The sequence below is a fragment of the Wolffia australiana genome, chromosome 2, assembly GCF_029677425.1.
Source record: "Wolffia australiana isolate 7733 chromosome 2, ASM2967742v1".
NCBI lineage: Eukaryota > Viridiplantae > Streptophyta > Magnoliopsida > Alismatales > Araceae > Wolffia > Wolffia australiana.
Window position 1 is genome coordinate 13,313,154 of NC_135836.1, and position 72,089 is coordinate 13,385,242.

Here is a 72,089-nt window from a genome sequence, read left to right on the forward strand (position 1 = left end):
TAATCCACTTGATTCTTCGAATCAAGTGGGGTTAGTAATTTTATAAAATAATGCATATGCATGACAACTCACATGAATTAACTAAATATTCTTGATGCTTTGATACTTAAAAGTCTAAATATTTGATGACTTATTGAGAGTCATCACGTGACTCATGCAAGTTAGAGGCTCGACGAAGATCTGTGGCGATCAGATGGCAGCGGTTGTTCGTGGCTGCTTTGTCATTCCGTCCTTGTTAAACTCGAAGTCTACTAGACTGGGTGAGGCTAGGTGACCACGATAGCATCCCATGGTTCGATCAAGTGTCTATCAAACCATATAGTCACACGGATGCAGTTTGGCGAATGTTTTAATGCCAATAGGAATCAAGACTTCCCCGAGTCCCACAAATGGAGTCAGCGATGAATTTGCCGAAGACAGTGCGGTCACTATAGGCCAAGATAGGGCCTGTGGTGGTCAATGAAGGGGCACCCGCCCACTAACTTTGACCCACAAAATAGCAAGATTGGCCAAGAATGCCGCTGCGTCGCATGGAGTAGACAGGCACAGCTGGATGGCAATGAGGTGCAATGACTCGTTGTCCCACGTCACAAGCCCGTCGCGTGGAGTCATGGCCATTAACCCTACAAAGCGTGTGATGTAGGACGACTAGGAATTGGACGACTGGAGGGACGAAGAAATGATAAGGACGGATGGAAGACAATGGATGGATTGGATGAGGGAGGGATAAAACAAACCACAGAAATCTACACGGTCGAATTCGGAGTTTAAAACAGATGAAATACTGGTGGTGCAGCTCCGATCCTCGTCGAGGGCAGGAGTACTGTCTTCACCCACCGCGACGATGTCGAAGCACCAAAATCAATACCCAAATTCACTTCACGATAGAAACTCTCGAAGAGAATTGTAGGAAAATCCAAATCAATACAAAACTGATGGCGGTGGAGACTTCTCGTGGAATGCTGGATGGAGAACACTCCGACACCAAAGAGTTCAAGCGTACCTCAGCACCGTAGTGCATGAAGAGGCTGCGGGGATTGTGATCGAGACAAGTCTGGGTGAATCCGGGCGTTGAGCGGCCTAGTGGATGAGAAGAGTGGGCGTTACGGGCATTGTACGGCCCTAGCGGAGAGCGAGACGGACAAACAAGCACGGACGGAGTAAGCGGGCGTAGGCAGCGGCAGCCCTGGGCAGCCTGGGCGGTGGCCTTGGGTGGCCTAGGGCGGGCTGCCCTGGGCGGCCTCGGGTGGCGCCTTGGACGGCCTAGGGCGGGTTTCCCTGGGCTACCTGGGGCGGCTGCCTTAGGCGGCCTTAGGCGGCAGCCTTGGGCGGCCTAGGGTGGCTGCCTTGGGTGGTCCTGGGCGGTGGCCTTGGGCAGCCTAGGGCGGGCTGCCCTGGGCGGCCTGGGGTGACGCCTTAGGCAGCATAGGGCGGGCTGCCCTGGGCGGCCTTGGGCGGGAGCCCCTAGGCGTCCTGGGCGGCGGCCTAGGGCGGGTTGCCCTAAGCGGCCTGGGGCAGCTGCCTTGGGCGGTCTTGGGTCGCCTCCCTAGGTGGCTTGGGCGGCAGCCGTGGGAGGGCGAGGGAGAGAGAGAGAGAGAGAGAGAGAGAGAGAGAGAGAGAGAGAGAGTGGGAGTGGGAGGGGAAGAGAGGGGGAAGGCTGGCAACGCAATAAGGAGGCGGCGGCGGCGACGGCGATGGCGTAGCTAGGATTGAAGGAGGGATAGGGAATGATGTAATACGTTAACGGCCGGGATCTACGGCACGTATTACGCCACAACTATGCATGATAAGTGTTAGATAATGCCAATGAATGCGAATTTAAGAATTCTCCGAGCGGTAAGGTCGGTCCGACGGTGGGGTGAATGATGCAGTAAATTCTGTTGGATGAACAGATCCGGACAGACTCCAAGTGACCCTCGAAACCTATACGGCCCGGCGGAGTTCTTCCCACGAGACAGCGATCGGATCGTCAATCGCAATGAAAATCCTAACTCTTGACAGGGGTGGCTACCCTGTTCAATAGTAAATAAACCGGCAGGGGAAAGCGATAGGGAAAGACGACACTAGAAGGAGCAATAATACTGACGAAAGGGGGGGGGAGTTGAGATAGAACCTGATGGCTTGTTTCCTCCCAAGAGTGTTGACCAATAGAATACCCAGACGGCAGGTTGATGACTACGTTGACACAGCACGCCCGAGTAACTGTACCCGAAGCTCGATGACAGGCAGGCGGTGGCGACGGCCCTCGATGTAACGCTCCTGGAACGTCCAGCAGAGGCGCGGGGTGCCGCGCGCGCCGTGGGCGAAAAGCAATACCAGAGTCACCGCTGGGGGTCACAATCAGTGCACGGGGCTGCCCGTGGGTGGCAGAGCCTGGGCGGCCGGTCTCGCGCGGCGCGCCATAGGTTGAGGATGCCTACAGCGAAGTACTTCTGATGGAGGTAAAATCAAGATCGCGCGCCGCCAGGCTCGTCAGGGAAGACAACGGCTCTGCGATGGTGAGAGGAGGGGTGATCCCCACGGGTAAGATGGCTGACGTTTCGAATCATGGTTGCCCAGCACCGGACGGCGGTGCGTGAGAGAGGAGGGGGGGGGCGGATGAGGAATGGCGTGATAGCAGAGGGGCGCGATCGGGCGGTGGGAGAGGAGGGGGGGGCCTCCTTGGCAGGGTGATTAGAAGGCTGGACTGAGTGGCGGCGCTCGTTCTCCCAGCGGTGTTTCTCACCCAGCCTGGATCTGGTGGCCAGAAGTTGGATGGGCACCGATGTAACGTTCTCTCTTGACAGAATAAAGAAAGGCAAATCGCACACTTTCACTCTAAGAAAATCAACGAGCGAAAAGAAGACAACAAGACAGTGGTTTGTAATTCTCAAAAGCTCTCTCACCCTTGGGTATGCCTTCCCCTTATATAGGGAGGAAGGGTACCAAGAGGCCAGGCATAGAGGGGGGTCCATCGCATGACGTGACCCTCCTCTTTACACGTAATTCAAAAGAACAAAATGTAAAAGAACGGACGAGGCCCAACACAATGGCCAGATCTGATTGTTTATTACAATTAAGCAAATGATAAAGAGACTTACGGGATATCACGTCGAATACTTGAAGCCGGGGTCGCGCATGTCGGCACGAGCAGCTCGAGGAGGTCGAACGCGTCCAGTGGTGGTGTCGGTGCTGACGCGATGGTCCCCCATGAGGGAGGCTGGGCAGTCCTCCAAGAAGAGTTAAACAACAACTCGATTCTTCAATAATGACTGCCTAACTGTTTCGTGAGACAATGGCCTATACATATAGGCCTTGAAGGAAAGAGAAAATACAACTTAACGATGAAAAATTAAAGACGAAAAATTAAGGATGAGGGACGTGCTTCGTGTCACTCCAAGGGGCAGTTGTTGATCTGCCATTGGCGGCGTGTCATGATGTGTGTAGGAGCGTGCGTGCGTGGAGACGTGCGTAATGCCAGTTTGTTGAGTTTATTCGATGACGGTTGCGGCGTGTCCGTGGCGGAGGCGTTGACTTTGGTTGTCTCTGGCGGTGTGTCCGTAGCGGAGACGTTGACTTTGGTTGATGATGGCGGCGCGTCCGGTGTCGATGCGTTGTCGTCCATGCCACCAATTCCCCCGGGGTGCAAAGAACTCGACTCTATCGAGTAAGCCTCATGAGACTCTAGCGGGAACACCAAGTCCGGTCGTAGGCGAGCTAGGTCCTCTTCCGTGATCCATGTATTGTTCGTTAATGCTTTGCCCTACCAACGAACAAGAAACTTCCGCACCGTCCCACCTTTGGTGAAGGTGATTACCCAGTCCAGTATAGCCTCTATGGTCTCTTGCCAATCAGAAGGTAGTGAAGGGGGAGTAGACAAGTCAAACTCACTCACCGAGAAGTCTGAGGGTAGAGGAGGGCCATTAGATGAAAGAGGTGGGGCTTTAAATCTGACTAAATCTGAGATATTGAAAGTGGTGCTTATCCCCCACGTGGAGGGTATGTCGACGGCATAGTCATTTTGCCCTACTCATTTGAGGATTGGAAACGGCCCGGCACTACGAGCATGAAGCTTAGTAGCCCCCTTGGAAGAGAATCTCTCCGGCCTAACCCTCACCATCACCATGTCACCTTCTTTAAATTCGCAAAAACGCCAGTGTAAATCTGCGATCTGTTTGTATGAGGTGTTGCTATCAATGATGCGTGTATGAATTTCCTCGTGTAGATGCCTAATATGACTGGGGAAGTCATGACCATGATCTAAGACTCTAGTATGTGGTAACATGGGTATAAGGTCAATGGGTGTCCGAGGTGAATGACCATGCACTATCTCAAATAGACTCAAGCTAGTGGTGCGGTTGACCGACGCGTTGTAGGCAAATTCCGCACGCGGAACGTCATAATCCCAAGACTTAAGGTTGTTCCCAACCAATGATCGTAATAGATTTGGTAGGAACGACCCAAGAATAAAATCAATGGCTTGCTGAATTCCGCGCATAGGTGGTAGATCAATGTGTAAATCTTCAGGAAAGATGTTGTCAAATTCAGCTAGTAAATTGGGTACCTCTGGTGGCGGGGGCGTGATTTTTTTTGAGGAACGATCAGGTATCATTTTCAGACAAACAGACATCTCACTATCTAGTTCTTTCAGAGGTTGGCGCCCATCGAGAATGCATAGACCTAAAGATGTAGATTTCGGAGGTGGACGTGTAGCGTTGTGGGTATAAGGGTGCCATGTGATTTTCTTCCCTTGATGGAGGAATGAACATGTATTTCTCCTACTAAAAATGTGTATGTCGTTATCCTACAGGCAAGGGCGACCAAGGATTATGCTGCCAACTTTCATTGGCAACACATCACACAACACATCTTCCTCATATGACTGGATTTTGATAGGTAGGAGGCATTGATTCTGCACAGGGATCGATGTAGTATCGATCCAGGATACATAGTAGGGTTGAGGGTGATTGATCAACGATAATCCCAAGTGAGAAATCATAACATCGGAGACGGCATTGATACAACTACCGCTATCTACAATCATTTTGCACAATTTATCACCGATCTTGACTTAGGTATAAAATATGGATGTCCTTAGTGCAGAATCATCGGTAGACAGTTGTGTAAGGTTGCATTGAACAGTGCCCCTAACAGAGGTTGATAAGTCACAACGAGGAAGGGACGAGGGGCAGTCAGTGATACCAATGAAGCCCACCAAACCTTCTTAATGCATGAACTCATCTACAACATAATGATCTACCTTATACTTTTCTTCCGCAATGGGTTACTCCTTTAGGGTTGGATCAACTTCCACAGGCTCTAATCCAATATGTAGGGCTCGCGACGGGCATTGGGATACTTTATGACCACGTTCCTGACATTTAGAGCAAGTCAAGCCAGAGGGACCGATTTGTGCCGGATTGGTTTGAGGAGGGCCTCTATTTGTGGAATCGAGGGAAGGTGAGGTACAGGGGTATGGCGTAGTGGAGGACGATGTCAGAGCTGGAGGAAGGTGCTCAGTGGGAGTGCGAGTAGGAGTGGGAGCTGATGGCGGCGCCAGGAGAGCTAACGGAGTATTGCGCTGGGCCACACAGTAGGGATAAGAGGGATTGGATAAGTGTGACCGATCGGTGAGAGCAGGGCGATTGTACACGGGAGTATGGTATAAGTTCTGACATAGCTCTAGGTCTTCTACAATCTGATAGGCCTGCACGAGTGTGGTGGCCTTACGGATAAGCAACTCGGTCTCTAAATAAGGATTAAGACCAGTTCTAAAACAGGAATTAACGACTCGAGGGTTCTCTTCAACTCGGCATCTCATATAGAATTCCTTGAATTGGGTAACGTACTCGGAGATCGGACGTCTACCCTGCTGTAGTTTATGCCATTGATCAAGAAGATTATCTAAGTAAGCAAGTGGGACGTATTTCTCATGCAATTTGACCTTCATTTGGGGCCAAGTATCTATGGGTGCCTCACGACGGTTATAAATAAAAAATTCAAGATTTTCCCAAAAGATTTTCGCTTGTCCTTGTAATCTCATCGCGGCGTATTGGACTTTCTACCACTCTAGCATATTGTACCACTTGAAATAACTATTCAATTTGGATTCCCAGTCAAGATACTCTTTCAGATCCCTAGATCCCTCATAGTATGGAACATCGACTTTGACACTACGTTGGATTTGGTGCAACTGGTTGTCGTGGTCCGCACGGCGGCGATCGCGAGGGGGAACCACATCTTCGGGTGGAAAAGGATCGTTCCTGTCCAGACGATTCCCATTCCACCCACGATGTCTATCATCATGCGGATAAGGATCATTCTGAGGGGGATGATTCCTATCACGTTCTTGGATCCTCTCCTCCAATGGATGGTAATCGTCTAGTAGTGGACGATTTCCATCGTGTACCAGGGCTGTATCCACAGGTGGATAGGGATTGTTCCATAGTGGACGATTCCTATCCTATCCTGGAGTCCTAGGCTCAGGCGGATAGTAATCGTCTCGACGATTCCTATCACGGACCGGAGTGCGAATCTCCGGAGGAATCAGATCGTCTCGTTTGGGACGATTCTGATTTTGGCTTTCGGATCTATCCTCGGGTCTGATAGGATCATCAAGGTCATGATAATTCCTATCACGATCTCGAGATCTAGGATCTGGTGGGTAATGGTCTTCGCGATCACAGCGACGTCGGTAATTCGTGTATTCACGTCACGAAAACTGTTATGGACAGTGTCTAACACGCGATCGATGTCCCCTCGAGAGGAGGTTGGTGGGACGGACGAGGACAACTCATGGACGGGGACGGACACATCACGACCATCTTGGGGTTGGTCTATCATTAGAGCGGAGAGTCATTTTCCTGAACGCAGAGGCATGCAATGGACTGATGAAATGACGACGTCTACTATGGCGGAAATGACAGGGCTGACACAGGTTAGGCTCTGATACCAATTTGATGTGGGACGACTAGGAAATGGACGACTAGAGAAATGGAGAAATGACAAGACGGATGGAAGGCAATGGATGGATTGGGTAGGGAGGGATAAACAGATCACTGAAATCCACGCGGTCGAATTCCGAATTTAAAACCAATGAAATACTGGTGGTGCAGCTTCGATCCTCGTCGATGGCGGGAGTATTGTCTTCACCCACCGCGACGATGCTGAAGCACCAAATTCAATATCCGAATTCGCGTCACGAAAGAAACGCTCGAAATAGAATTGTAGGAAAATCCAAATCAAATAAAATCAGGCGGCGGTGGAGACTTCTCTCGGAATACTGGACGAAGAACATGATGATACCAAAGATTTCAGGTGTACCTCGGCACCGTAGTGCGTGAAGAGGTTGTGGGGAATTCTGAGTGTGGCAAAACTGGGCGAATCCGGGCGTTGAGTGGCCCACTAGACGAGGAAGAGTCTGGGCGTTCCGGGCGTTGAACAGCCCTAGTAGTGAGTTGATGTCGTTGTCGCAGAGTCAGGCGTAGGCGAATACTCGCGCTCGCGAAGCGCGCGTAGGGTGCGCAGAGCTTACGGAGCGTGCAGAGCAGCAGGCGTGGGCGCGGAGGGCGTGCAGCGCACCCGGAGCGTACAGACCGCGCGCGGCGTGAAGCTTCGAATGGCGTCGACGACGACCAGCGACGGTGGCACAAGCGTGCGTGGCACTAGCTGGCAGCCTAGGGCGCTTTGGGCGGCGGCCTAGGGCTGCCTTGGGTGGCAGCCTGGGGCGGCGGCCTTGGGCTGCCTTGGGCGGCAGCCTGGGTCGGCGGCCTTGGCTGCCTTCGGCAGCAGCCTGGGGCGGCCTGGGGCGACGGCCTAGGGCTGCCTTGGGCGATAGCCTGGGGCGACCTAGGGCAGCGGCCTTCGGCTGCCTTGGGCGATAGCCTGGGGCGACCTAGGGCAGCGGCCTTCGGCTGCCTTGGGCGGCAACTTGGGGCGGCCTAGGATGGCGGCCTTGGGCTGCCTTGGGCGGCAGGATGGGGCAGCATGGGGCGGCGGCCTTGGGCAGCCTTGGGCGGCAGCCTAGGACAGCCTGGGGCCGCAGCCTTGTGCTGCCTTGGATGGTAGCCTAGGGCGGCGGCCTTGGGCTGCCCTAGGGTAACCCAGGGAGGGCGAGAGAGAGAGAGAGAGAGAGATAGAGAGAGAGAGAGAGAGCAAGAGAGAGAGAGGGAGAGAATGAAGGGAGGGGAGAGACGAACATGAGGGTGGCCGGCGACGATGGCGGGGCACCGGCGGCGGCAGTCGGAGCGGAGATGAGATAGGGGAGGTAGGGCAGTCCTCCAAGAAGAGTTAAACAAACTAAATTCCTGAATAATGACTGCGTGACTATTTCTTGAAACAATGGCCTATACATATAGGCCTTGGAGGAAAGAGAAAACACAACTTAATGATGAAAAATTAAAAACGAGGGCGTGCTTTGCGTCATGCCAAGGGGCAGTTGTTGATTTGCCATTGGCGATGTGTCATGATGCGCGAAGGAGCGTGCGTGCGTGGAGATGTGCGTAACGCCGGTATGTTGAATTTGTCCGATGACGGTTGCGGCGTGTCTGTGGCGGGTGTGTTGACTTCAATTGACGGCGGCGGTGTGTCCGGTGTCAATGCGTTGGCGTCCACGCCACCAAAATTGTAGAGTGTTGAGCAAGGTCATCCCCACATGGATTGGCTCTTAGAGTTGAATTCATCTAATGAGTAGGAGAGTAAACAAACACGCTTAGTTGTTTGTTGTAATGTCTAAGAGAGAACAACAAAGTATTTAATAGTGATTTATAAAGGAAATCCTCTCGGGAGATTTTATATAGACATCTAATTTCATATAGAGGTATTAAAGTTTGATTAATAGTTTTAGGAAAATTTTAAGGAATTTTTAGGAGACAAATTTTAGAAGAAGGAATTGAACTAATGAGTTTGGGGATGTAGAGAAAAGGGATTTTACAGAGGAAGTCCCTTATAAATATTTTTTATACGCCTCAGATTTTATGGATAGGTAGTTGAATTATATTAGTAATTTAAAAATATGTTTTGGAATTTTTAGAATTCGAATCGCTAGAGAAATGTACGAGTCAAATGTTGAAGTAAAAAAGTTTGATAAAATGCGTAAAAGAAAATATTTAACTTCTATGGATATTTATAATGAAGGGGAGTGATTTTTTAGGTATTTTATCTTAAGATGTATGTAAAATAGGAAGTATGTCTTCCTAGATTCATTATATATTTCTATAGAATATTTATTGGTCTAAAAGTATTTAAAATGGTCGTTTAAAGAGTTTGCATGAAAGGTGTTTGTGGAAATGCCTATTTTTTTATAGTTGGGTTTATGCTTGAAATCAAATCATTTCAATTTTGATTTTGAGGAGATGGATTGAGGATGATTCATCAATCCTTGATTAAAATTCTAGTAATGCGGTTAACTAAAAATTTGAGTTATTTACCAGATTCTACACCAGCTCGGGGTTGCCGACGGCTCTTGCCTGTCTCCAACTGCGTCATCCTTCATGTAATTAGTCTCGAAAGCCTCCTTCTTCCACTCTTCTCCCTCGTCAATCTCGCTTCAAGTCACGGCTATGTCAATGCCGTTGACCAAGAGACCCAAGAGAGACGAGAAGAAGATGGAGGATTGGGAATTCCTCATGATCTTGGAGTCGATGTTGGCTTTAGACTCTGTTCCCGATTGAAGTATTCCCTCCAGGTAAATCTTCCTAACTCTTTCTTCTTCTATTACTCCCATCACGTTCTCCCTTCAGGTCGCCACATTGTCACTGCTGTTGACCGAGAGGATCGGAAGAAAATGAAAAAGAAGGAGGATCTTCCCCTCCGCAATTTTATTTCAAAAGGGCGCTTGAGTTTGGCGGCAAAAGATCCCCATTCAGAGCCATACAATGGAGTTTTATAGGGTAGGATTTCTCCAGAACTTCTCTCTTGCAATGTGGGATCATTTACCCTTTCTTTTGGACGGTGAGATAGTGGAGATTTGCCTCCTTGTTGCCGAAATTTGATTGCCGGCAACAGAGATGGCAACCAGAAGTTGCAAGGGGTCATCGGTGCTCCAGGACCATTGGATCATTTTTTAGTGGGTTCAACGGCGAAGACTAAATTGTAGCCGAGGACCCTCTTTATTCCGATGGACTCTGCTCCGTCAGCAGCTCCGCGTCCGCATCCACTGTCCATGTGCACGCATTGGATTTATCCACAACAGCACCTTTGCTGAGCTCTCACCTGGAAATAAAGGGAAATAAAAGAGAAAATATAAGGAGCTCTTGGCCGTTCAATCTTCGAAACTAAGTTTGACGGTCAAGATTATATTGTCATATTTAACAAAAGCCCAAACCGTCACGGGCTTTGGCCTGGGTTAGCTTGAAGGCCGGTCTGGTTTTCCTTCTGCTTTTCTTAAGATCTGTAGCCGGATCAGCTGCGATCGTACTCTCACCCATCCGTGATCTGGCCCAATCGCTTTTGAAAGATGATATGTTATAGCTATCCCATATTTCTTGTTTTAAAAAATAAAAACAGTATATAAATTCTGCAATTCTTAACATATTGAGTTGAAATAAACTCCTCTTACCTTGAGCGTTGGCAGAAATTATCTTTTAGGGATGCTTTGAGTAGCCGGCCTTGGGATGCGCCTGCGGCGCACCTGCCTTGGCTGCGCCTTGGCAGCTCCTTAGGAGCCCATTTTTTATTTACTATACTTATATTTTTATTATTTATTTTCTTTTATTGATTTTTAATTTATTTATTTCTTTTCTACTAAATCAACGAATTTCATACTATTTGTTATCAATGCAAAAACCGATTAAAAATAGGACATCTTGCATTACGGATGAAAATTTGCATAAATATGGAATTTAACATAAAAATGCATCTTCATTTCATTAAATGACTTCATAACCCCTAAAAAATGTTGATTTACATGCTTGATTTGTGGTACATCACAAGCCTACGCCAATATTTCAGAAGTGTTATCAGAAGGTTACTTGCCTCCCGTCAGTCATTGCGAACTATTCCAGGCCGTCACGCGGAATATCGCCCGCGTGCTGGTTTGATTTGCAAAACCTACGAGATCGAGAAGTGCTGCTTCGAGTGACTCCTCTTTCCTCCGTTGCTTCCTCTAAAAGTCATCAGTCGTGGACGAAGCTTCGCGATTGAAGGATAATTCTGGAAGACTACGAGTCTGGCCATCGACCTGCCCATCCCCTGCCCAAATCCATTTATTCGTTTATCACCTCCAGTTTGTCTCGATGGCTAATGGGTAATATACAACTTCGGCAGTCTCTCTCGTCGTTGAAATCTTGTCAAAGGCGTTGACGTTCGTCATTCTTCTGCGTTAGCTTGCTCTAGAAGAGTTGACCGAAGAGTCATTCCCGCTATCGTTGTGTTTTGTTGATCGTAAGCGTCTACATAGATGCCCTACAGGACTGATTTCGTATTCTCGGTCCTCCTGAGCGATTGTTGAACCAAGCGTCAGTAGAGTTGCTTGGGATTCACTGTCCTTCGGAAGCCGTATTATCATGGACGGCGGTTCACCTATCACTCTCGTTCGTGCGATCATCCTGCTCACTCCTCGTGAGACAAGATTGTCGCTGTGCACCGACAAGATACCAGTTGCTCAGCCATGCGAACATGAATCTCGAGAACCATACTGCCATCTTCAATGGTGCCTACGATCTTCGCAACCGTCAAATGTACTTGGCTAATGCATTCAGATACCAGTTGCTCAGCAATGCGAACGTGAATCTCGTGTGAACATTACCATCATCTTCAACTATGCCTACGATCTTCGCAACTGTCAAACGCACTTGGTTAATGCATTCAGGTCTCTTCTTCTCCCTCTCTATTGCAGTTTAATTACAACTTACAGTATTGATTTCGACTTCTCCGTTGCCCTGAGTGAACCTATGTATGCTTAGGAATCATCACCAATTATCGTAGTAGTTGTTTTCTTTGACGGTATCTGATCTGCTCGTTCACGACGATGGTGTTACTTCGGACGAAGATCGTCCCCATTCCGTGGGTTTTCGAACTGAATGCGCGGGTCATTGGGAACCAGATTGTGTCACAATTGCTTCCTGTGCTCTCAACTGGTTATATCTTGGATTAACAGACAACCGATGTTCTTCTCGTTAATTTCTTAAACCATACCCATCTTTTGACGACATTATCTTGAACTCTTATTTGTTCCATTGTGGTGTAACACGAACCATTTGATAGATGTTTCTCTTAAAATGTAAATACTACGTAGATCACCAAATTTCAGGAGTTAAATAAAAAGGAGAAATGTAGAAAAATATTCAATAATGAACCGCAATAAAATTATTCATGTGGGTGAAAGTATATAATCATGTGGGTCACTAAATAAAAAGGCAAGTGATGAGTCTGTGATAAACAACAAAATATTATTTGAAAAACAGTATGTATTTTAGTTTTATTTTTTAATGGGTTAAAACAAACATACGGAACATATGTAAATAAAAAAATAAGTAAAAACTTTTCAGGAATGGGATGTTATGTGCGAGACTTTTTAACAGTCATGATATTCAGAGTCCTTAGTCACATAAGTATGTTACATGTCTAAAAAATACACTTAGAAGTTATTTTTCTTAAGGTGATTATGTATTACACTCAAGATGATAAAACAGACCATTAAGGTTGATAAGACAACAAAAAAATGGAAAATGGATAAAACTATGAAGACATCATACTGATATTCATAAAAAATAATAGGGATAAATAAACTTAGTATAGTGTATCATAAGTAACCATATAAAACAATGAGTTAGGGTCTCATATGGATAATTTGCATGGGAAAGTAATGTAATTCACGTCATGCAGAAGTAATATTAAGAGTCTGCGTATTGGTAAGAAAGGTAAATAAAGTTATTCAAGGCAATCAAAAAGATTAAATTATGTGCTTAGGAGGTGAAGATGTGAACACCTAGCCTACTTTGAAATGGATCTACTGAAAAAGTGATAAGTCTAAATTTGGGGATTTTAAGACATTGTTTCAATATGGACTTGGCCAAAAATATTTATGAAAATTTCCTCTCATTGCTCTATAGTTAAGGGGTCGATCCTAAGGGTGGCAGAAATTTATGTTAGGAATTTTTCTAAGCTTGGAAATGAAAGAAATTAGCTTGATAATGAGAAATATACTTTCTGGGATACTTTGGGATTTTTGATTAATTTATATAACTTTCTAGGATTGAAATTTGAGCAAATATGCAAAGAAGAACACTCAAATATAGTACACTCATTTTTGTATTTTTAATTAACACTAGAAATAGAAAATATATCTTGCTGATTTTCTGTAATTACTGTCACAACTAAAATCACTTAAATTAATAAATATGATAGTTAGATTTGTTTAGATTTTTTAAAATGCTATATCAACTAGAAATAGATGATAATAATTTTAAGGATTTTTACTATTTTTGCAATTTTTAAATGCATAAAATAATTTATTTTACCTTTTTGGCAATCGTTGACAGCGATGGCAATGGCAAATATCGATGGCTGGGAGTGGGCGCTTAGCGTAAGGCCTTTGAGTCAGCAGGCCCAATTTGGCCAAATTTTGGCTAATTCCTGACGGGGGCACCCTTTTGCCTATTAGCTACATCTCTGCCCCCACGCATGCGACTGACGAGCAAAAGGGCATGCCCGCTACAGATGTGCTGCCTTGCAGCATACGACAACACACAATAGTGGCGGCGGATGGAAATTCCCAGATTCCGATGGGTAAACAATGGAATTTTATGTCATTTTTAAGAGAGATGAAGTGAAGATGTGTTAGAGAGTCTATAGAGAGAAAGGGATGGATATTAGAAGGAGAAAGGGATGGATCTTAGTGAGAGAAAGTAGTCAAAATTAAGAGAAAGAGAGTGAAGAAATGGTGTAAGAGATGTTTGGAATGAAATTTGAAGATGAAAATGGTTGATTTTTTCACCAAAATTTTGAGGAAACAACCTAGGGGCATGGATGAAGGTTTAGAGGAAGAGATGGGTGACTCTAGATAGAGAAATAAGGGAAAATATGTGTTTAGAGTGAGAGAAGGGTAGAACTAAGGGCAAATAGGTAGATAATGGTCCAAAAATCTAGATCTAAATTCCTAACACCTAATTGTATGCCTCTTGAGCCCTCAATCTTCCTCTCAAGTCTGGATTCTTTTAGTTTTTCCAGGATCAGGCATTTTTCAAAGGCAAACAAGAGATGAGATTGAATGCAAACTTCAAAAGACTTACATAAAGCAGGTAAAGCAACTTAGATCCTAGATATTGCCTTGTCAAGCTGGCCAGCCACTTGCTAGAGCACATATAGAAGGAGGGAAAAGTGAAGGGGAAAGAGAGTATTCATCCATTGCCATTTTGCCTCTTTTTCCCCATTGGTTGAGAGCTTTTTCTTTTAAATTTCAGCTTCCCTCTTTTACAAAGTATTTGAAAGTCCCATGAGCAGGTCAGGGGCCCATCTTCCTTTAGTTGTTCTTTTGAAGGCCCACAGCTCCATTTGGCCATTCCAAACCCACTTGCAGAATCAATAAGCTCCCACAACTCCATTTGGCCATTTTTGTAAGTTTCTGTACAAGATGAACTGCAAAGTATTCATCATTAATAAAACTGCTTAATAATATGATAAACTCAAGATCGATAAGACCAAAAATCTTCTAAAATTTATGAAATTGCTATGTATTTATCATTTTTTTAAGAAGCTAAACACATAAGCAGTATTGGCTATCCGTCATGTGAGGTGGAAGTATTCCTATGGCAAATAGTTAACTATTTTCACTACAACTACACACTAGTAGCGGCATCTCACAAATGTGATCTAGAGGCATAGTTGGTATCCTTTTGAAGTCTGCAAATTCTCTCAAAAGGACTAAACTTCTAAATGCATATTATTTGGGTAAATGATAGGATATAACCATCATGAAGGGGTTGATCCAACATACAAAACTTGTGGGGAAATGATATTTCAAACCTAACTAAATAGATGAATATGCGTTGTTTTTTAAAACAAATATTTATTCAAAAAATAATAAACCGTATTGGCTTCATGCATATTTTCTAATGGTTCAAAAAAAAAACTTTTAATACATTTTTCTCTCTTCCCGGTGAGATTTTCTCAAGAATACGTAAATAAAGCTTATACACCTTTCCTTTCATCATCCACGTGTTTGATGTGAAATAGATTAGATTCATTTTATTTTATTTCATAAATACAACCCATAAAAAATCCTGCATCATTTTCAATATTTATAAAGCAAAATATATTTTCACATCAATTATTCACCTGGAGGCTAACTTTAACCCTTTATGAAAATATATTTTTTCATTTACCAATGAAATTCACAATTTTTACCCTCTTAATGACTCATATATTAATATAATAAATAGCTGACCATCCTTGAGAAGTCTATTAATGATAGAAATTATAATCTTGGTCAAATTAGAAAGTGAATAAAAATCTAGAGGGTGATTTCAAGGTGATGAAGATATTCTGAAAAGTCATCAAGGAAAGTACGAAAAATAGAAATATAGATTTTGCGTAGATTTTGCATATGACTCATAGCATGCTCCATTAGCCACACATGTTATCACTATACGGCATGAGTCCAATAAACATCTAGATCCAAAAATAATCAGAATAAGAGTAATAGGCATCTGCACGAAGTCTTCCTCAAATGCATTTATGTGAATAAGGTGTGTGAGAATTGATAATTCTAAACATAAAATTAACTAAATAACAACTGCTGCAATATAATGCTGCAAGTTGATAAACCAGAGGTCAGGTCATAAAAATAGCACTGCAGTCTTGCATAATTTTCAGGCATAACTTAATTAAACTAGCAATATAACTTTTACCTCTGATTTATGGGTATTGATAGGGGGCCACACCTGCAAATCTAGTAATAGTTTTTGTTTCAGCTGAGTCAAAAGACTACGTGGTGTCGTTGTTTCAGCTATTGCTGAGAAGAATAATAATTTGTGTTACAAGAAGGGCTTTGACACATCGATAATGCTTTTAAAAATATTATTTTTAGTTCTTTATTTCAAAATAGGATAGGAGAGAAATATATAAAACTTTTGTTTGGGGGTATCCATGCAAGGGTGATCATGTGTCCTAATCATGCTTGTGAATGCCCCTCATGAAAATCACTTGGAAATAGTGATGAATAGAGATAACAAACAAGAAAACTCAGTGAACTTCTGTCACCCTTGACCCCCCAAAGTCTTTTAGAGAGCAAAGAGCCTTGACCTACTTCAACTTTACAAGCCTAATGAGAGTGTTTCATGTTCTTTGAAAACACAAAACCATGCATCAATAAAATTACAACAAAAAAAACCAAGTGTAGCAGCAAGTCAAGTTCAAATCCAGGGTGACATGAGGCTAATTGTAATGATTTCTGAACACTCTTAGGTAATACATAAATTTGGACAGTGAAATGAGATAATAATTATGATTTTAGATAAAGGACTTAACAAACTTTCCAACAAATCTGAAATCAGACAAATCAGAATTAAATTGTACAAGATATCAAAGCCAGAAGTTACATAGAGAGAGGCTTACACAATGAGAAAGAAAGCATAATTACCCTTAATTTTCTAACCAAACTGATGAAACAAATCTAACTAACCATATTTTTGACAGACACATCACTAATCTGAAAGAGACGAGGAATTGATACAACAGTTGCAAAATCGATGAGTTTCAGCCACAAATTTTGATGGCGAGGACGCCAACACTTCAGTATCGAACGCGTCACCACGGTCAACCGGAGTCAACACGCCCGCTATGGACCACAGTCAATCGGAGTCAACCGAAGTTAACATGCCACAACCGTCGACAAGCACGTCTCCACCCGCGCACGTCCCTACGCGCGTCATGACACGACGCCAAAGGCAGATCCATAACTACCCTTTGGCGTGACACAACGCACGTCTTTATTTTCTCGTCTTTATTTTCTCATCATTTTCTCTTTACTCCAAGGCCTCTATATAGGCCATTTTTTTCAAGAAAACATTAGGCAATCATAATTCAAGAATCGAGTTTTTGTTTAACTCTTCTTGGAGGATTGCCCAGTCTCCCCTATCTTCCACCTTCCAAACCCTAGTCGCCATCGCCGCCGCCGTTGCCGCCATCGCCGCGCCTTGCGATGTCGGCCTCCCTCTCTCTCTTTCTCTCTCTCTCTTCACCCATTCTCTCCTCTCTCTTCTCTCCAAGGCCACCCAGACTGCCCGCGCCGCCTCGCCCGCCGCCGCGACCGCTCGCGCCGCGGCGCGCGCCGCCGCGCCGCGCTCGCGTGCCACCCGCGCACCGCCCGCGCGCGCTGCTGCGCCGCCGCCTGCCCGACAGCCTTCGCTAGGGCCGCCCGAGACCGCACCCCGGCTGCCCCGGCTTCAAGCCGTGCGCGCTGCCCGCGCTCGGGTGTGCTCCGCCGCACTCCGCGCACTCCGCGCGCGCGGGTGTTCGCCCACGCTTGACGCTGCGCCCACGACAACCGCACTTAACCAGGGCCGTTCAATGCCCGAAACGTCCAGCCTCGTCCTTGTCCAGGTGGCCGCTCAACGCCCGGATTCACCCAGCCTCGTCACGTTCAGAATTTCCTGCAACCTCTTCACGCACTGTGGTGCTGAGGTACGCCTGAACTCTTTGGTGTCGACATGTTCTCCGTCGAGTGTTTTCTCGGGAAGTTTCCACCGCCGTCGGAATCTGAATTGGTTTGGATTCTCTGCTTCTTCAACCTACCTCTCGAGTGTTTCCTCGCGACGCGAATTTGACATATTGATCTCGATGCTTAGGCATCGTCGCGGTGGGGGAAGACAGTACTCCCGCCCTCGATTAGGGTTGGAGCTGCACCACCAGATTTTCATCGATTTTAAAGTCCAGATCCGACCGTGAATTTCTGTGGATTGTTTTATCCCTCACGCCTATCCTACCCCTAGTCCTGTCGTCCCGCCCTTCCTCGCCTACCCCGTAGTCGTCCTACGTCACATTTATTTGTCAAAATCTTCCACTCTTGGGGTTTAATCCAACCTAATCGTCAAGATTTTGCATTGGGGAAGGAGTGTTGAGGCACTGGAAATCATCTTCCATCCTAGTGTTTGGGTTTTGAAGAGTTTTGAGAAAGAACGGAGATGATATTCATCAAAAAAAGAAGTCTGCATAAGAGAGTGATGGTGGACATTTCTGGCAATCTGGTCATCCCTTTAAGGGCTCAGGATGCCAAGAATGTGGCCACATTACTCCCTTAAAGGTGAGAAAATAAAGATGAGGGGCCCTAACATACAGGCATTGTGCAATGTGGGTGGAGATGCCCAAATCGCGACATGTTGCACTACAAAATCAAGAAAAATAGAGTGCAGAGAGAGGGTGTTGCTTGTGTGTATGCATGCATGTTGTTGTGGATGCATGTTGTGAACCATACCCTCTTCACTATTCGATTTGGGTGGAAATGCCTGATTGCGCCACCTTACCCACTGATGACTCTCAAATATGTCATCAAATAATTAAACTTTTTAGTTTTCATTCATCAAAATTATAATGTTAATTCATGCTAATATCATGCATATGCATCATTTTATAAAATCACTAACCCCACTTGATCCTTTGAATCAAGTGGAATATATTTAACATTTTATGGTTAGTAAACATTCAGAGACAGGTTAAGAAGATCAAGGAAAGAGACGAGGATCAAGAGGAGCGGGCAAAAATTCAAAGAAGCAGAAATTACGAAAATGCCCCTGGGCATGACTTAAGAGAAAACTATAAATACTCTCTTGAGAGTTGATTTTAGGTTGTCCATAATTTCTCTCAAGGAAGCTAGGGCTTGGAGAGAAAGGATTTCTGCAGACCCTCCAAGGCTGATGAGCATTGGAGCTGGGAGAGAAGCAAGCCGAGGAGTAGCTGGAGCACGACGATCGTCGCCTTGCCCGGAAGGAGTGACACAAGGAGGCGTGAGCATTTCCGTTTTGGTACAATCTTCTTCTCCCTTCTAAGACAATTAGGGTTGGGCTGAAGATCACAAGCTGTGTCTTCAGCATTTCCAATTTCTGTTGTTCCTTTGGTTACGTTTGATTTCGAATCCCATAGTTGATTGAATCGTTTTCCATTCTGTCTAGCAAAAATTTCATTGTTCTCGCATCCGATCGTGAACTCCTTCCCTGCAGAACTTCCAACTGCTAGCAACCCAGGCCTTAGCCTAGGTTGCCAGCAATCCAAGCAGTGAGCAAGCTCGCCCGCGCGAATCAGCACCGCGAGCAGGCTCGCCACGCGCCGCAGCGCCGCGCGCAGGCTCGCCCGCGCGCAGCAGCGTCGCGCGCAGGCTCGCCCGCGCGCAAGCGTTCGCGCGTGCACAAACACCCGCAGGGTGTTTGCTCAATTGCCTCACAGGGCATAAGCGAACCGTCAACAAAGAAAATTTCTCTGCTAACGGTTCTGCTCAATTGAGTTTGCCAAGATATCTCCATAAAACTTAACTGAAGATAATTTGACTGAAGAATTAGCTGAATCCATACTTTTAAGGAATTCTCTGCAACTTATTCTGAAGAAAATTTCTACAGAGATTAACACTTGGAATTAGAGAACTGAATAGACTGATTTAATAGAAAAGAATTTTCCGCTGTTTTCTTTGCTTCCTGTGGATCGACCCTTGGTTGCCAAAGGCTGTGAGGTTATAAATTTCATTGCATAAGCTCAATCCTCACACAAATTCAACTGATAAATAACCAGTAAAAAACACCCTAAAATTGAGCTCATCAACTGGCGCCGTTGCCGGGGAGCACGGTATTACAGTAGGAATTTTTGTTTTTCTGAATCTACAGTCATTCTTTATTATCTTCTTAAGCTGAAGGACTTTAAAATCCTCTGCTCATCGTCTGCTAACATTTTGCTGAAGATTTATGGTAGTAACACGCTCAAGAGCTGGTGAGAAGTCTGCAGAAAAAATTAGTAGGGAGGCCACCCCGGATTCTACAGTCACAGAACCAGAAATTCAGCAGAGAAATATGGCTGAAGAGATACATCAGCAGAATGAGAGGAGAAGAACTATGTTGGATAGGTCTACACCATCCGGAAGCTTACGACAAACTGATGTAAACCTGAACATCGGTGAAGGTATCTTGTTTCGATACGATAATGCATTGATCAATTCTCTACCTGAATTTAACGGATTACCTGCACAGAATCCGTTAGAATTCCTTGATGATTTTCATATTAGATGCTCTTCTCAAAATGTTCCTGGAATATCTACGGAGATGTTAAAAATCAAATATTTTCCTCTAACTCTTAAAGATAAAGCGTTTGCATGGTATCGTAATCTAGGAATCACTTTTAATTCTTGGGAAGAGATGCAAGGAAAATTTCTGCAGAAATTTTACCCTCTCTCCAAAACGAATTTTTATAGAAGAGAAATTCACAATTTCCATCCTCATGACGGAGAAGCCTTTAGTGAGTCATGGGAGAGATTCAATGATTTGTTGAGGAAATGTCCTCACCATGGCATTGAGCAATGTCAACTAGCCCAAATATTTTATGAATCTCTCTCTGATTTTATGAAAAACAAAGTAAATCTCGCTACGGGTGGAACGTTTTACACCGCATACGAGGATGAGGTTTTCGATATTTTGGAGAGAGTTGCAGAAACTGACTTTCAGGAGATTGGAGCCAATCAGAATGGGAGAAACCTGCAGCCAAAAAGAGCAGGAGTTCTGCAGGTTAACGCCAAGGAGGGAGAGCTACAAGCGGGCCTAAGGGAGACTAACCAGAAATTGGAGGAGCTCACCTCCACCTCGAAGAATGTCTTTTTAGGTAACTCTCCTATCATTAAAGCTAAGATCTGCTCTCTCTGCTTCAGTAGGGAACATGAAGATGGGGCCTGCCAAGCCATGGAAGAAGAGGTGAAGGCCTTCAACCACCCGCAACAACCGTGGGCAGGTCAAAAGAGGCCAAATTTCCAAAACGGAGAGAGCTTCACCCAAGGGAACAAAGCTCCTTTTCAACACCAATTTCAGTAGAAGCAGCAGTTTCAATCAAGACACCAACAGCAGTATCAGGCTCCCTCTCAAACTCAACCTGATTTCTCTACACTAACCCCGGTTATTTCAGATATGATCGAGAAGCAAAATCAGAAGTTGAGAGCGGAGATGGAGATGCGCATGCAAGTCATGATGGAGTTCCAAACGAAGCAGATGTTGGAGTCCCAAGAACAGATGAGGAAGCTATTGGAGAGCTTCAGACCTGCACCACCTGAACACCAAGGTATAACTCTAGAACCCCATTGCACATCATATAAACTTCCCACGAAACCGGTAATAAATCCATGCAACCTACATCATGTGCAACACTCCATTCATGATGATACGAATGGAGAAGATCCTGAAGTTCCAGCAATCTCAAAATTGAGAAATGAAAAGGAACTTCAGGATCCTTATCAGAATTCTATAGAGAATTCTAAGAAGGGGAATGAATCAAGAGATGAAGAAGGAGAGGATTCTCCCTACGTGGAGGAACCTCTACCTTCTACGAGTGGGCAACATGTTCCTTACCCTTCAGCTTTAAATAGAAAAAAACCGACTCTTGATTATGAAAATAGATTACTTGAGAACTTTAAAAGAGCCACCATGACTGTTACTATAGAGGATATGCTTAGGTGTGCACCCTCTCTAAAGAAATACCTTAAGGATTCTTGCACCATTAGGAAGCCTAGGGAAGTAGTTAAATTATCTGAAAAAGCCTCTAGCATCCTTAATGCCATCCCTATCAAAATGAGAGACCCCGGAGCCCCTTTTATCACATGTGACATTGGAGGAAACACATTCTCTAAAGTTTTATTAGATACGGGAGCAAGCATAAGCATCATCCCAACGGCATTATATAAGGAGTGTGGGTTTGGAGAATTATAGGAAATACATATGGATTTACTCCTAGCTGATGGAACTGTTAGGCAACCCGAGGGAAGGTTAACCGATGTCATGATCACTGTAGAGAATTGTGAAATACCCGTAGATTTTATAGTGACTGATGTGAAAATATCGGGAAACATTAGCTTAGCTCCTATTATCTTAGGAAGACCATTTCTAGTTACGGCAAAAACGATAATGGATTGGGAAAAGGGGACGGTGGAGTTTAAAATTGGAAAGGAGAGAGTTCAACTTGATATATCAAAAATGATGAAATGTCCCTTAGGAAGCAATGAGGAGTTAAAATTGTGTGCAGGGGGTGACGGAGAGGATGTGATTAAGGAATACTTGTCACAAGTAGAGGCAGAGAGCTAGAGGAAGAAATCATAGACTCCCTTCGGTAGAGGTAGGACCAGAATTGAAACCCTTACCCTCATCCTCAAATATGCATATCTAGATGAGAAGAAAATCTTACGGTAATCATTTCCTCATCACTCACTCCTGAACAAGAAAGTGACTTGCTCGATGTACTTAGGGAGCATAAAAATGCCATAGGTTGGACATTTGATGATATTAGGGGAATTCCATCTTCGATCTGTGAACATAGGATATTTTTAGAAGAGGAAGCAAGACCTTGTAGAGAGCATCAAAGGAGACTCAACCCTTACATAAGAGAAGTTCTTGAGAAAGAAATTATAAAGTGGTTGAATGCAGGAATTATTTATGCCATATCCGACAGTAGATGGGTGAGTCCCGTACACGTGGTACCAAATAAATCTGGAATTACAGTAGAAGTGAATGAAAAAGGGGAAGAGGTGCAGAAGAGATTGACCACTGGATGGAGAGTATGTATTGATTATAGGAAGCTAAACAAGGCAACCAAGAAAGACCACTACCCTCTACCCTTTATGGATCAAATATTAGAAAAGTTGTCAGGGCAACAATATTTTTGTCAGGGCAAAAATTGTCAGGCGATGTTGCCGCTGGTCGGACGACGGCGGGCAGCTAGCGGTACAGCGCGTGAGGGCGTGAGCGAGCGGCGCAGGCGGCGGGCGGCAGGCGGCGGCGCGCGCCGGGCGGCGACGAGGATGGCACGCGGCGGCAGCGCGGACGGTACAGCGGTGCGGGCGGCGCGCGATGGCGCTGGCGCGGGCGGCGCGCGGTTGGTGCGGTGGCGGGCGTGCGCGCGCGGCGGTACGCTGATGCGCGCGGCGGGCGTGGCGGCGGCGGCGCTGGGCGGCGGCGCTGGCGGCGGGCGCTTGGCGGTGGCGCGCGCGGTGGCGCGTTGCGGTGGCGCCTTGGCGATGGCGCGCGCGGCAGCGACGCGCGACGGTGCGCAGCGGCAGTGCGCGCTGGGCGCGCGGCGCGCGCGGGCGGTGGCGCGGCGCGGCGCGGGGATGGCGCGCAGCGCGCGGAGTGCGCGTCGGCCTGGCGCGGGCGCGGCGGCGCGCATGGCCAGCGGCGCGTGCCAAGCGGCGGCGCGGGCGCAGGCGGCGCAAGGGCGGCGGCAGTGGCGGCGGTGGCGGCTCCTTCCTCCTTCCTCTCCTTTCTCCTCTTCCTCTCTTCTTCTTCTTCTTTCTCCTCTTCTTCTTCTTTCTTCTATTCTTCTCCACGACCTGACCCTTCTTTCTCAAAATGCCATTCTTCAAAAATTTAGGTCAAGGTAAGGGAAGAGCCCACCTCTTCCCCTTATATATGGGTGAAGATGGCCCTTCCTTAAGTCCAATAACACAAAATAAAAGGGAGAGAAAATAAGCAAGAAAATAGGAAACGGGCTTGTCAGGCCCAACATAAGAAAAAGGGGGGAAAGGGTTCCTCCCATGGGCCCTTCCCCCGCTACACGACAATACGAATAAAGGGAAAACTATAAGATAAAGTAACTGACTGTAACGGTGTGCTCCGGTGGTCGGCGTCCGCGTCATGCTGAGTAACGGAATGCGGGATCCCGTGTTGCCGCGGCGCTCGGCGTGGTGGCTGGACTCGTCTCGGTGGCGAGCTTGGTAGTGCCGGCTCCTCGGGTGCTGGGTCGGGGAAGTCCTGCTGCTCCTCTGCTGCTGGCTCGATGACGTCCGGTGGTGACGCGCCATCAAGGAGTGTCTTCATCAATTGAGCTTGACCAATTAAGGGAGAATCCTAAGGATCTATTTCAGCCCTTCTACCGCAACTAGGTGCACTTCTGACTTACGGAGTACATATAATAATTACATAACATATATGGAGTAAGGTTGAGTCAACACCCCAAGCGCACTACTGAACGAGGCGTAGAGAGCGGTACTAATGCTGGCTCAATACTAACGGCTATACTAGCATCGGCTCAAACACATGGGAGACAGCTTTTCCACCTTTATTTTTTATTACGTTTTTTGCTTGTTGGTCATTTTTCGATGACAGTCAACTTAATTTCAATGATGCAAGCTTATGCTTGTTTTGCTCAATGCAGCTTATACTTTGCACTTTGATGGTGCTTATCCACTACCTATGTGCCGTCCTTAATAGACCGGCAGCTTATTCCCCCGAAGAGGTTTTGTATCCCTCTTGGTTCAGGGAGCTTCACTCACGTCAATAATAATAGTGACATTGAGCCAACACTCGCCCTACTCTCCACTAAAGCTAAAAATTTCATGCATGTAAGTGCTAACTCAACCCGAGGCGGATGGCAAGATGAGAGAGATATGGGGATAAGATGTGTGAATTGTGGATATTAAGAATCATTTTTGCACCTAGCTAGGCCTATTTCACATAGGGTCCCCTAAATGACCAGTCTTTCAACTCTAACACCCTTGAAAAGAGCCCTATTATCGTGCTTATCATTGTGTGAATATCGCCTAAGATCATCGAATATCCATGGTTTGGTTGATGCAAAATGGAAAAATTTTGATGGATGACAGAGCAGTTATGCATGCGACATTATTCCCCCCCCCCCCATAAAAAGGCATGTTCCTACATGACGAGAAGTAAAATGGAGTAAGGGAAATAGAGACCAAACCAGGAGATGGAGAGCAGCGACCGGCGTTTGAGTTGTCCACTTGCAGTGTAGGTGAGCTAGGAGAGGGACGGCTGCACATGACGACGCAAAAAAAAACGAAGAAAACAAAAGCAGAACGGAATAACAAGATATGTAAAATAAGGAAACAAACAAAGATACTAGTCAGATCATGCTGCTATCATTCGGTGGTTTCTCTAGAGGGAAATGGCCGAGGCCTTGGTCGCTGGCGGCTTTGGCTGTTGGCAGCTTATGCTGCTGGCGGCCTGGCCTGCTGGCGACCTTGGCTGAGGCCTTGGTCGCTGGCAGCTTGGGCTATTGGCAGCTTATGCTGCTGGTGGCCTTGGCTGCTAGCTACTTAGGCTGTGGCCTTGGTTGCTGGTTGCATTAGCTGCTATAGAAGACGATTTCAACTAGATGCAGAGGGTGGATGATCGATCAAGAGTGAAACAAAGGAAAAAATTGAATTGAACAACAACGAACTTGCAATTAAGCTAGAACAAAGAACAATCTTGTCTGGAATGACTGGAAATACTGATGAGTACCTTCCAGTCCCACATTCGACTATCTTAGAAGGGAGAAGAGGACTAGAACTGAATTAGAACCCTCACACCACCTGGTGTCACTCCCCTTCCGGCGAGATGGTGATCGTCGTGCTCCAACTATTCCTCAGTTTGCTTCCCTCCCAGCTCCAACGCTCATCAGCTCTTGGAGGGTCCAGAACCCTTCTTCTCCAAAACCTAGCTTGTTCAGTTGGAAATTCTGGACAACCTACAATGAACTCTTAAGAGAGTATTTATAGGTTTCTCTTAAAACATGCCCCGGGGGGTATTTTTGGAATTCTTTTCTTCCTGATTTCTTGCCAGCTCCCCCTGATCCATTTCGTCTTCCTTTGGTTGCCTTAATCTATTTCTGAACTCATTAATCAAAATTGTCAGATATAATCCACTTGATTCAAAGAATCAAGTGGGGTTAGTAAATTTATAAAATAATGCATATGGATGGTGATAAGCCGAAAATAGGGGTGAAAATTACGCGAGTTCTTAGCCCTTGTCGTTGTGAATTTTTGGCTTATGCAATAAAATTTATAAAAACTCAACTTAAGACGTATAGTGATAAGTACGAGTGTCGTCAAAGGGAAGCTAGTAAGAAATTTATTTTAGTGATATTTTTGGTTTTTAAATTCTAATTAAGGTGAATCTGATCTTCAAGGAAGATCCACTCACCTAATTAGAAGAGAAGGTTAGAAAGGGGGGTAGAAGAGATGAGATGAAAAGAAGAAATGTGGGCTCTAGATTGAATTAATTGATCCAATTGGATGGATCAAAGAATTCAATTAGAGAGGTTGGAAGAAATTTTTGATTTAAGTTTTGGTTGGTTTTGAGAATTTGCTAAATCAGAAATAAAAAGGGAAATCTTAATCTCCTAAGAATTAAAACTAAATTTTTTAGAGTTTTCTTTTGGAATGCAATTGAATGCCAAGGTAAATCCCTCAATTTCTCCTCTCAATCCTAATCAGGGCTTGTACATGCCGCTCAAGCCAAGCGATTTAGAAGTTCAGATCAGAATAGAGATGAAGAAACAAACAACTTAACCTAATTCATTCAAAATGCATAAAAGTTCAAATACAATAAAGGAAAAAAAGTACCAGATAAATTGATCCAAGCTAGAGCTCCTCCCTGTCTTGCAGCTGTGATAGAGCACCATCCAGAATGAGCTCCCCTCTAAATTTAGCTTTTATACTTAGGTTATAGGGTAAAAATCACCATTTTACCCCAGATTTCTTAATATTTATCTATCAATGTAGGCTAGATCTGAATGATCTAACCGTACAGATAGAAATAGGGGATCAAGACGAACAAATCCATAAAAAAATCATCTCAATCGGACTTCAGGATCAAACGTTATTAATAAATCAATTTTAAACCAATTTAATCCATTGGATTTAAAATTGATTTATTTATTAGTGCACGCAATGACGTGTCGACTTCCCATTGGCTGCGACGTTTCAACTCCTTTGGCGGGCACTCTCTCATCGCGCCACGTACCCCTGACGAGAGAGTAAAAAACAATTAAATTTTCGTTAGTGCGCATTTTGCGTATGTTTTGATACGTACGCACACGTGCATTTTTTCGTTCCTTTGCCTACTTGTGTGTCGCCACGTCACCGCCTGTGCACGCGCATTGTATGCGCCGCACGGGCGGTGAACTTACCTCCTGCCACATACACATGTGCGATCGCCGTTGGATTTTTATCCAACGGCTAAACTTGCGCCACGTCGACAAGGCGGGAGGCTCTTTGCGTTTTTTTTCAAGAAAGCCCTTAATAAAACAAGCAATTGTAAAAGAACGCCGCCCAAAAATATTCGTGTATATGCCCTATCGGCACTCTCTCTCTTCCGATTTTCTCTAAAATTAATAATGCAATTGCAAACAAACCCTGAATGATTTTAAATTGGATCTTTACGCCAGCCGTGGCGACCGAGAGCTGTTTTCAGGGTCTTTTTGCAACGAAACGTTGCAAAAAGGCCCCGAAAAGTCCAGAAATTGTGTAAATACATTGTATTCTATTATAAATATGCCCTTTTGTAATAGAATAAATGCATTTCTTCTTGAAATAAATCACAGAAAAATCCTTTAAATTCGTAAAAAATTCTAGAAAATTCCCTGATTCATTCCCATGCTGATAAATGTTGAAACAAAATATTAAATATGTCATTTTAATTCAAAAATAATTATTTTGAGCTTCAATAAATCCTTACAAATTTATATAATTAACAGAAAATTAGGGAAAAATCAGAAATTACTTGCAAACATTATTTTCATGCAAATATATGATAACAGCCCAATTTTAAGCTCTTTAAATGCATGAAATCATGCTAATAACATGAAATAAAGACCAAAATCAGGGTGTTATCAGATGGCAACCAACATGAATTAGATGGATACAATTGATGCTTTTATGCTCAAAAAGTCTAAACATTTGATGACGTATTGATAATCATCACAGTGCACCGGCGGGCGCAGTCGTTGGCGCGCAGTAATCTGGCGGCGCTGTTGACACGCTACCGTGGATATCGCGCAATACACCGACAGGCACTGTGGGCGGGCGCTACAGGTGGGCGGTGCAGCGCCATCAGGCGTGGCGGTTGGCAGCACAACGCGTAGTGGGCGGAGCGCCGCGTGACATCCGGGGGCGCGATCGGTCAAGTCTGGCAGCGGCGCGCACCGTCGGCTGGCAGAGGTGTCGGCGCGAGGGGATTGCTGTGCGGCGATCCTAGTGCAGGAGGACGGTGGCACGACAGTTTTGGCACGTGAGGATGGTGGCGTGGCGATCCTGGCGCGGAGGGCGGTGGCGCGATGGTCTGGCGCGGAGAAGCGAGGCGTGATGGTTCTCGCACGGGGTGACGTGTTCAGGTCGTGGCGAGAGGACGGTGGTGCGACGGTCATGGCGCGGAAGGACGGTGCAGAGGTCTTGGTGTGGGAGACCGGCGGCGTGTCAATCCTGGTAAGAGGACGGCCATGCGGCGGATCAGGTGCGGGAGGGGACGGTGACACGACGGGGCTCTGGTGGTGAGACGGCCTTCTCCCCTCCTCCTCTCTCCTTCCTCCTTATTCCTCTCTTCCCCCTCCTTCCTTCTTCTTTTTCCTCTTTCTTCCTCTTCTTCTTTGTTCTTCTTTCTTCTTCTTCTCCTTCCTCCCACAATCTGACTCTTCAACTTCCACGTTAAAACTTCCAAATTCAAGAGTAGTCTTTAGGGCGCCCCCTCCTTATATAGGGAGGATGACATGGGCCCCCCTTTGAACAAAACAAAACAAAATAAAATAGGGAAAATAAAAGGCCAGTGAAGGTCCACTAGGGTGCTTGGAGGGGGAGGAATCCTCATATGGGTTCTTCCACAAAGACAAACAAAGGAAAATAGAGATAAAGGAAAATGATGACGAGATAGTGAACGCTCCGAAGGTGGCGTGTCGTCACGCCGAGTATCTGAATCTGGGGTCGCGCGTCGATGAAGCGGCTCGTCGTGTCGGCTGGACACGTGTCACTGGCGGGCTCGACGACGGTGCTGGCTCCTCGCATGATGAATCGGCGGTGTCGGACAGTGCCGCACCATCAGGACGGCTATGGTGAGTACAGACACGGCTGATGAAGGTTTATTGCATAAGTGCAGCACAAGTGTAGGACTTGGCAGCACATTGTGCGTACTTGTGTGACTCGAGCACACTATGCAACGCATGCGGAAAAAGAAGTTGGCGCTGCAGCTTGGGATGGAGCATATGTTGCACAGCATGAGCATGCGTCGTTGAGTGTGGTGTTGGAACAGGTTATAAGGCACACTTGTAAGGCATGGTGTAGGGTGTTCAGATGGCGATTAAAAAGACAGATCCACGGCAGACTATCTGCTGGAACACCACGCGAAGCATGTCGTGCATGCATAGACAGATATTGACTTTTGGGCGCTAGGATCCGGACATAGAACCTGAAGGCACAGACACGAGGGTTGGTTTGAAGAAGTTTCAAGATTCAAGATCTTGGCCATTGCTTTCAAGATTCTTGTCCTAATGTGGTCGCTCAGCGTCGTCGAAGTGAGCAATGAAGCAGGATTACAGGGGTGTAGCAAGTATCCCAAAACCTTGACATTCTCGGAGAAGGGACTCCAAGAAATTCCAAGAAGACTACAACTCCAAGAAGAGATGTGACGTTGGCATGGTGGACATTCTTCCAATGGAGACGGTTGCTCGACATCGTGAAATTGACAGCCTGACAATGTGTGGCTCTCTTGCATTCTAGACTAGAAAATGGTAAAGTAACTCCCAAAAGGGAGGAGCCCATATGGGAAATTTCAATGAACTCCCTTGGCTCCATCTGCATGCCTCCCTTTATATTGAGTAAGGAAGATGCCCAAGTGGGCCAAAGTAGGGGAAAGCATCCCATGACGTGAGACTTTCCCTAAATCTCCAACAGTACATGCAAAGTAAAAAATGATAATGGATGAGGCCCAAACATGTTGGCCCATCAAACAATGTAAAATACAAATACATGAGAATAAGAACTGAAAGAAATCTGATATCTAACTTGGTCAAAAACTTGACTTAAGCGGAAGTGTTCTATGATTCTCTTATGAGTTCTAGGGGTTTGAAACTTTTTCTTGAACCTCAAACTCAACTGGATTACAATCATCTATTCATAGTATGATTGTATGAAACACATTTCCATCATAAAGCAAATAAATAACATACCATTGCCATTGGTAATGATGAAATGGTTGAAGTTGATCCAAGAAGCTTTCCTCTTGAAGAAGATGATGGACTTTTGAGCCTCCCTTGTGTTTGGCCTCTACCGGTATCCACACAATCTTCCCTTGGAGGTGAGTTCACTGGTGCTCTCACAGATCCTTCTCTTTGACCCCTCCTTGTTCTCCTTTCCATGCTCTTTGGAATTCTTCCAATTCCAAGTGAGTAGGAGAGGAAGGGGATGAGAAAAGATGAGAGAGATAACCAAATTCGACCTGGAGTTGGTTGCTTGTGCCCAGGGCCCACATTTCCTTAAATAGGGCTCTCCACATGTCCTTTGGTATTAATTTCCATTATGCCATCAATTAATTATAACTTCACCTCATAAGATCTTATGCGTGTGACCCTATAGGTTCACTTATCATTCTAGTTTAATGACTCTAATAGTTGATGATCATCCAATCAACTTTACCAGTCAATTAAATTCATAACTCACTTATAATTTAATTGACCTTGACCAATTTAACCTAATTGGTTAGTTGAGTCTCCTGCCATGCCATAAGGACAAGCTTCACTTGCATTGGCCTAGAAGACAAATGAATTTCATCCGTGCATTTTGCTTCATGAAAACCTTTCTGTTATCAATACCATATCAATATAGTCCTTCATTCATTAATGATCTCATGATTGATATCTGGGATATGGTGGTTCAGTCAAATCCCAATCATATGAATCAATTTTAATATGATTGCATAAGAGATCTCCAATGAATCACATCATTGGAATCTCCTTTATTACTCTGGCCAGAGATTCACTGCAATCTATTAGTGAGACCATAACTTCTATTCATCGGTTGAATGATTCCTAATCGGCTATTCAATTACCTCCATGATACTCTAGAAGTGCCCAATCATATTTATACCGGGCCTCTAAATAGAAGCCTTTGTCAACATGATCAAAGCACAACTTTCGTACCACAAGATATCTTTGATACCTTAGGTCAAAGGACCATTGATACTATGACAACATGAATCTTCCTGGTTGACTTAGATGTTTAACCATCCAAGTGATTCATACGGATCAATACAGTGAACTTCTTCTTACCAAGAAGCACCTGACATCCATCATTAGTGTCATCACACAAATGGCTATTGGGAACGGCCATTATCATCATCCAAGTGATCATGAAAGATGTCACCACTCTTTCCGGAATATCTAGTGTCCCTTACTAGACTTCCTTCGAATGGGATTGTTTAGGTTAATGTCCTTTGAGTCTAGTGATCCCTAAATTATGAACTCTTCATAATTCACTCAAACATATGGACATTACCTGGGACTTCATTAATCATATATGTACAATATAGAAATAATGAAAACAAGAGTCTCGATAGAATTAACTATAAACTCAAGAATGTACTTTGATTGGCTCTTTAGGCCACCAATTCTTACAAAAACAACCCTTGCGACCGATGGCTAGGCCGCATACTAGAAGCTCGGATCTCGAACATTGGCTTGAATTTTGTGTCATGGATGATCATAAACCGTTGTCCTGCTAGTTGGATGCTCCCCCGTTAGGGAACTTACTACATTCCATCATGGGGTGTAACTTCACGCCTTGAGACCTTATCATCCCAAAGGCCAAATTTGCATCCAAGTTGACAATGAACCACCCTACTAGACAGGTCCCATGTGAAATTGTTTTCAGCTAGATACCACGCAAAAGTCCCAACAGCAGACCCTTAGTCATGCCTTTTAGGCTCTCGTATTATGGAGTAATTCGTGCATCATGTGAGAGAGTTACATCATAACATTCATGCACGTATTGCATTCCAACATGAGAAGTATGAACTTGTTGCAGATTCACATCTACATCCAGTTAGTTACTGTGAGGGTGACTTGGTTGTGGATAGGTTGAGGTCTAAGAGATACTCTCCAAGATCACTACAAAGTTTGGTGCTCGTAGTGCCGCACCTTTTTCGATATTCTTGACAGTTGGGAAGATTGTATACGTTGTGAGTATTCCCCCCGATTAAAAGATATGTTCTATCATCAATGAGTCCGGCCTTGTGTCATACCATCCCATGCTGCCTCTTTTCTCCACGCAAAGCCATCCCCTTCTGGCCCACATTCAATTGTGAGAGAGTTTGTCAGTCCACCATCCCCATATTACATCCCCTTAGGCATGCAAGCCTAGATGAGGTACTAGAGGAGAAGGTACTAGCGGAGAAAATTAACATTCCAGGGAAAGCGATGCACAATGATTGTTCATGATTCAATGGAAGGGTCACACCCTCGGCGCACGACCCCTGGGTAATAGAAGACCAGCTCTGCCAGCCCGTCTGGGTTACCTATACCTCGAGACAATGTAATTGGTCCCAAGCTTGCCAAAGCTAAGCTTCCCCACCATGGGAGGATGATAGGGGGCCATCTAGTTTTGAAGATTCTGTCTCGGCAAGTTCATCGACAAAGAGATGATGCATGCTATCCAGCCTTCAAAACACAGCCTAGTCAATGGGCCCTAGAGGTATCACTTAATTTTTTGCTAATCTTTCTTATTTTGTGGGCCTTTTATGCGTGGCCACGTTCGTGTCGTGCATGTTTGTTTACATGTGCTTGAGACCTTGTATAGTCTTACATGTTTGTGTGTGTGAGCTGGTGTGTAGGCATCTTCATGATCCTCACTTCTATTAGGGGCCCCTAGGATACCATGCCTTATTTGGGCCTTCTCATCTCTATTTCTACGGGGAAAGGCCCATATTTACACCTATAAGAGTGGGGGTGCCCCATCGAAAGATGGGGAGAAGAAGAACTTTGAGAAATTGTGACTTTTTGGCTTATTTCATTGGAGTTGTAGTTTATTATTTAGCATGGGATTTTCCACTTATTTATGAAAATGCCACTTCAAATTTGGAGTTTGGAAAAAATTTGAAACCCTAACTTTCGCCGCTGCCATGGCTGCCACTGCCAATGCTATGGTCACCACCATTGTCAGCCCTTTGGTCCGCACTATAGTGACGATCCACCGTGGCAGCATCTGCCTAACTCAGCCATAGCTACAGCCGCGGCCTCAACCACTCAGCAGTCAGTCGCGGCCAACCTTGCCGCCGTGCAACCTTGCCCTACAGCCACTCAGCCCACCACCACAACCTGCTGCAACCACATTCGGTGGTGTGCGTGTCACGGTCGTCGCCGCTCCTACTATCACATCTGCCGTCATGCCCGTCATTATGCTTAATTGGGACGCTGCACTACCTGCATCATCGCGCCTACCAGCACCAACGTCATGCCTACCTGCTTGTCATCCATGGTGTCGTCTTGCAGATTGTCAGAACTTGTCGTCGTTGCGGCTATTGCTGCTCCTACCATCGCGCCACTACAGCGCTTGCAACTACCGGACCGCCCTCCAATGGTTGTTATCATCAGGCCAGTCACCTCACCTCACTGATGTTGGCCTCTATATAGTTGATACAGACGTCAGGGCTGTAACGACTCGCGTAAACCCACACTTCTTCCCTCACATTTGTTTCTTTCAGTATGTCCCATCGTGTCTCCACTGGGGTTAGGTTAGTGATAGATAGGATCCATGTTCCAATGATTAGGGTTTCAACTAGTACATTCTTGGTTGGGATTGTCGAGTGCATGCACACTAGCAGCAATAGCCATGCTCGCACCATCTGCCATCAACCCGATGTCCTGATCATCGAGAGCCTAGTGACATTCCCTGGCCCGACTTACCATGTGATGAGGGGCCATCTAGCTTTGAAGACCCTATCTCGAACACTTCGTCAAGCGAGGGCTGATGCTTGAGATCCAGACTTCAAAGTACTCAACCTTGTCAATGGGACAAAGAGGTTTGGCGTTATCTTTTGCTTATTTTTCCTTGCATAGCAGGCCTTGTATGTCGCTTGTGTATGTTTTTGTGTTTGCCTGTTCACACATGCTTGGGTTGGTCTACGTACCTACGCCTCTCTACGTGTGTGAGCCTTTGTTTGGGTGTGTTAATGGGTCTCTCTCTCATTTATTTCTAAAGAAGAAGGGCCATATAGTTGACAAATTGTAAATTTTGCTAGTTTTTTCTGTCAATATAGGTGTTTTTTGAGTTATTTTTAAGTTTCACAATAATTACCAAAATGCCACAATGAAATTAAGTTTTAAAAAATTCTAATCTTGATCACCTAAAACGTCCATCACAGCCGCTTTCATCAGAGCTCCGGCCATCGCCACCTAAAAAAGCCCTGCCCGTGACCCTAGCAGCCCAAGCTTCCCCTCGGCAGCCCGTGCAGCCTCGCAGTGGCCTGCGTTGCCCAAAGGGTGTCGCTTCTCCTATGGCTGCCCACCACCACTCCTATGGCTACAAGCGATATCCCACGTCACTCAAACGGTCTCTAGTGGCTGCGCGTGCCTCTCGTGTGGCCCCCCCTACAACACCTATCCGGCCACCTATCCGCCCTTGCAACACCCATCCGGCAGCTCCCGCAGCCTCTCATGGCTTCGCACGGCCGTCCTCGGCTAACAACATCCCCACACCTGTACCACTCATGTGACAGCCCGCCCTGCCGCCGCCGCACCCTACCTCTATCGTGCCTTGCTACCATTGCACCGCACCTTGCCATTGTCGTACACTACCTGATGTAATACGAAACGGCCGGGATCGACGGCCCGTATTACGTCACGAGATGCGCGAATGCTTACGTAATTAGGACGATGAATGCACTTTTAAAATTCCTAAGGACACACTCCGAGTGACCCGCGGAACCCACGATCGAGCACGACGTGAGGGGCGTTTGACGGCCCGGCACTGTTCACCCATGACGATGGTGATCCGTCATCTATCTCAAGAATATCCTACCCTCATCGTACGGTGGCTAACCTATCCGTTCAAGAATGATAATATGCGGCAGCAAAATCGATAGGGAACAACGATACTGAGGGAAATAATAAAACTGTAACTAAAGGGGGGGAGACCGAGAGGGAACCTGGCGAACGGCGGCCGCTTTGGCAGCAGAGTAACACTAGACCAACAACAGCGAGAGGCACGATCAGCAGCTGGCGGGCGTCGGCTGCTTGACGAATGAGCAGCGGGCCAATAGCGGCGAGAGGCGCATTCAGCAACTGGATTGGTCATCCCCGATAGTGTGCAGGAGACGGCGAAGGCAATCAGTCACAGGTATGGCGACGGCCGAGGCACGCGAAGGATGGTCACGGGAACCGGAGGTCGCGCGCAATTGGACGTGGAGAGCGCGGAGTGGACGGAAAGCGCTATTGGATGCATGCCGATCGCAGCGATTCGTGCCGAGGATGCGCGCCAAGTTGAGGGTGGGCGTGAGCAACGGAAGGCCGAGGGATGGCGTGCAGACCGACGGCTGAGGCTGCTCGACTAGCACGAGGGTACCGGCGTGGCACAGAAGGCCGAAGGCGGGCACACGGGAGCGCTAGCGATGGCTCGCGTCGCACGGCGCTGAGCAGCAATAGCGGCTAGAGGTCGGGGAAGCCGTGCGTGGGTGCTCACGCGCGAGGGTTGCCTGCTCCCGTTGTGGGCACTACGGGACGCACAGGGCCACGTGGGTGGTGATCCGACGGCTCGACGACGGGGTTTGCGGGATGCGAGGCCGTGGCAGAGCTCTGGGCGGTCGAGGAGGGCAGCACCCGCCGGCGGACGAACCTGGTGAGGCCAACCTTCAACAAGCGGCGACCCAGGGCAACACGGGCGCGTCGAGGGGAGCTTTTGAGGTAGCTCGCAAGTCGGCGGCTGGCGTCGGCGCTGTGCAGCTGGTGGCTCGAGTGCCGATGATTCTCAAGCCGACGAGACGCAAGTCTGGTTCAAGGTCGCTGGAGGAGGAGGGTGAAGGGAGGCCAACAGTCGTCTAGAGGTAGAGGATGAAGAGAAAAACAAACTTACTATTTTTAGCTACTCATAGGAAAGTGAACTAACATGGTTTTTTTTTCAAAGACTCTCTCTAACCTTGTCCTTGGGCATGCCTCCCCTTTATATAGGGGGGGGGGAAGGTGCGAAGAGACAAGACTAAGGGGAGGGGTCCGCCACGTGATGTGGCCCTCCTCTTTACATGGCATTTCATGAAAACAAACAAAGCATCAAAGACAGGACCGGTCCAGTACACGACTCGGTCTGAAATTGTCACTTAAATAAATAACAAGAAAACTTACTTGGAGTACTCCGGGTCACGGGCGTCGACAAGAGCGGCTCAGAGCGGTTGATGTCAAACGTCGCCTCGGCGTCGTTGATAGGCTCAATTTTACTGTGTTTTTTTACTGGTTAGTTATCAGTAACATGTGTGAGGATTAAGCTTATTCAACGAATTTATAAACCTCACAAGTTAGGGCGAGTGAGGGTCGATCCACAGGGAGCAAAAGAAAACAGCAGGAAATTCCTTTTCAGTCAATAGATATGTTACTTTCCCACTCTACAGAAGTATTTAATCCTGCTAAATAATCTTCAGGGAAACTCACAGAACCGTTCTTTAATTTTTAATTCAGCAAAGAAAATCTCTCTTATCTTATCTTAATTACGTTAAAGTGCAACTTAATCAAGCCGTCAGAGAATTTCTAGACAAATCCTTTGCCCTTTGGGGCAAAGGATCGAACACCTTGCGTGCAGGATAACCTGCGCGCAAGGTGTTGCGCTTGGCGGCCTCCGCGCGCTGACTATGCAGCGCGCGCTGCCTATGCACGGAATGCCTGCACGCAACTACATGCTGCGCTGCGCTGCGTGCTGCGCGCTGATTGGCGTGCTGCGTCGGCGCGCGCAGCGCAGCTGCGTGCTGCGCGCGCCGCGTGCGCGGCGGCTGTGCGCAGCAAGGCGCTGCTGCGTGCTGCAGGCGTGCTTACGGCGCGGCTGTGCGCGCGGCTGCGCTACTGCGTGCTGGCTGCGCGCTGCGCACGCGTTGTGCTGCGGCTGTTGGCTGCGGCTGTGTGCTGCGTACAGTTGCACGCGGGTGCACGCGGCTGCGTGCTGCGTGCGGTTGTGCTGGCCAGCGCGGCCTGCGGCGGCTTTGCTGCACACGGCGGCGCTGCGGCCGCTGCTGCTGCTTGTGCAAAAACCGAAGGAGTTCTGTTCTTTTGGAAGATTTGGGAAGACGATTTGAACAAAAAAAGAAACAAAGTTTAAACTGAAATCAAATCTAAAACGAAACAATCCTCAGTTGGAAAACATTGGAAGATCTTGTGACTCTTCCAACCCAACCAAAATTGTCTGAGAAGAGAGGGATTACAGGGCTGAAGCTTGAGATTTCCCCACGTTGGGTGTCACGTCCTTGCGGCGAGGCGTGGTTCTTCAATCCAAGCTATCTTCAGTCTGTTCTTCCTCTCCAACTCCAAAAGCTCATCAGCTCCTGGAGGGTGCAAAATCCTCTTCTCCAAGCCCAAGTTGATAGGCTCAATTTTACTGTGTTTTTTTACTGGTTATTTATCAGTAACATGTGTGAGGATTAAGCTTATTCAACGAATTTATAAACCTACCAAGTTAGGGCGAGTGAGGGTCGATCCACAGGGAGCAAAAGAAAACAGTAGGAAATTCCTTTTCAGTCAATAGATATGTTACTTTTCCACTCTACAGAAGTATTTAATCCTGCTAAATAATCTTCAGGGAAACTCACAGAACCGTTCTTTAATTTTTAATTCAGCAAAGAAAATCTCTCTTATCTTATCTTAATTACGTTAAAGTACAACTTAATCAAGCCGTCTACAGAGAATTTCTCTGTAGACAAATCCTTTGCCCTTTGGGGCAAAGGATCGAACACCTTGCGTGTAGGGATAACCTGCGCGCAAGGTGTTGCGTGCTTGGCGGCCTCCTGCGCGCTGACTATGCAGCGCGCGGCGGCTGCCTATGCACGGAATGCTTGCACGCAACTGCGTGCTGCGCGCGGCTGCGTGCTGCGCGCGGTTGCGTGCTGCGTGCGGCTGTGCGCAGCAGTGCGCTGCTGCGTGCTGCGCGCGGCTGCGTGCTGCGCGCGGTTGTGCGTAGTAGCGCGCTGCTGCGTGCTACGCGCGGCTGCGTGCTACGTGCGGCTGTGCGCAGCAAGGCGCTGCTGCGTGCGCGCTGCCGCGCTACGCGGCGGCTGTGCGCAGCTGTGCTGCGCGCGGCTGCACGCGGCTGCACGCGGCTGTGCACGGCTGCACGCGGCTGTGTGCTGCGTACAGTTGCACGCGGGTGCACGCGGGTGCACGCGGCTGCGTGCTGCGTGCTGCGTGCGGTTGTGCACGGCTGAGCGCGGCGGCTTTGCTGCACACGGCGGCTCCGCCGCGTGCGGCTGCTGCTGCTGCACGCTGCTTGTGCAAAAAACCGAAGGAGTTCTGTTCTTTTGGAAGATTTGGGGAAGACGATTTGAACAAAAAAAGAAACAAAGTTTAAACTGAAATCAAATCTAAAACGAAACAATCCTCAGTTGGAAAACATTGGAAGATCTTGTGACTCTTCCAACCCAACCAAAATTGTCTGAGAAGAGAGGGATTACAGGGCTGAAGCTTGAGATTTCCCCACGTTGGGTGTCACGTCCTTGCGGCGAGGCGTGGTTCTTCAATCCAAGCTATCTTCAGTCTGTTCTTCCTCTCCAACTCCAAAAGCTCATCAGCTCCTGGAGGGTGCAAAATCCTCTTCTCCAAGCCCAAGTTGATAGGCTCAATTTTACTGTGTTTTTTTACTGGTTATTTATCAGTAACATGTGTGAGGATTAAGCTTATTCAACGAATTTATAAACCTACCAAGTTAGGGCGAGTGAGGGTCGATCCACAGGGAGCAAAAGAAAACAGTAGGAAATTCCTTTTCAGTCAATAGATATGTTACTTTTCCACTCTACAGAAGTATTTAATCCTGCTAAATAATCTTCAGGGAAACTCACAGAACCGTTCTTTAATTTTTAATTCAGCAAAGAAAATCTCTCTTATCTTATCTTAATTACGTTAAAGTACAACTTAATCAAGCCGTCTACAGAGAATTTCTCTGTAGACAAATCCTTTGCCCTTTGGGGCAAAGGATCGAACACCTTGCGTGTAGGGATAACCTGCGCGCAAGGTGTTGCGTGCTTGGCGGCCTCCTGCGCGCTGACTATGCAGCGCGCGGCGGCTGCCTATGCACGGAATGCTTGCACGCAACTGCGTGCTGCGCGCGGTTGCGTGCTGCGTGCGGCTGTGCGCAGCAGTGCGCTGCTGCGTGCTGCGCGCGGCTGCGTGCTGCGCGCGGTTGTGCGTAGTAGTGCGCTGCTGCGTGCTATGCGCGGCTGCGTGCTACGTGCGGCTGTGCGCAGCAAGGCGCTGCTGCGTGCTGCGCGCGGCTGCGTGCTACGTGCGGCTGTGCGCAGCTGCGTGCTGCGCTGCGCGGCTGCGGCTGCACGCGGCGCGCTGTTGTGCTGCACGCGGCTGTGTGCTGCGTGCACAGTTGCACGCTGGTGCACGCGCGCGCGTGCTGCGTGCTGCGGCGCGGTTGTGCCTGGCTGAGCGCGGCTTTGCTGTTGCACACGCGCGGCACGCGCTGCTGCTGCTGCACGCTGCTTGTGCAAAACCGAAGGAGTTCTGTTCTTTTGGAAGATTTGGGAAGACGATTTGAACAAAAAAGAAACAAAGTTTAAACTGAAATCAAATCTAAACGAAACAATCCTCGGTTGGAAAACATTGGAAGATCTTGTGACTCTTCCAACCCAACCAAAATTGTCTGAGAAGAGAGGGATTACAGGGCTGAAGCTTGAGATTTCCCACGTCGGGTGTCACGTCCTTGCGAGGCGTGGTTCTTCAATCCAAGCTATCTTGTCTGTTCTTCCTCTCCAACTCCAAAGCTCATCAGCTCCTGGAGGGTGCAAAATCCTCTTCTCCAAGCCCAAGTTTCCTTAGAGAAAATTCTGAACAACCTGGCCTCCTCTCTCAAGAGAGTATTTATAGGGTTTCTCTTAAGTCATGCCCAGGGCATTTTCGTAATTTTGCCACTTCGAATTTTTGCCCACTTCTCTCGATCCTCCTCTCTTCCTTGATCTTCTTAACCTGTTTCTGAATGTTCACTAGCCATAAAATGTTAAATATATTCCACTTGATTCAAAGAATCAAGTGGGGTTAGTAATTTCATAAAACAATATATATATGCATGAACTTAGCATGAATTCACAAGATAATTGTGATGAATTTAAGCTTGAGAACTTGATTATTTGATGACATATTTGAGAGTCATCAGTCGTCCGGTCGTCACCGAGGGTATGGGCTTGGTGTCTTATCACTACTAATCGGACTACGACGATGGACGTCGTCCGATGAATGCGGGTGGACAGAAGATAATGACAAAGTAAATGAATGAAAGTCTTACTGTGTTACGTGCATGCGCCGACAAGCAATGAATTGTTGTTCCAGGGAAATGACGGGTCGCCTGAGTGAAGCCTGACGGGCCTCCTGAGCCTCGCCCGAGAGGGTCGAGGGCGAGTACGTCACCGAACGGGGAATTCCCGCTGATGTGCTCACACGCGTCGGGTGTTCCCGACTCGTACCAGACGGGTAAAGACCCTCAAGGATATCGTCATTGTCTCAACCTGTCTCACGCTCACCTATCTAACCCGAGCGTAGAGGAGGCAATACGAAAGTATACTGAAGAACGTAAAGGACAAAAGGAGAGCGGGTGAAGGGTACCGTCGTTGCGCTGGCGACAGATTGTCATACTTCGGAGATCTGTAGAGGTGCACAGAGTCAGAACGGTCGGAGGTCGCAGTCAGAGTAGAGGCTCGCACTACTGAACGGCGCCGGGATGAAGGACGGGAGGGAGAGTGAACAGCCGGACGTGTCTAGTGCAAGGTGGATCAGACTGGTCACGCGGTGTGATTCGGAGACGCGCTGCCAAGGGCGCTCGCACCATCTGCCATCAACCCGATGTCCTGATCATCGAGAGCCTAGTGACATTCCCTGGCCCGACTTACCATGTGATGAGGGGCCATCTAGCTTTGAAGACCCTATCTCGAACACTTCGTCAAGCGAGGGCTGATGCTTGAGATCCAGACTTCAAAGTACTCAACCTTGTCAATGGGACAAAGAGGTTTGGCGTTATCTTTTGCTTATTTTTCCTTGCATAGCAGGCCTTGTATGTCGCTTGTGTATGTTTTTGTGTTTGCCTGTTCACACATGCTTGGGTTGGTCTACGTACCTACGCCTCTCTACGTGTGTGAGCCTTTGTTTGGGTGTGTTAATGGGTCTCTCTCTCATTTATTTCTAAAGAAGAAGGGCCATATAGTTGACAAATTGTAAATTTTGCTAGTTTTTTCTGTCAATATAGGTGTTTTTTGAGTTATTTTTAAGTTTCACAATAATTACCAAAATGCCACAATGAAATTAAGTTTTAAAAAATTCTAATCTTGATCACCTAAAACGCCCATCACAGCCGCTTTCATCAGAGCTCCGCCATCGCCACCTAAAAAAGCCCTGCCCGTGACCCTAGCAGCCCAAGCTTCCCCTCGGCAGCCCGTGCAGCCTCGCAGTGGCCTGCGTTGCCCAAAGGGTGTCGCTTCTCCTATGGCTGCCCACCACCACTCCTATGGCTACAAGCGATATCCCACGTCACTCAAACGGTCTCTAGTGGCTGCGCGTGCCGCTCGTGTGGCCCCCTACAACACCTATCCGCCACCTATCCGCCCTTGCAACACCCATCCGGCAGCTCCCGCAGCCTCTCATGGCTTCGCACGGCCGTCCTCGGCTAACAACATCCCCACACCTGTACCACTCATGTGACAGCCCGCCCTGCCGCCGCCGCACCCTACCTCTATCGTGCCTTGCTACCATTGCACCGCACCTTGCCATTGTCGTACACTACCTGATGTAATACGAAACGGCCGGGATCGACGGCCCGTATTACGTCACGAGATGCGCGAATGCTTACGTAATTAGGACGATGAATGCACTTTTAAAATTCCTAAGGACACACTCCGAGTGACCCGCGGAACCCACGATCAAGCACGACGTGAGGGGCGTTTGACGGCCCGGCACTGTTCACCCATGACGATGGTGATCTGTCATCTATCTCAAGAATATCCTACCCTCATCGTACGGTGGCTAACCTATCCGTTCAAGAATGATAATATGCGGCAGCAAAATCGATAGGGAACGACGATACTGAGGGAAATAATAAAACTGTAACTAAAGGGGGGGAGACCGAGAGGGAACCTGGCGAACGGCGGCCGCTTTGGCAGCAGAGTAACACTAGACCAACAACAGCGAGAGGCACGATCAGCAGCTGGCGGGCGTCGGCTGCTTGACGGATGAGCAGCGGGCCAATAGCGGCGAGAGGTGCATTCAGCAACTGGATTGGTCATCCTCGATAGTGTGCAGGAGACGGCGAAGGCAATCAGTCACAGGTATGGCGACGGCCGAGGCACGCGAAGGATGGACACGGGAACCGGAGGTCACGCGCAATCGGACGTGGAGAGTGCGGAGTGGACAGAAAGCGCTATTGGATGCATGCCAATCGCAGCGATTCGTGCCGAGGATGCGCGCCAAGTTGAGGGTGGGCGTGAGCAACGGAAGGCCGAGGGATGCCGTGCAGACCGACGGCTGAGGCTGCTCGACTAGCACGAGGGTACCGGCGTGGCACAGAAGGCCGAAGGCGGGCACACGGGAGCGCTAGCGATGGCTCGCGTCGCACGGCGCTGAGCAGCAATAGCAGCTAGAGGTCGGGGAAGCCGCGCGTGGGTGCTCACGCGCGAGGGTTGCCTGCTCCCGTTGTGGGCACTACGGGACGGACAGGGCCACGTGGGTGGTGATCCGACGGCTCGACGACGGGGTTTGCGGGATGCGAGGCCGTGGCAGAGCTCTGGGCGGTCGAGGAGGGCAGCACCCGCCGGCGGACGAACCTGGTGAGGCCAACCTTCAACAAGCGGCGACCCAGGGCAACACGGGCGCGTCGAGGGGAGCTTCTGAGGTAGCTCGCAAGTCGGCGGCTGGCGTCGGCGCTGTGCAGCTGGTGGCTCGAGTGCCGATGATTCTCAAGCCGACGAGACGCAAGTCTGGTTCAAGGTCGCTGGAGGAGGAGGGTGAAGGGAGGCCAACAGTCGTCTAGAGGTAGAGGATGAAGAGAAAAACAAACTTACTATTTTTAGCTACTCATAGGAAAGTGAACAAACATGGTTTTTTTTTCAAAGACTCTCTCTAACCTTGTCCTTGGGCATGCCTCCCCTTTATATAGGGGGGGGGGGGGAAGGTGCGAAGAGACAAGACTAAGGGGAGGGGTCCGTCACGTGATGTGGCCCTCCTCTTTACATGGCATTTCATGAAAACAAACAAAGCATCAAAGACAGGACCGGTCCAGTACACGACTCGGTCTGAAATTTTCACTTAAATAAATAACAAGAAAACTTACTTGGAGTACTTGAACTCCGGGTCACGGGCGTCGACAAGAGCGGCTCAGAGCGGTTGATGTCAAACGTCGCCTCGGCGTCGTTGATAGGCTCAATTTTATTGTGTTTTTTTACTGGTTAGTTATCAGTAACATGTGTGAGGATTAAGCTTATTCAACGAATTTATAAACCTCACAAGTTATGGCGAGTGAGGGTCGATCCACAGGGAGCAAAAGAAAACAGTAGGAAATTCCTTTTCAGTCAATAGATATGTTACTTTTCCACTCTACAGAAGTATTTAATCCTGCTAAATAATCTTCAGGGAAACTCACAGAACCGTTCTTTAATTTTTAATTCAGCAAAGAAAATCTCTCTTATCTTATCTTAATTACGTTAAAGTACAACTTAATCAAGCCGTCTACAGAGAATTTCTCTGTAGACAAATCCTTTGCCCTTTGGGGCAAAGGATCGAACACCTTGCGTGCAGGGATAACCTGCGCGCAAGGTGTTGCGTGCTTGGCGGCCTCCTGCGCGCTGACTATGCAGCGCGCGGCGGCTGCCTATGCACGGAATGCCTGCACGCAACTACATGCTGCGCGCGGCTGCGTGCTGCGCGCGGTTGCGTGCTGCGTGCGGCTGTGCGCAGCAGTGCGCTGCTGCGTGCTGCGCGCGGCTGCGTGCTACGTGCGGCTGTGCGCAGCAGTGCGCTGCTGCGTGCTGCGCGCGGCTGCGTGCTACGTGCGGCTGTGCGCAGCTGTGCGCTACTGCGTGCTGCGCGCGGCTGCACGCGGCTGCACGCGGCTGTGCGGCTGCGTCTGTGCTGCGTGCACGGTGCACGCGGCTGCGTGCTGCGTGCTGCGTGCGGTTGTGCACGGCTGAGCGCGGCGGCTTTGCTGCACACGGCGGCTCCGCCGCGTGCGGCTGCTGCTGCTGCACGCTGCTTGTGCAAAAAACCGAAGGAGTTCTGTTCTTTTGGAAGATTTGGGGAAGACGATTTGAACAAAAAAAGAAACAAAGTTTAAACTGAAATCAAATCTAAAACGAAACAATCCTCAGTTGGAAAACATTGGAAGATCTTGTGACTCTTCCAACCCAACCAAAATTGTCTGAGAAGAGAGGGATTACAGGGCTGAAGCTTGAGATTTCCCCACGTCGGGTGTCACGTCCTTGCGGCGAGGCGTGGTTCTTCAATCCAAGCTATCTTCAGTCTGTTCTTCCTCTCCAACTCCAAAAGCTCATCAGCTCCTGGAGGGTGCAAAATCCTCTTCTCCAAGCCCAAGTTTCCTTAGAGAAAATTCTGAACAACCTGGCCTCCTCTCTCAAGAGAGTATTTATAGGGTTTCTCTTAAGTCATGCCCAGGGGCATTTTCGTAATTTTTGCCACTTCGAATTTTTGCCCACTTCTCTCGATCCTCCTCTCTTCCTTGATCTTCTTAACCTGTTTCTGAATGTTCACTAGCCATAAAATGTTAAATATATTCCACTTGATTCAAAGAATCAAGTGGGGTTAGTAATTTCATAAAACAATATATATATGCATGAACTTAGCATGAATTCACAAGATAATTGTGATGAATTTAAGCTTGAGAACTTGATTATTTGATGACATATTTGAGAGTCATCAGTCGTCCGGTCGTCACCGAGGGTATGGGCTTGGTGTCTTATCACTACTAATCGGACTACGACGATGGACGTCGTCCGATGAATGCGGGTGGACAGAAGATAATGACAAAGTAAATGAATGAAAGTCTTACTGTGTTACGTGCATGCGCCGACAAGCAATGAATTGTTGTTCCAGGGAAATGACGGGTCGCCTGAGTGAAGCCTGACGGGCCTCCTGAGCCTCGCCCGAGAGGGTCGAGGGCGAGTACGTCACCGAACGGGGAATTCCCGCTGATGTGCTCACACGCGTCGGGTGTTCCCGACTCGTACCAGACGGGTAAAGACCCTCAAGGATATCGTCATTGTCTCAACCTGTCTCACGCTCACCTATCTAACCCGAGCGTAGAGGAGGCAATACGAAAGTATACTGAAGAACGTAAAGGACAAAAGGAGAGCGGGTGAAGGGTACCGTCGTTGCGCTGGCGACAGATTGTCATACTTCGGAGATCTGTAGAGGTGCACAGAGTCAGAACGGTCGGAGGTCGCAGTCAGAGTAGAGGCTCGCACTACTGAACGGCGCCGGGATGAAGGACGGGAGGGAGAGTGAACAGCCGGACGTGTCTAGTGCAAGGTGGATCAGACTGGTCACGCGGTGTGATTCGGAGACGCGCTGCCAAGGGCGCTGTGCGCGCGGCCGGCGGCGATCGAGGCAGCGTGAGGGCAGAGTAGTAGCACGGACATGGCGACCTCGGGTTGGCGCGATCGGTGAGGATGGGAAGACGAGCAGCCGACAACTGGGAAAGGTAGAGGAGTACGGGGGGGGGGGGAAGAAGCGGGACTGAGTGAGAAAGGGATTGGTGTGGTGTGGTGCGAATCTGAGGGTCAACGAAGTGTGAGTATGGTGGGGGGGGGGAAGGGTAGGTGGAGCACAGGGTCGTGGCAAGAGTGTGGGTAGAAGGGGGGGTCAGCGGGGAGGAGGATGATCCGGTGAGACTCAAAGGGGCGGAGAGAGATAGAAGGGTCGGCGGAAGGGTCAAACGGGCAGAGAGAGAGAATGGTCAGCGGGAGAGTCGCACGGGCGGAAAGAGGAGAATGGTTGGCGGGAGAATAAGACGGCGGAGGGAGAAGGACTGGGCGGGGGTGAAGGAGGAGCGCAAGGGGCAGTGGCGCAGGATGGGAGAGAGAGGAGGTTGGGGAAGCGCCGGGTCGAGGTAAGGTCGTGGAGAGGAGGGTGTTCGGCCGCAGTGGGCGGAGGCCGGCGGCGCGACCGGCGGAGAAACTACGAACGGCGGCAGAGGACGGGTCGAACGGCGTAGGTAGTGTCGGAGACGGTTACGGCCGGTAGTGACGGCGTCGGGCGGCGGCTCAGACGACGGGGTCGGCATCGGCGTCGGTTACGGCTCCGGTGGCGGCGCGCTGCGACGACGGCGCGTTGGGCGGCGGTGGTGACAGCGGCGGTGGCGGCGAGTCCTTCTCTTCTTTCTTCTTCCTTTCCCCTTCTCCTTCTCTTCTTCTTTTTCTTCCTTTTCTTCTTCTTCTTCTTCTTCTTCTTCTTCTTCTTTCTTTTTCTTCCTTCCTCTCACGAGCGTGACTCTTCCACTTTTATGAAAATAACTGTCAAATTCAGGAAAGAGTGGTCTTGGGAGCTCACCTCTTCCCCTTATATAATGGTTGAAGGTGGGCCCCCTTTTAACAACAAAGAAATAACAGAAAAATAGGAAGATAATGGGCTTGTCAGGCCCATGTGAGGGGAAGACGTCCTCATCTGGGCTCTTCCCCTCACTACACAATGACGCATAAGATATAAAACGAAACAAAACAAAACAAAAGCGAAAGGGGAAAAGTGGCAGCTCCGAAGGTGACATGCGCGCGCTTCATGCTGAGTATTTGAACTCGGGGTCGCGTGTCGCTGCGGCGACTCGTCGTGTCGGCTGGACACGTGACGGTGGCAGGCTCGATGATGACAGTGGTTCCTCGCGTGCAGGCTTGATGACGTCCGGAGGCTCCTCGCGTGCTGGCTCGATGACGTTCAGTGATGCTGCGCCGTCAACCCATGAACATCTCCCGTGTCGGTGTCGTCGCGATGGTCCCCCATCACTACCGCCCCCATGTTGTTGCGCCCCCACACCCTATCATTGTCGCCTTGTCCTGTTGTCACGCCATCATGCACTACTGCTACGATTCTAGCATGACGCAATGCCCTAATGTCGTAGCACTGACACGCTCTTTCGCAGCCATGCTGCCACACTGCTGTTGTGCCATGTTGGTGTGGTTCCATCTATAGCCGCGCCTGCCACCGTGCCTTGCTATTGTGCCACCCGCCGCACCTGCCACTACACCTCACCGTTGCGTGTCACCACTACATCCACTATCGCACTCCACCAGCGTTCCTTGACAATGCACCCATTGCTGCACCTATCGCCAAGCCTCGATGGTGTGACCATTGCCGTTGTACCCACTATCGCCATGCCCAACGCTGCCACTCATCAGCGCCTACCATCGCCGCTCATTAGCACGCACCGTTGCTGCTCGGCAATGCCCCATTGTTAATGAAACAAATGTAAGGGGCAAAACAAATCTGGGACACTACATGTCCTCCTTTTACCCGTTAACTTATTTCTTTTAGTACCTCACGAGCGTGCCTTCACCACCAGGATTAGGTTAGTGATAGGAATAATGTATGGTGAGATAGGTTTCTCTCATCAACTCCCTCTCAAGGATATATGATTTCTTCCCGTGCCTCTAATTGTTTTCTCCACCGTCGAGGTTAGGTTAGTGATAGATAGGAATACGTCAATGAAAAGAGGTTTCTATTGGTATGACCTTGTGATGGCGCACGCCATCATGGATTGTCAACGATGTTGTTCATGCTACCTGCCACCGTCATCAAAGATCATGTGAAAGAAATGCTCAATTATCACTTCTGGTTTTCATCGTTGATGGAGGACCATCTCAGGGACGACACGCCGGCGCGTCGTCAGCCACGGTGAGCAGCTCGTGTGGACGCTCGCCACCCGGGGTTTAAGTACCTCGTGTAAGTATGTCTTTTCACTTACGTTTGTTTTCATTTGGTTGTATTTCGGGATTTATGGATTGGGCCAATGTTGGGCCCCGTCCTTCGTCTTTCATTTTCTTTTTACGTTTGTATTTCAAATTTGTAAGGAGAGGCCGAACCACGTCTCGCGAAAGTTCGTCCTCTCCCACGTTCACTTGGCACCCACCCTCACTATATAAGGGGATGGCATGCCCAAGGAACATTTGGAGTCATTTGTTGAGGAAATTTCAAACTTGTGTCTCCCTTATCGTAGAGAGTAGAGTAGGAGGTCTGGCTAGCCTCACCCACGTCGAGATCACTCCGTGGTGTAGAGCCCACGTTTCCCTCATCGAGATCATTTCAAGGAGAATGTGTTCAAGCGTGCCGTCGAGATTACTCCGGTACGATTAAAGATTCAAGAAGGTCGTCAGTGCTTGGTCAAGAAGGTCCCAACGTCGAGATCACTCCGGAGGAGCCCGAAGATCCAAGAACGCCGTCGACCCACCCCGCCTTAGGGATTCGCCTGAGCCACGCCCACGCCTCGTCACGCCCCTTCAAGAAGTCCCAGTTCTTGAGCATTTTTCCTGGTCGGTTATCGATCAAGAAAGGCTCTTCCTTGATCTAAGATCTTCCAAGAACACCTCTTCTTGGTGCGTTCTTGGTTTGTTCGAGTTGAAGAAAGCTGTCCCTAGGCTCCAGACCCGCTGGCTACTGCCAAGAAACCCTCTATCGCCGTCCCCATCCGCGGTCTTTGCCCCGCCAGCGTCACGCGCGCGCGCCGCCACGCTCATCCTGCCACTGTTGCCCGCCCCGGTGTGCCTCACTGCTACCCACCCTGCCAGGACTACCGCGCCAGTTCTCTGCGCGGCCCCGCATTCGCCCACGGTCCGAATTCTCACCCTGCGGAATTTATCGCCTCCGCCAGCGCACGAGAGTCTCAGCCGCGCGCCCGCGCCCCGTGGCCATCCCACGCGCTCACGCCGCCACCTCTCTGTCTCCGCTCGCCCGCGCGTGCCCACTCTGCACATCCACGAACTGCCACGCCGTGCATTCGCCATGCGCGCTCGCCACCCTGTACCCGTGCGCCCGCCTGCCTGTGCCCGCCTGCCTGTGCGTGCCGTGCGCACGCCTGTCGCGCATGCTGTGTGCCTGCCTGCCTGTGTGCGACGCGCGCCCTTGGCCGGTCCTGCACAGCGCATTTGCGTGTTTGCTTGTCGGCAAGTGCTGCGCGCCCTCACGTCGCTTGCCGTGAGCACTGAGAGCCCACCCCTCTATTCTGCTCGCATGGCGCCGTCGTCCCTGGAATCTGTCCTCGATCGAGCTGTCTCCTTCAACGACGCCGTCCGAGCTCCGCCGCCAGCTCGGGAAAGCTTCTTACGCCGTGGACTAACGACATTATGGTACCCTCTTGTCTCCCCTCCATCTTACCAGTATTATTACGTTCTGCATGCTCGTCTTCCGCTATCACGTCCGATGCCTTATTTTCACTACATCTCACGGATAGGATAGCCACCTTCGTCGAGTGTAGGATTTCTTGTGGTTGATAGGATAGTCGTTCGACTTAGACGCTGAACACACCAGGGCCGTCAAACGCCTCTCACCACTTAGTTGTCTAGTCGGTCCCGCGGGTCATTGGGAGTTTGATTCTAGGATCACTCTCTCTTCATTGGCCGGTGTGGATTTACGCCTTTTATCCGTCGGCACCTCCACTGCTCATTCGGTGTTTTTCTCTCATTCATTGAATTGCATTCAACGAATCCGCTCATCCAAATTCTTGTGGCGTAGTACAAGCCGATTGATCCCGGCCGATCGTATTACATCATATTGGTATCAGAGACGGTCGTGTTAGCTTTCGCTTAACACGGTCGGTAGAATATCACTAGCAATTTATATTGAATTTCGCACGTCATATTTCGAAAGGCATTCTACATTTCGTTGTGCACGTCATACCATCGCATCCATCACACGCATACCCCTAGGCATCTTAGGTTGTGGATAGTTGACCATAGTATGGTTTGTACGCGAGCCCAGTGTCGGGATACCGACTATGTTGAACGGGACGACGATCGTGATCACGATCTCGTCATAGGGGATCCTCTGCTGGAGGAACCACTAGGTGAACGTTTGCTGAACGAACCGGTGGAACCCGAGGAGGTGCCTTTACCTTCCCCGCCACCTAGGGAACCCGCCACTCGGGTTCCGAGGCATCCAGCTGAAGCAGCGCCCACAGCACCTGAAGCTTCCAAAGACCGGAGATCGTCTACTGCCGTCCCTACTCATAGGGCACCAGTAGAAGAGCCCTATGACGAGCCCTTGGCTCGTGAGTTTCCTCGACGACCGGGCAAGGCTCCCATGCAGGAGCCTCCCGTCATGGAATATCGACCACGAGACCCCGAGGTCCCACCTCCTCGCTACCGACGAGCTGACAAATGGGAGCACGACCGCGACGATCGACGGAGATCCCCGCCCCGGGAGGAGAGGCCAGCACCCCGCTACTATGATGAACGTTCCTATCCTCCGGATAGGAACTACTACCCACCCGAGACTAGGGATTCCCGGCGTTACGATTACCCGAAAGATGGGGTGCTCAACCCAAACCGTATACCGGTGCGAGATGCACCGCACTACTCTTCCCGCCCGGGTAGCCCATGGCTGCCACCCGTAGCACATCGATCGGATGTCGCCACTTATGGTGATAGCTCCCATACCCACCCCACTACAGGGCTGCGCCTGTCCCCGCACTGGACCCATACGAGGAGGCCCCAGCACCGCCCCGAGCACCATCGAGATACGCGCCGGACTATGACCACGCACCATCGGGATCACTACCTCGACGACGATCAACAGCACCGGAGACACCCCGATCATCCTCCCCACCGGGGAGATGCTTATCCGCCACGGCATCCCTCGCCACCGAGACGACCGTATCATGACGACTATCCTGATGAACGACCATACTACCATCTGGCACCCTGTCATGATGCCTACTACGAGGACCGTCCGGACTATGTCCATCCCCGAGATGCACCTCGTCGCCCTCCTGCCCGTCGACCCGACGACGAACACGAGCAACGACGAGAGGCACATCGCTCGATGATACAAAAGAGCGTGCGAATGGAAGTACCGATCTTTGAAGGGTCTAGGAACCCTAAAGACTATACAGATTGGGAGTCGAACCTGGAAAGTTATTTCTAGTGGTACCGCATGGATGACGACCTATGTGTCGCCTACGCCGAGGCCCGGCTTGGAGGTCAAGCAAAAATCTTTTGGAAGAACAAGAAGGAAGCCGCACAACAGAGAGGAGATCCTCCATTCACTTGGGATGAGATGTCACATAAGCTTAAGGATAAATATATCCCAAAGCTTTACATGACATGTCTCATGCTAAAGTGGATGGATTTCAAATAGGGGAAGTGCAAGGTATCAGATTATATTCAAGAATTCGAAGAGTTCCGAATGCGATGTAAATCTGTGGATAGCCCACAAATTCAGATCGCATTCTTTGTACACGGGCTTCGTCCAGACTTGGGGGTTCGTGTACTAGAGCAGAACCCCTCGACAGTCGACCTCGCTTATAGCCTCGTTGAGAGCAACGAGATTAGTCACAATGATGTCGTGAGTAACACTTCTTCGGCCCCTCGTCCCGCTCAGTCGTCGGCCACATCAGCTACGACACGCACGGCTTTGAGCCAGAACAGTTCGGCCACGCCAGGACCCACGGCCTCACCAGTGGCGTCGTCACCGGCCCCTACGCCGACGCCCGTTACCTCATCAGCGATATCCACGGCCAGAGCCCCAAATGCCCCACGTGAGCCCATTCAGTGTTCTAAGTGTAAAGGATTCGGGCACCGACGGACCGATTGCCCCTCACTCATGGTTATGGACATCCATGGGCAGCCGGTAGAGGAGCAGCCCGAAGATGATCTTGAGGTGGACGAATATCCCGGTGAATGCCCGGATGGCGACGATGCGGATGACCCGCTTGGGTACATCTAGATCACGCCGATCTCCACGCCCGCGACATACCCCGTCGCGACCTTGGATACCCGCGGAGTTAGGAGCACCTCCGACGATACTCGGACCAACCCTGCCCCTCATAGTACCGCCCTAGCCACGCGACCAGTCGACGTCGTTCAGCGCACGTCGATCTTCTACACGTACGTCAAAATTGGTGGACGTACCTACAAGCTCATGGTCGATAGTGGGAGCTGCATAAACGGTATATCCGAGGATACGGCAACTCGCCTTGGGCTCCTTTTGATTCCCCACCCTACTCCATACAATGTGTCATGGATAGACACATCAACCATTCCGGTAAAGATGCAGTGTTACGTGCCCTTGAAGATGATCACGTATGATGAGAAGGTCCTATGCGACGTACTACCAATGAAAATTGGTAGCATCATCCTAGGACGACCTTGGTTGTACGATCATGATGTACAACTGTCCGGACGAGCGAACACTTGCTCCTTCGTCTACGGAGGACGTAGGCTCATATGGTATCCCTCAGTGCGAATACCATCACTACCCACCCGCTCACTGACGGCACCCCCTCGTGCTGCACCCCCTGCCGTTATCACTAATGGCTGCATTTTCCGGCGCGAGTTAGAGCTCTACCAGAATTCGACTCCTATTTGCTATGCTGTTACACTCTCGGACGGAGTCATTGAGTCGGAGCACGAGCCTCCTTCTCCGCAGATCACTCAACTCCTCGAGGAGTATGGGGATGTGTTTCCTGCCGAGCTTCCGAGTGAGCTCCCTCCTTTGCGGCATATTCAGCATGCCATAGACTTGGTCCCGGGAGCCACTCTCCCTAATCTTCCCCATTACCGGATGGATCCGGTTAAGTACGAAGAGCTATATTCTCAGGTTAAGGAGCTCCTAGCTAAAGGTTTGATCAGGGAAAGCCTTAGCCCATGCGCAGTGCCCGCTCTGCTTGCCCCAAAAAAAGATGGCACTTGGAGGATGTGCTGGGACTCGCGAGCCATCAACAAAATAACAGTGAAATACCGTTTTCCCATACCCGGCGTCCAAGACTTATTTGATGAGATGGTAGGTGCGTCTATCTTCTCCAAGATAGACTTACGGAGTGGCTACCATCAGGTCAGGATAAGGCCTGGGGACGAGTGGAAGACGGCATTCAAAATTGAAGATGGCCTTTTTGAATGGAATGTAATGCCGTTTGGATTATTGAATGCCCCTAGTACCTTCCAACCTTTGATGAATGAGGTACTTAAGCCCTATATTGGTAGATTTGTCATCGTATATTTTCACGACATCCTAGTTTACAACAGAACTAGGGATGAGCACGCTCAGCATCTACACCAAGTATGCGCCTCACTATGACAGGAAATATTGTACGCGCATCCGAAGAAGTGCACCTTCTTCACATCCGAGGTCTCCTTCCTCAGTTTTATCTTATCCGCGAATGGTGTTGCCGTTGATGCTCCCAAGGTGGAGGCCATCGTTTCTTGGCCCCAATTGAGGAGCATTCACGACGTCCGTAGCTTCATCGGACTGGCCACATTCTATAGATGATTTATTCCAGGATTTAGTGAGATCACCGCTCCCATCACGGACATTCTCAAAGGGGAGAAGTTCAAATGGACCTCATCCGTCGATCAGGCCTTCGAGCTTCTCAAGAAGCTCATGACTGAGGCCCCGGTCCTCAAGCTTCTCGACTTTAACAAGGTCTTGGAGCTCGCATGCGACGCCTCTGGAGTCGGAATTGTTGGCGTACTTAGCCAAGAAGGGCACCCCATCAAGTACTTCAGCGAGAAGCTGAACGACACTCGACAAAGGTACGACAACTACGACCGAGAGTTCTATGCTCTCGTGCAGTACCTCCGGCATTGGCGACATTATTTGCTCCCCAAGGAGTTCGTCCTACACTCGGATCACGGGGCCCTTCGACATCTACACGATCAAAAGAAGGTTAGTGATCGTCATGCTCGATGGATCGCCTATCTACAAGATTTTACCTTCGTCATACGGCATAAGAAGGGGAAGGACAATGTCGTCACCGACGCTTTGAGCTGGCGACCACTAGTCCTTCACATTATGCAAAACCAAATCCTTGGATTTGAGAGAATGCGAGGTGATTATGCCGAGTGCCTAGACTTCTAAAGCCCACGCCGCCCTCACGGCCTCGACCCCTACAAGATCGAAAGACTATTACCTAGACGACGGCTACCTTTTCTTTGGTAGACGACTTTGCGTGCCCCGAACATCTATGAGAGAGTTTCTAATTCACGAGACTCACGCTGGTGGACTAAGTGGCCACTTTGGGATCAACAAAACAATCCTCACCCTTGAGGATAAGTTCCACTGGCCTTCACTAAAGAGGGATGTTGGGAAATTTATTTCCCCATGCCTAACGTGTTCCCGCGCGAAACTCACTAAGTAGAACACTGGACTGTACACTCCATTACCGGTCCCGGAGCGACAATGGGAAGACGTTAGTCTAGACTTTGTCTTGGGGTTACCCAAGACCGCGCGACGCCACGATTCAATCATGGTCGTGGTAGATAGATTTTAAAAAATGGCTCATTTTATCTCGTGTTCGAAGACCTTCGACGCCTCCTGCATTGCACGCCTTTTCTTGGACCATGTTGTCAAGTTGCACGGAGTGCCCAAGACTATCGTCTCGGATCGAGACATAAAATTTACCAGCTACTTCTGGAAAACGTTGTGGGTCCTCATGGGCACACAACTTAAATCTTTGGCATACCATCCGCAGACGGATGGCCAAACCGAGGTTGTTAATCTCAGCCTCGGTAACCTTCTAAGATCTATCGTTGGTGACAATGTAGCCGCATGGGATCAAATCCTACCACGAGCGGAGTTTGCCTTCAACTATTAAGTCAATCGCACTACGGGCAAGGCACCATTCAAGATAGTCTATGGTCAATTACCACGCCGACCCATTGACCTCATGCCATTACATGAAAAACATAGGATCTCAGATAATGCATTAAAATTTGCTGAGCATATTAGAAACATGCATCATGACATACATTCACGCATTGCATCCATGAATGAGCAGTATAAGGCGTCCGCGGATAAGGGTCGTCGGTCCATGTCGTTCTCTGAGGGAGAACTGGTCCTGGTCAGATTGAGGCCTGAGAGGTTCTCTCTTGGGTCGCTACGAAGCTCCATGCTCGTAGCACTGGGCCTTTCCCGATAGCCCAAAAGATCAACGACAACGCCTATGTCGTGAGCATCCCACCGAATTGGGGGATTAGTTCGACTTTTAACGTCAGTGACTTATCCCGATACCAGCCCTCGCCACCGATCATCGAGCCTCACAGCCACTTCAGCCTGAGTAGTAATGGAAGTGAGAGCACACCCATTCCATCGCCATTTCCCCTCCTTGTACGGCAAGACACGATAGAAACGATACTGCACGAGGTAATTCATGCTGAGGGGAAGCGAGTTGGCCGCTCTTTTCTATTCCACTGGCAGGGGCGACCATCATCTGATGCCACGTGGATCTCTAAGGATGACCTTCGCCGACTCCGACCGAACCTGCTTCCACCACTCGAACCCGTTGCTAAGCTTTGCTCGCCAAAGTCGAGCTCCTCCCACCCCATGAGGATGATGGAGGACCATCTTGGAGACGACACGCCGGGGCGTCGTCAGCCAAGGCGAGCAGCTCACGTCGACGCTCGCCACCCGGGGTTTAAGTACCCCGCGTAAGTATGTCTTTTCACTTACGTTTGTTTTCATTTGGTTGTATTTTGGGATTTATGGATTGGGCCAATGTTGGGCCCCGTCCTTCGTCTTTCATTTTCTTTTTACGTTTCATTGGGCCAAGGAGAGGCCGAACCACGTCTCACGAAAGTTCGTCCTCTCCCACGTTCACTTGGCACCCACCCTCACTATATAAGGGGATGGCATGCCCAAGGAACATTTGGAGTCATTTGTTGAGGAAATTTCAAACTTGTGTCTCCCTTATCGTAGAGAGTAGAGTAGGAGGTCTGGCTAGTCTCACCCACGTCGAGATCACTCCGTGGTGTAGAGCCCACGTTTCCCTCATCGAGATCATTTCGAGGGGAGTGTGTTCAAGCGTGCCGTCGAGATTACTCCGGTACGATTAAAGATTCAAGACGGCCGTCATCGTTTCACATCAATTATCATTTTCATTACGTTAGTATTATCCATCTCTGCTGCATGGCATGACTGCCATTGTCCTCCTTGTGGAATAACATGAGCCATTTGATCCCGACTTAGTGTCCGTCGGTAGTTACATCACTGTGACTTAGTGTTTGTCGATGTTTGTCAATTTTATTATCGAGTGATCATTTGCAGTACACCCACATTATTCATCACCGCTGCATAACTTGATGTTCCTTTCCTCGCTATGGTGTAGCACAAACCGTTCAATCCCACAATAGGCATCCATTATGTCTTTCCAATCATAGTATTCTTCGGGACCATGTTCGCCATCAAACGTCAAAATGTCAACTTTGAGACTCTAGCAGTCTCTCCCACCATCTTCAGCTCTCACTAGTGATTGGTCTCAATGAGCAAACGGCCTCACTCGATCTTTACGGAAGAGGGTCTTCTATTTCATCGTATTCTGAATGTTGGGATGATGTCAAAGGATGTTTGCCCACATGTCGCAACCGCTCTCTCATGACTTGCTATAACGTACGAGCCCATATTACTATATCTTCTTTTTTGGTGGTTGTAGATGGTGTCTGATAACTCAATGACTCCGGTGGTTGATATGGCGTGCCAGACTGCAATGTAAGCAACAGTCAACTCCCCAACTTTTGTAACTTTCCTGGATGGCATGGCTTTGATACCACTTAACCTAGACGGAGCAGTCATCGCCTTATACATGCCTTTAGAATCAAGAGCAACATACAAAGGTAGTATGTGATCAATCGTTGAACGTATCCAGTTAAGCTTGGTCATCAAATGAGAAAAATATAACAATAGTGCTGACGTGGTCTGCCACACTTGATGTTAGACTACGCTCAAACTCCAGCCAAAAACACACAATAAGATTGCAGGAGAACTGGAAGCAGGAGCTTGATCAAATCATCTCAATCACATAGTATCTTGGTAATACAAAGCGAGCAGCAGTGACACGCAGAACTAGACTATATTCCACACTCAAATCAGGAATTTGATGAATCGAATAGTACGTTATAAATGACATATTTGAGTGAACTATTTAATGACTATTAATATTTATATTTATCATTTAAACATCATTTATAACTTAACTAATGAAACTTGCTTAAATTCGGAATTGAGTATGTGTAAGTATTTTTTTGACTAACCCCATATGACTCGATAATCACACTTTTAGAGTTTTTGACATTTTCATATTTACGTTTGCAACTCTGGGTGACTCCTAGAGCTCTGAATGTGGTTGGGCTAAGGAAAAGAGGTGCAAGAAGGCCCAACCATGTTCAGAGCTCTAGGAGTCGCCCAGAGTTTTCAGCTTGCATGAATTTAATGAGCCCTTAATGAGCCTTTGATCTCATTAAGTTCAAATCTTCAACAAAAAGCAAGCCAAGTGAGCTACCATAATGATGGACAATCAGATGACTCAAACCTGATCGGAGGACACCATTTCACAAGTGATATGCGACCATCATGCCATAAGGATGATGCAGGACGGATGTCGTCGACGTCCTACGGCAGAGAGTGCTGATCCATTCGTCCTTCTCAGAGGGCAATAATCTTGGACGGCACGTCCCGCTTTCAGTGGGTGTCCGATAAAGGTCTTGCGCGAGATCCTCAATTCGTTGGGGGCCGAAGGGTGTCTCTATCTTCACGTGGTCGGCGCTCCACGGGTAATCGTCGAGGCGCTGGTGGGCCCGACTACCGGTGGGCGGGGCGATTCAGCCAGCCGGATGACGAAGATGACAGCAAACAGGGAGCGACGACGATCATCGTGGTGTCGGTGCTCTCGACGACGGCGGCATGCGGTGAGCTTGAGAGGCAGCGGCGGCGGGCAATCGGACGAGACAACGGGCGGCGGCCGGAGGCAGTGGGGCAATGGGTGGCAGCAGAGGCATTGAGCGGAAGCGGAAAGCGACGGCGACAAGCGGTGGCGACGAGCATCGGCGGTGTCAAGCGGCGGCGGCGAGCGGCATCAGCAACAGCGTCGTGCGGCAGCAGCATCAAGCGGCAGCAGCGTCGAGCGGTCGCAGCGCTGCAACAGCGGCGGCGGCGGCGTCAGCAGCGGCAGCATCAGCGGTGGCGGCGCTCAGCGGCGGCGGCCGCGGCGCGGAGCGGCGGCGGCGGCGAGCGGCGAGTGGCAACAGCGGCGAGCGCTAGTGGCGGCGAGCGGCGAGCGACAATGGTGGCGGTGACGAGCGGCGGCGACGAGCGGCGAGCGGCAGCAAAAGGTAGCGGCGGCGGCGGCAGCGGCCAGAGACAGCGGCGGCCGGTGGCGGCGGCGGCAGTGGCCGGAGACAGCGGCGGCTGGAGACAGCGGCGGCCGGTGCCAGCGGCGTCGTTGGCCGGAGGAGCAGGCGGCGGCCTAGGGCGGTGGCGGCAACAGCCGGAGGTGGCGGCGGCGAGCGGAGGCGACGGACTGTGTGGCGGCGCCTAGGTGGCGGCGACGGCGAGTCCGGAATGGGCTGTGGCTGGGCCGCGGTCTGGGCCGCAGATGACCACGGTCTGGCACGCAATACTGGGCTGCGAGCCAGGGCATCCTGGCCCAGTAAGCCTACTGGGCCAGCGGCCGCGGCCTACTAAGGCAGCCCAATAAGGGCTTAGGCTGACATGGCATCCTCAAGATGCGTGCATGGGTGGCTAGGGTAACCGGTGCCTCGGGCGCGGGTTTGCGCGCGCCAGGCGCAGATTTACGGGACCTCGGAGCGCGATTTTGGCGGCTTGGCCTGATAGGCCAGGCCGGCTGGCGCCGACCCAAGAGGCCGATTGGCCCATGGGCGTGTCGGCCGAGCAAAGGCACACGGCAGCGTGGCCTGGGCTCGGTGGCTCGAGCCGGGCAAGGTGTCGGCGTCCACGGACAGATGGGTGGCGCGGGCGGCGTGGAGGGGCTTGGGGTGCGGCGGCACGGAGTAAGGCGGCGCAAGTCGGAGTAGAGGGTGGCGACAGGGCGTGGCGCCGAGCGGCGGGGCGCGGGGCATCGACGCGGTAGGTGGCGGCGCAAGTCGGCTGCGCGGGAGGCGGCGGCACAGGTCGGCGCAGAAGGCGGCGACGGGGTGCGTCGCGGAGCGGCAGCACGTGGCGGCAGCTCGCGGAGCGTTGGCAACCGCTCAGGGCGGCAGCCGCGCGACACAGTGTGGCGCGGCGCGGCGCGGGGCGTGGGCGGTGCGGGCGCACGGATGGCGGACGGAGGGGGTAGACGGCGCAGGCGCGCGCGGCGCAATAGCGCACGCGACGGCGGCGCTTGGGAGGTTGAGCGGCACGGCGCGCGCGCTGCTTTGGAGGGGGCCGCAGCGCGCGCCGCTTCTCAATGTCTCTCTGACCTCTCTTCTCTTCCAAAAATTGTTTTCTCAAAAAGGAAAAATCTACCTATTCTATTACATAGGGGTTCCTTATATAGGACCCATGAGAAAAATAAGGGGAAAGTACTAATCCTAAAAGATAAAAATTTAATTAAACCTACGAAAAACGCTGGATAGCTTGATAACTTCGCCATCAAAGGAGATATTTTTTCTATTTTTTTTTTGTTGTTGTTTCTGTTTGTATGTTTGTTTCTATTTCCCTAATTGATTTGGGCATATTTCTTCCCGATAAAAGAAAGTTTGCCCCTTGTAATAAAAATGGGTGAAATTGAAAAGGATTTTCAAAATGTAGCCCCGTTGAATAGTTTAGGCATTTTAAGGAGTATTTACAGAGTTTGTTTGTGATTTTTGGAAGTTTGAGAAATTTATGGAAATGCCACCAAGAAATGTCATTAGGGCATTTCCCGCCGTCTTTGCCAGAGCTCCGACACCGTCTTCGCCGGCGCCGCCAATGCTTCCACCTTGGCGGCCAAGAGACTTCCTCGGCCATCTACCTTGGTGCTTCTGGCCTTCGTCGCTCCCCTCAGGCCCTTCTCCGGTCGCCACGGGCCCTTGATCACCTTCGGATCGCTATCAACCGCCTCCGGCCGCTGTGGCTTCCTCGGCGTTTATGGAGCCCCTCGGCCACCCTCATCGGCAGCCTCTAGCTGCCTCGGCCGTATCAGGCCAACCTTGGCTACCCTCCGGCCATTTCCGGCCCATTCAGGCTGTCTCGAGAAGCCCCGCCGCCTTCAATGCTCCCGGCCGGCTCTGACGGCTTACAGCGGCCAATGACCATCCGGGCCGCCCTTTCAAAGCGACCCAGTCACCCTCGATTGCCCAGTCGCCCATGGCCGCCAAGACCGCCGCGGCTGCCACGGCCTCCACGGCCACTGCGCGGGCCACTACTGCCATCGCCGCCAGGCAACCACGCGCGCCCTGCCTGACCACCCTCAGGCAACCGACCGCCGTCTGCCAATCCACCTCCGGCCCTCCGATGGCCTCCAGCCCCTCCGACGGCCTCTAGCCCCTCCGACGGCCTCCAGTCCCTCCGGCCTCCTCCGGCCGACTACGCCTGCTTCAACCGCCCACGTCCGCTCTGACCGCTTCGATAGTTGTCGATCACCACATGACCCTCAGCTGCCTCGGCTGCCCTCCGCCTCTTCGGCTGCCTTGGTCGCCTCTGCTCTCCATCTCTGCCGACCGTCACAGGCCGCCCAACCACGACCTCGACCGGCCACATACGGCTACCTCGACCATCTTCGATTGCCTTAGCTGCCTGCACTCATGTTGAGACTACTCCATGAGTCGTCATCAATCGCCACGTCGAGACCACTCCGGGACGATTCCAGAAGACTTGCAGTTCTTGGAGGTCATCGTCGCCAACGTTTCTTTATCGAGACTACTCCGAGGACTTGTTGGCGACCCGCCACCGCCAATGCTCACATCAGTGACTGTCCGTTTGTAGTTAGCTAGAACCCTTATAGTCACAAGCCTACTCAATTAGAACCCTCTAGTTAGAGCTTTCGTAGTTAGTTATAGCTTTCTTAGTCCTTCGATGGAACGTAGAGGCAGCCGCCTTATGCCGCTGCCTTTGTAGTTAGTTCGTAGTCACTACATGTCCACACGTCGAGACTACTCCGCGAGTCATCACTATACATCCTCACGTCGAGACTGCTCCGTGAGTCACCACTATACCTTCTCACGTCGAGACTACTCCATGAGTCCCACCTCACGACCTCGTCGAGACCACTCCGAGGCCGTTCTTAAAGATTCAAGCTTAGCAATTCTTCAGTATCGCCACCGCCTCCTCATCGAGACTACTCCGAGGGCGCTTGAAGATCCAAGAGTTTCAGCTTCTAGGTGTTGTCGTTGATAAGCCCAAATTATGTGGTTTCTACTGGTTATTTACTGGTTAATGGTGTGAGGATTTGAGCTATGCAACAATAATTTTTAACCTCACAACCCTAGGGCGAGTAAGCTGTTGATCCATAGGGAGCAGATAGAAAGTACTAATTCCTTTTCAATTCAATCTATGCTATCAGATCTCTGTATTCGGCCCCAATAATCATTTAAATTATCTATCGGAGACGTCTCCAGAATGTTCTTTAATAAGTTCGATTTAGTAAATCTTCAGTAAAGTGTTTGGAATTTCCTTTTCGGTTTAGCTTGCAAGAACTAATCGTAAAAAAAAAACTATTTCCTTTTGTACAGGCTCACGCCTGTATTTTGGGGCAAATTAACAAACACCCAACAGCCTCACTAGCAGCAACTTCTGCTCGCAGCCTTAGCTGCGTGCAGATGTGTTTGCGGGTGTGTCTAGGTGTGGCACACGCACGCATGCAGCGTACCGGCACGCGAGCACGCCTGTGCGTGGGCGTGGCCTGCGCGCAGTTGCCTTGCGCGCAGCGTCTGCTGTGCGCGGGCGTGGCCTGCGTGCGGCACCTGTTGTGTACGGGCGTGGCCTGCGCACGGCGTGGTTGTGCGCAGCCTTGCTGCGTGTGGCCTTGACTGCGGGCGGTCATGGCTGTGCGCAGCCTGCTGTCGCGCTTTGGCTGCTATGGAGGAAAAATTTGAGCTAGATGCAATGGGAAAATAGTAGATTTGGGTGAAGACGAGAAGAAAGTCAATTTGAACAGACAATAAACTTGCAGTCAACCTAAAACGAAGAACAACATCCGTTGGAACTATTGGAAGACCACTGGTGTGTGTCTTCCAACCCAACCTAGATTGTCTGATAGAGAGAGAATTACACAATCACTGAAGCTTGGGAAATCACTCCAACCTTGTGTCACGATCCTTGCGGCGAGGTGGAGGTCGTCTGGCTCAAGCTACTCAGCTTGCTCCTTCTCTCCAGCTCCAATGCTCATCAGCTCTTGGAGGGTGCAGAACTCTTCTTCTCCAAGCCCTAACCTGTTGAGACAAAAATTCTGGACAACCCCAAATGCTCTTCAAGAAGCTATTTATAGTTTTCCCTCTTTTGTGTGCTTCTTGGAGTTTTTTTTAGGCTATTCTTCCTTGTAAATGTCGCCAGCCTCTCTTCGTCAAATTCTTTCTCTCTTGTATTTGATCCACATCTGAACTCATTAATCAAAGAAGTGAGTTCTAATCCACTTGATTCAAAGAATCAAGTGGGGTTAGTAAGTATGAAAATAATGCACATAGGATATGACAAATGTAGACTAAATGTATGCAAATGAGACTTTGATGCTAGTGAATCTTTAATAAGTTTATGACATATTTAGAGTCATCAAACACCCCCCAACTTAAATCATTACTAGTCCCTTAGTAATGAAACACGATTGAGAATAAATGATGATCACTAGTTGACTCCTTGTTTTTGATAGCTTTGATTCTTGTTCTTATCAAGGAATGTATTTGTCAATTGAGCATAACCAGCCTAGGGAGATTCCTAAGGATCTATTTCAGCCTTCAACCAAAACTAAGTGCACTTCTGATCTATGGATTACATATAGTTAAGTACATATCATATGAGATAAGGTCGAGTTAACACCCAAAGCGCATTACTGAACAAGGCGTAGAGAGCAGTGCTAATGCTGGCTCACTTCTAATGGCTATAATATATCGCCTCAAACACATGGGAGACAGCTTTTCCACCTTTTTTTTCAATTACATTTGCTGCGTGTTGGTCATATTTGATGACAATCAACTTAATTTCTGAGATGCCAGCTTTAAGCTTGTAGTACTTGATGCAGCTTCTTTACTTTGCATTTGATGGCACTTATCCACTACCCATGTGCCATCCTTACTAGATCGACAGCTTATTCCCCTGAAGAGGTTTTATATTCCTCTTGGTTCAGGGAGCTTCACTCACATCAATAAGTAATAATGCCATTGAGCCAACACTAGCCCTACCCTCCACTAAAGCTAAGGGTTTCATGCATGTAAGTATTAACTCAACCCGAGGTGGATGACGAGTGATAACACCCTAATTTATGTCTTTATTTCATGTTATTAGCATGATTTTATGCATTTAAAGAGCTTAAAATGGGGTTGTTATCATATATTTACATGAAAATAGTGTTTTCTAGTGATTTCTGATTTTTCCCTAATTTTCTGTTAATTCTATGAATTTTAAGGATTTATTGAAGCTCGAAATAATTATTTTTGAATGAAAATGGCATATTTAATATTTTATTTCGACATTTATCAGCATGGGAATGAATCAGTGAATTTTCTAGAATTTTCCAGAATTTTTTACGAATTTTTAGGATTTTTCTGAGATTTATTTGAAGAGGAAATGTATTTATTTCAAGGAAAAAAAGTATATTTATAATAGAAAAAGAAGTATTTTTATTATTTTCGAACTTTCAAGGACCTTTTTGTGAACTTTTGTTGCAAAAGACCCTGAAAACAGCTCTCGGTCGCCACTGCAGGCGTAAAGATCCAATTTAAAATTTTACAGGGTTTTATTGCAATTTTTAATATATATTTTTAATGTTTTTAGGAGAAATCGGAGGAGAGAGAGTGCGCCAGGGGCATATACGCAATTACTTTTGGGCGGCGTCCAAAAGCAATTCCAGGCTTTTTAAGGACTTTTCTGCAAAAAGGAGGATTCAAAATGCGCCAGCCAATGAGAGAGCGACACGTCATTGCGCGTTTAAAAACGAAACTAATAAATAAATCAATTTTAAATCCAATGGATTAAATTGGTTTAAAATTGATTTATTAATAACTTTTGATCCTGAAGTCCGATTGAGATGATTTTTTTATGGATTTGTTCGTCTTGATCCCCTCTTTCTATCTGTATGGTTGGATTATTCAGATCCAGCCTACATTGATAGATAAATATTAGGTATTAAACGGGGGTAAAATGGTGATTTTTACCATATAACCTAAGTATAAAAGCTAAATTTTGAGAGGGGGAGCTCATTCTTGATGGTTCTCTATCACAACTGCAAGACAGAGAGAAGTCCCACCCTGGATCAAGTTATCTGGTACTTTTTCCTTGATTGTATTTGGATTTGTGCCTTTTGAATGAGATTAGTTCAATTTCTTGTTTCTTCTTCTTGGTTTTGATATGAAATTCTAAATCGCTTGGCTTGAGCGGCATGTACAAGCCCTGATTAGGATTGAGAGGAGAATTTGAGGGACTCAACTAAGCATTCAACTGCATTCCAAAGAAAAACTCTAAAAAAATTAGTTTTAATTCTTAGGAGATTAAATTACCCCCATTTCAGTTCTGAATTATCAAAGTTGCAAAAACAAACCAAACTCAAATTAAAAATTCCCTTTTAACCTCTCTAATTGACCTCTTGGATCCTTTTATTAGGATCAAAGAAGCCAATTTAGAGCTCCATATTTCTTCTATTCATCTCAACTCTTCTACCACCCTTTCTAAATTCTCATCTAATTAGGGTGACTTGATCCTCATTGAAGATCAAATTCAGTTTAATCAGAGTAAAACGACCAATACAATCACCAAATCGAATTCCTTACTAGCTTCCCTTGGACGACACTCGTACTTATCACTATACGTCTTAAGTGGAGTTCTTATAAATTTTATTGCATAAGCCAAAATCCACAACGACAAGGGCTAAAAATTGCATAGTTTCTACCCCTATTTTTGGCTTATCAACGAGATGAGAGAAATATGATGATAAGATTTGTGGATTTCAGCTAGTATGAACATCCGTGCACCTAGCTAGGCTTGGTTCACCTTGGGTATCCTTAGCTGGCAAGTCTTTCAACTCCACTCACCCTTGAAAAGAATTCCAATGTCATGTCTATCATCGCTTGAATGTCTCCTAATATCATCAATTATCCTTGGTTTGGTGCATGCAAAAACAAAAACAATTTTCATTGATGACGGAAACATTTTTTATGAGATTTGATCCCCCTCCCCTCCATAAAAATGGCATGTTCCTACATGACGGGAAGTAAACTGGAGCAAGGAGAAAGAGAAAGCAAACCAAGGAATGGAGAGCTGCCATTGGCAACTTGTCTTGTCCATAGTGTGGTGTAGGCGGGCTTGGATAGGTGAGGCCAACATAAGGAAGAAAACAGAAACAAAACAAAAAGCAAGAAGAAGAAAACAAGAAAACAAAATGAAAATACCTTTTAGATCATGCTACTATCATTAGGAGGTTTTTCTAGAGAGATATTAATAGGTCCATGCAAATCTTCATCCTGTAAAAACGGCTTAAGTCTTTGTCCATTAACAGTGAAACATTTTTGAGACTGAGGATCTAGAATCATGACTGCTCCATTTTCAAAGACTTGTTGTACAATGAAGGGACCATCCCACCTAGTTTTCAACTTGCCCGGAAATAATTTTAACCTCGAATTGTAAAGCCAAACTTTTTGATTCTCTACAAATATCCTTCTCCTCAAACTTTTATCATGAAATGCCTTCATTTTGGCTTTATAGATCTTTGAATTCTCATAGGCTTCATTCCTGAGTTCTTCCAAATCATGCAATTGAAGGATTCTTTGTTTGCCTGCTTGATCTAAAGCCAAATTAAGTTTCCTAACTGCCCATAGTGCCTTGTGTTCTAATTCTAAGGGTAGGTGACAGGCTTTCCCAAAAATTAGTCTAAATGGTGACATTCCTAGAGGGGTTTTGTAGGCTGTCCTAGAGGCCCATAATGCCTCGTCTAGTTTCCTAGACCAATCCTTCCCATCAAGACGCACTATCTTCCTTAGGATTTTCTTGACCTCTCTGTTGCACAATTCAACTTGACCATTAGCTTGGGGATGATACGTGGTAGTGACTCGATGATGGACACCAAATTTCTTTAGGAGGGTTCTAAAATTGTAATTGGTGAAATGAGAACCTCCATCACTAATTATGGCCCTTGGGCATCCATATCGATAGAAAATATTTTTTTCTATGAAACTGGTCACTACTTTGCTATCATTGGTCTTTGTGGGGATGGCTTCCACCCATTTGAACACATAATCGACTGCCATCAAAATGTACTCATACCCATGAGAGTTTGGAAAGGGTCCCATAAAATCTATTCCCCATAAATCAAAGATCTCTACCTCTATGATGGGTTGTAAGGGCATACGATCTCTCTTATTAATGTTAATCGAGGCTTGGCAAGCTAGGCAGTTGTTATAAAACTTTTGTGCATCTTGAAACAGAGTAGGCCAGAAAAATCCCGATTCTACAATTTTGTGAGCTGTTACCTTAGCCGAGTAGTGCCCTCCTCCTGGTTTTGCATGGCAGAATTCCAAGATGCTCCTTTGCTCGCTTTAGTGCACCGCCTCAATATTTGGTCCAGCCCTTGGTGGAATAATTCCGGGTCTTCCCAAAAATAAAATCTGCTGTCTTTCAACAGCTTCTTCCTTTCATGGGATGTCCAACTTGTAGGAATTTTTCCTGAAACAAGAAAATTGACAATATGTGTGAACCAAGGAACCGATGTTCCTTGTGCCGTTAGAACATGTTCATCAGGAAATTCATCATTTATTAACTCAGGTTGGGTGCCTGAAATTCTAGATAGGTGATCTGCAACCACATTTTCACATCCTTTCTTGTCCTTAATTTCTAAATCAAATTCCTGTAATAAGAGCACCCATCTAATTAATCTAGGCTTAGCCTCCTTCTTCGCTAATAAGTACCTAATAGCTGCATGATCAGAGAAAACAGTAACTTTACTACCTAATAAATAAGACCTAAACTTTTCTAATGCAAAGATGATTGCCAGCAGCTCTTTCTCTGTAGTTGTGTAATTCAATTGTGCGTCGACTAAAGTTCTGCTGGCATAGTATATGACCACTGGTTTCTTATAGATTCTTTGGCCTAACACTGCTCCTACAGCAAAATCAGAAGCATCATACATCAGTTCAAAAGGAAGGGGGCAATCAGGCCCTTGCAAGATAGGCGCATTCACTAAGGCTTCTTTAAAAGTGTAAAATGCAGTCTTAGCTTCTAGTGTTAGTTCAAACTCATTATTCTTAGACGATAAAAGATTAGTAAGGGGTTTAGAAATTTTAGCAAAATCCATAATAAAGCGTCTATAGAAACCAGCGTGGCCAAGAAAACCTCTAAGGTTTTTTAGGTTGGTTGGAGGTGGAAGGCCCTGGATGATTTCGATCGTGGCCTTGTCTACTTCCAGTCCACGGTTGCTTACCATGTGACCCAGCACCACCCCCTCTTGCACCATGAAATGAGATTTTTCCCAACTTAGTACGAGGTTGGAATCAATGCATCTCTTTAATACTTTGGTGAGACTTAAGAGGCAGTTTTCATATGTAGATCCAAAGACAGAAAAATCATCCATGAAAATTTCTAAGCATTCTCCCACTAGATCAGAGAATAAGGCGTTCATGCATCTTTGGAATGTGGCAGGGGCATTACATAACCCAAAAGGCATATGCCTAAAGGCGTATGCCCCTACAGGACTGGTGAAGGTCGTCTTCTCTTGATCTTCAGGGTGAATGTTTACTTGGTTGTATCCTGAATATCCATCAAGAAAACAAAAGAATTGCTGCCCGGATAGTTTTTCCAAGATTTGGTCCATGAAGGGTGGGTAATGATCCTTCTTGGTGGCCTTGTTTAGCTTCCTATAGTCGATGCAGACCCTCCATCCTATGGTTAGCCGCTTCTGCACTTCCTCTCCTTTTTCGTTCACTTCTACAGTCACTCCGGACTTCTTCAGTACCATGTGAACGGGACTCACCCATCTACTATCGGATATGGCATATATGATTCCGGCATTTAGCCATTTCAGTATTTCCTTCTCAAGTACTTCTCTCATGTAACGGCATTGAGCCTCCTTTGATGTTCTGTACAAGGTCTAGATTCCTCCTCCAAAAATATCCTATGTTCAAGATTGAAGAAGGAATACCTCGTATGTCATCAAACGTCCACCCTGGTGCTTTCTTATGATCTCTAAGTACCTTGAGTAGATCATCTTCTTGTTTTTGGGTAAGTGATGAAGATATAATCACAGGTAAGGTTTTCATGGTGTCCAAGTATGCATATTTGAGGGAGGATGGTAGAGATTTTAACTCTAGATTGACTTCGACCGACGGAGTAGCTGTAATTTCATCTTCTAAAGTTCGCTCGTCTACACAAGATAAATATTCCTTCATCACCTCAACCTCTCCTTCATCCTCTGTACAAAGTTTTAGTTCTTCATTGTTCCCTAAGGGGCACTTCATCATTTTTGATATGTCAATTTGTACTCTCTCCTTCCCAATCTTAAATTCTACAGTCCCCTTCTCCCAATCCATGATCGTCCTTGTCGATACTAAGAATGGTCTTCCTAGAGTGATAGGAGCTAAACTAATATTCCCTGATATTTTTACGCCAGTCACTATGAAATCTACAGGGATTTCACAGTTTTCTAAAGTGATCATGACACCAGTCAACCTCCCTTCAGGTTGCCTAACAGTTCCATCAGCTAGGAGCAAGTCCATATGGATTTCCTCTAATTCCCCAAATCCATATTCCTCGTATAAAGCTGTCGGAATGATGCTTATGCTTGCTTCGGTATCTAATAAAACTTTGGAGAAAGTTTTTCCTCCAATTTCACATGTAATCAATGGAGCTCCTGGATCCCTCATCTTGATAGGGATAGCATTCAGAATACTAGAGGCATTTTCTGAAAGTTTCACCACTTCTCTCGGCTTCCTACTAGTGCAAGAATCCTTAAGATATTTCTTCAAGGAAGGCGCACACCTAAGCATATCTTCTACAGTCACGGTCATGGTGGCTTGTTTAAAGTTTTCTAGCAACCTACTTTCATAGTCATAAACAGGTTTTCTCCTATTTAGAGCAGAGGGGTAAGGAACATCTTGAGCATGAGTGGAAGGTAGAGGTTCCTTCTCATAGGAAGGTTCCCCTTTTTCACTACCTTGCTCCTTTTCCCTCCTTGAATTCTCTACAGAATTCTGATAAGGATCCTGAAGTTCTTTCCCACTTCTCAATTTTGAGATTGCTAGAACTTCAAGATCTTCCTTATTTATCTCTTCGTGAATAGAATGTTCTACGTGAAGTAAATTGCATTGATTAATCATCGGTGGAGTAGGGAATCTACTAGCTTGACAGTTATGTTCTAAGTGCTTGCCTTGAGGTTCGGCAGTTCCAGGCCTTAGGCTCTCCAGCAGCTTCCTTGTCTGCTCTTGAGACTCCAGCATTTGCTTTGTTTGAAACTCCATCATCACCTGCATCCGCATCTCCATCTCCGCTCAACTTCTGATTCTGCTTTTCTATCGTGTCTGAAATAACCGGGGTTAGAGCAGAAAAATCTGGTTGAGTTTGGGATGGAACCTGGTAAGGTTGCTGAGGTCTTGGTTGAAACTGGTGTTTTTGCTGAAATTGAGATTGAAATGGAGACTTGCTGCCTTGGTTAAAGCCCTCTCCACTTTGGAAATTTTTTATCTTTTGTCCAGTCCATGGTTGTTGTTGTTGATTGAAGGCCTTCACTTCCTCCTCCATGGACTGGCAAGCTCCATCTTCATGATCTCTGCTGAAATAGAGAGAGCAGATTTTAGCTTTTATGATAGGAGAATTATTGAGGAAAACATTCCTCAATGTGGAGGTGAGCTCCTCGAATTTCTGATTGGTCTCCTTGAGGCCTGCATGCAGCTCCACCTCCTTAGCATTCACCTGCAGCACTACTGCCCTCTTTGGCTGCACATTTCTCCCATTCTGATTTGCTCCAATCTCCTGCAGATCAATTTCTGCAACTCTCTCCAAAATATCAAAAATCTCATCTTCATGTGCAGTGTAAAAAGTTCCACCGGTGGCTAAGTTCACCTTATTTTTCATGAAATCTGAAAGAGATTCATAAAAAATTTGGGCTAATTGACAGTTTTCAATTCCATGATGAGGACATTTCCTCACCAGGTCATTGAATCTCCCAGGCTTCACTACACGCTCGCCTTCATGGGGGTGGAAATTATGAATTTCTCTTCTATAAAAATGGGTTTTGGAGAGAGGGTAAAATTTCTGCAGAAACTTTCCCTACATCTCATCCCAAGAGTTGAAGGTAATTCCTAAATTACGATACCAAGAGAAAGCTTTATCTTTTAAAGTTAGAGGAAAATACTTCATTTTTAAAATCTCTGTAGATAATCTTGGCACGTTTTGTGAAGAACACCTAATGTGGAAATCATCTAAAAATTCTAAGGGGTTTTGTGCAGAATGTCCATTAAATTCAGGTAAAGATTGTATTAGAGCATTGTCATACCTGAACATTATACCCTCACCTATGTTCAGATTCACATCAGTTTGCCTCAAACTTCCTGAGGGTGTTGATCTGTCCAGCATGGTTCGTCTCCTTTCATGCTGTTAACGTCCTTCTTCTGCCATGTTTGGCTGTTGATTATCGCTTTGACTGTAGATTCTGGAGTGGAGTCTCTTGCACACGCAGTGTTCTCTACAGATCTCTCACCAGCTTTGGATCTTGTCCCTACCATAGACTTCAGAAGATTGTTAGAGACACAATAAGCTGACGAATTGTAATCCTGCAGCATTAGGAAAATGAATCGATAATAACTGAAAAGAAAATAAAATTACTACTATAATACCGTGCTCCCCGGCAACGGTGCCAGCTGATAAGCTCAAATTATGTTGTTTTTACTGGTTATTTACTGGTTAATCGTGTGAGGATTTGAGCTATGCAAAAATAATTTTTAGCCTCACAGCCCTAGGGCGAGTAAGCTGTCGATCCATAGGGAGCAAATAGAAAGTACTAATTCCTTTTCAATTCAATCTATGCTATCAGATCTCTGTATTCGGCCCCAATAATCATTTAAATTATCTGCCAAAGACGTCTCCAGAATGTTCTTCAATAAGTTCGATTTAGTAAATCTTCAGTAAAGTGTTTGGAATTTCCTCTCAGGTTTAGCTTGCAAGAACTAATAGTAAAAAAAAAACTATTTCCTTTTGTACAAGCTCACGCCTGTATATTGGGGCAAATTAACAAACACCCAGCAGCCTCACTAGCAGCAACTTCTGCTCGCGGCCTTAGCTGCGTGCAGATGTGTCTGCAGGTGTGTCTCGGTGTGGCACACGCACGCGTGCAGCGTACCTGCACGCGAGCACGCCTGTGCGCGGGCGTGGCCTGCGCGCAGCTGCCTTGCGCGCAGCGTTTGGTGTGCGCGAGTGTGGCCTGCGCGCGGCACCTGCTGTGCGCGGGCGTGGCCTGCGCGTGGCCGTGACTGTGGGCGGTCTTGGCTGTGCGCAGCCTTGTTGTGTGCGGCTTTGGCTATTGCTATGGAGGAAAAATTCGAGCTAGATGCAATGGGAAAATAGTAGATTTGGGTGAAGACGAGAAGAAAGTCGATTTGAACAGAAAATAAACTTGCAGTCAACCTGAAACCAAGAACAACATCTGTTGGAACTGTTGGAAGACCACTGGTGTGTGTCTTTGAACCAAACCTAGATTGTCTGATAGAGAGAGAATTACACAATCACTAAAGCTTGGGAAATCACTCCAACCTTGTGTCACGATCCTTGCGGCGAGGGGGAGGTCGTCTGGCTCAAGCTACTCCTCAGCTTGCTCCTTCTCTCCAGCTCCAATGCTCATCAGCTCTTGGAGGGTGCAGAACTCTTCTTCTCCAAGCCCTAACCTGTTGAGACAAAAATTCTGGACAACCCCAAAT

General features: G+C 47.9%; 1 non-coding gene across 1 annotated transcript; it reads right to left on the reverse strand.

Moving 5' to 3' along the window:
- Nucleotides 1–20,358: 20,358 nt before the first annotated feature.
- Nucleotides 20,359–20,467, reverse strand: LOC144700372 (small nucleolar RNA R71). Its single transcript, XR_013580739.1, has one exon. It is a non-coding gene; the product is annotated as a small nucleolar RNA R71 (small nucleolar RNA).
- Between the last annotated feature and the right edge of the window lie 51,622 nt (nt 20,468–72,089).